Source organism: Bos indicus, chromosome 21 (assembly GCF_029378745.1).
Source record: "Bos indicus isolate NIAB-ARS_2022 breed Sahiwal x Tharparkar chromosome 21, NIAB-ARS_B.indTharparkar_mat_pri_1.0, whole genome shotgun sequence".
NCBI lineage: Eukaryota > Metazoa > Chordata > Mammalia > Artiodactyla > Bovidae > Bos > Bos indicus.
Window position 1 is genome coordinate 44,542,881 of NC_091780.1, and position 72,089 is coordinate 44,614,969.

The 72,089-nt window shown below is 42.3% G+C and overlaps 1 protein-coding gene across 1 annotated transcript; it reads right to left on the reverse strand.

Annotated features, from left to right (window-relative positions):
* Window positions 1-14,354: 14,354 nt before the first annotated feature.
* Window positions 14,355-43,395, reverse strand: EGLN3 (egl-9 family hypoxia inducible factor 3). The gene is made up of 5 exons (XM_019983746.2): window positions 42,723-43,395; window positions 20,593-20,712; window positions 18,586-18,722; window positions 16,368-16,441; window positions 14,355-15,430 (listed from the first exon to the last, which is right to left on the reverse strand). Exons 1-5 carry the CDS (start codon window positions 43,077-43,079, stop codon window positions 15,399-15,401), a joined length of 720 nt encoding a protein of 239 aa, XP_019839305.2. The 5' UTR covers window positions 43,080-43,395; the 3' UTR covers window positions 14,355-15,398.
* Between the last annotated feature and the right edge of the window lie 28,694 nt (window positions 43,396-72,089).

The window sequence follows — 72,089 nt, forward strand, 5'->3', positions numbered from 1 at the left end:
GGAGTGGAAGGGAAGTTTTCCATAGAGTAGGTGCCAACGAACAGGTGTAGGAAGAATGACAGAAATAGAAAAATCATTATTTTACATGAGTAGAATCACCAATGAATGATAAAATATGGGGTAAGAGATAGTTGGGGGGCAGAATGTGGAGAAATTGACAGACATCCACCTTAACCTACTTAGCATCAGTAATAATGGGACAAACTGCACTGTGCACCCCCTCCCACATCACACTTAGGGGAACACCGCAGGGAACACCTCTGACAAAAATGTTTACCTGGCCCTGATCATGAACATCGAGTCAGACAAACGCAAATATACAGAGGGATGTCCTGCAAAATAAGTGAGGTAGACCCTTTAAAAAGGAGAAAAGAGAGAGGAAAAGGGAAAAGGAAAAAAAGAGAGAGGGAAAAGAAAAAAGAAAAACAACAGCAGCAAAAGGCTGGGGAACTGCTCTACCTATAGAGGAAACTAAACGTGGTTCTTGATCCTTAATTCGGTCCTGGATGGGAGAAAAACTTCTGAAGACTTTATTGGGACAACTGGGCGTATCTGAATGCTGCTGCTGCTAAGTCGCTTCAGTCGTGTCCAACTCTGTGCAACCCATAGACGGTAGCCCACCAGGCTTCCCGTCCCTGGGATTCTCTCTCCAGGCAAGAACACTGGAGTGGGTTGCCATTTCCTTCTCCAGGGGATCTTCCCAAACCAGGACTGTATATTAAATGATAATATTGTATAAATGTTAAAGTTTTAGAGGATAATTATCTTATGGTAGGACAATGTCCATATTCTTAAGAGATAAAGGCTCAGTTCTCATCCACTTCAAAGAAGCACATATGTGTCTGTATAAGAATATGAACATTGTCCTACCATAAGATAATTATCCTCTAAAACTTTAACATTTATACTCTTGATGAAAGTGAAAGAGGAGAGTGAAAAAGTTGGCTTAAAGCTCAACATTCAGAAAACTAAGATCATGGCATCTGGTCCCATCACTTCATGGGAAATAGATGGGGAAACAGTGGAAACAGTGTCAGACTTTATTTTGGGGGGCTCCAAAATCACTGCAGATGGTGACTGCAGCCATGACTCCTTGGAAGGAAAGTTATGACCAACCTAGACAGGATATTAAAAAGCAGAGACATGACTTTGCCAACAAAGGTTCATCTAGTCAAGGCCATGGTTTTTCCAGTGGTCATGTATGGATGTGAGAGTTGGACCGTGAAGAAAGCTGAGCCCCGAAGAATTGGTGCTTTTGAACTGTGGTGTTGGAGAAGACTCTTGAGAGTTCCTTGGACTGCAAGGAGATCCAACCAGTCCATCCCAAAGGAGATCAGTCCTGGGTGTTCTTTGGAAAGACTGATGATAAAGCTGAAACTCCAATACTTTGGCCACCTCATACGAAGAGTTGACTCATTGGAAAAGACTCTGATGCTGGGAGGGATTGGGGGCAGGAGGAGAAGGGGACGACAGGATGAGATGGTTGGATGGTATTACCAACTTGACGGACTTGAGTTTGAGTGAACTTCAGGAGTTGGTGATGGACAGGGAGGCCTGGTGTGCTGCAGTTCATGGGGTCGCAAAGAGTCAGACACGACTGGGCGACGGAACTGAATATATATAAATAAATACACATAAAAATGATATACATATTCATTTGTATTACACATATTCACAGAGTGCAGCAAAGTGTTAATAACTGGTGAATCAAATTGATGTTTATTACTCTTGTGAATGTTCTGCTGACTTAAAGTTTTGAAAAATAAAAGATTGGGGAAATTTTAAGTAAGGTTTATTCATTGAAAAGACAAATATTGGTATACTAGGTAAAGGGAGAAAATCCAGATAGATATGCAGTGCATGAAAGCTACCTTTAAACCAAAGGATATTAAAAGATTGAAAATAAAGAAGATTAAAAAAAGAAAGCTCAGATGGCTCCATCAGACATGACCAATTTTAAACATGAAGCATTAGCAGAAAGAAGAGTTGTCTCAATAATTTTTCAAAAAGTTCAATTTACAAAGATGAGATTAAAAAATACTCAAAATGTTTATGTGAAATAAGAGGGCTTCAATATATAAACCAAAACTGATACAACTACAAGAAGATATAGAAAAATCTATATTCATAGTGAAAGATTTTAACCTATATCTCTGTTATTGATAGACCAAGCAGCCAAAATAACATTCAAATGAGAGGAGGAAGAAATTGAGATATTCAAGGACCCAAAGTTTAGCAGCCACAAACATCTCCTAAAATACTAAAGGATAACTCTTACTAAAGAAAAAAAAAAAGAATCCAAAAGAGAGACAGAGTACAAAAAAACAATGGCAATCAAGAAAGCAATTAAAAAACAAAAAAGAAAAAAATCTCTAAAAGGTCTTTATTACAGGGAAAAATAATAATCCTAGAAATAATACCTGAGATTAGGAAGGAGGGGGTGAAAGCAGGCAAACATTATTTTGTACAAGAGGAAGTGACAGATTCTGGCTAGAGCATAGAATATTTAGATACACATCAAAAATTTAAGGTTATCTAGTAGAAAAACAGTTTGTTTCTGAACCACTAGAGTAAAAAACAAGAACAAAAGCAAACACGCAGGAAATTGATCAAAAACAGGAAAGGAACAAACAAGAAAACAAGAAGCATGGTAAAACATAACATGTCAATCCAACACGTGACAGTAACAGATGGCTTGTGTGAGGGGAAGCAAAGCTACGAGCTATTTACAAGAGACACTCCCAGAACAACAGCAAAAAAAAAAATGGACATAAAAGGATGGAAAAAACATCAGAAAATGCTAACTAAAAGAAGATGGGTAGGATAATATTAATCTCTGACAAAATAGTGTACAATCACTAAGAGAAAACAATGAGGGATGTTCTTATTTTTTAAAAAATTACAATCCACAGAAATCCCAAGAGTCACAGTTGTCCATTATCCCCAGAATTTCAAAATACATAAAGCAAAAAATCCTTGTAAAATATTAGAGGAAAATCCATAACCACATTACGTTTAACACCCTTAAAATCCACTCCTAGATATTCTGCAGGTTTCTCCTGATAGATTAGCAAAGTCTTACAGTCTTTTTAGTGTGTAAGTTCGGTCTTCCCAGATGTTAGTATATCCTGTCCCTGGAACGAGCAGAGAATTGACCCTAGTTACAGGCTAATAGTGGGCTTCCCAGGAGGTGTTAGTGGTAAAGAATCCGCCTGCCAATACAGGAGATGCAGGTTCAATTGCTGGGTCGGGAAGATCTCCTGAAGGAGGGCATGGCAATCCTCTCCAATATTCTTGCCTGGAGAATCTCATGGACAGAGGAGCCTGGCAGGCCGCAGTCCATAGGTTCGCAAAAAGTCGGACCCGACTGAAGCAACTTGGCAGGCCCAGGCTAATAGTAACAAGGCCTGGTTGTGGCGGGTCTTGAAAAGGAGCATCCTCTTTCAAGACATCTGCCCCAGATGAGGTGAGCATGGAGTTTTCCAGCAAAAGAAAGCTCTTTTCTTCAGATACAGAGGGCAAGGTACTTCTACTGGCAAAGGAATTGGAGTGACTTGCAATTTCAAGAGTGTTAGTTTTACCAGAATATAACCAGCTGTTCCTATTCCAAGTTCCAGAATCCCACTCTTTCCCAGTCAATGCCCTAATCTGTAACATAAGATACTTGGCATCACTGTGAGTTTAGCAATCATAATTCAACCACCCACACAATTAAATTTTGTATAATCTTTCAGTGATATCAGCCCTCTGGCAACAAGAAATAATTCTTGTAAGGGCTTAATAGAAGCTCTTGACATTCTGTAGTCAGGCCATGACTTAAGAGTTGAAGGAGCTGAGCCTGTCATTTTCTCTCTGTAAACACTCTAGTACCCTCAGCGCAATCCACCCCAAGTCACAATCCTCATCGTGATCATGACTGCCATGAACAGTCCAGCAGTTGTTTGAGATTCCAAGGCATTTGCTTCCAATGACATTGCATCACAGTTAACCACCGATGAGAGCTTAATTAACTGCGATGCCACTAAATTACCAGCATCCCATTTCCCATGGGCAAGGAGCTGAGCACTGCACTCAAGCCCAGACAAATCCCCAAATACCATTTGTGTGTATGGCTGGAGAGGCGAGTGAAAGCGAGTGAAGTCGCTCAGTGGTGTCTGACTCTTTGTGACCCCATGGACGGTAGCCTACCAGGCTCTGCGATCCATGGGATTTTCCAGGCAAGAATACTGGAGTGGGCTGCCATTTCCTTCTCCAGGGGATCTTCCCAACCCAGGGATCGAACCCGTGTCTCCTGCATTGCAGACAGACGCTTTACCGTCTGAACTACTAGGGAAACCCCTAGTGAAGAGGGGATGGGGACATCTGTCTACTGGGACCGCTCCCGGTATCAATTCTATCATAGTCATACTCCAGGCAGAGACAGAAACTACATGGGAATTTGAACATTTGAAACCATATATAGATGCTTAACACGAAGAACTATTTACAGGGAGTACACACTAAAAAAGAAAGAATACCCTAGGGCTGAGGAAGAATAGCCAAGCATAGAACAAACTTTCCCAGGCTGAAATTCAGATCTCCTTCCAGAGGACAAGACTGCAGCCCACTGGGTGGCAGAGAAGCTCGAGATGACCGGGAGCAGACCTGGTCCACGGTGGGTGAGCTGAGGCTGGTGGTCAGGTATCGAAGGCAGAGCACATGGGCCAGGCGCTGGCAATGCCACTGGCTGAGTGTCTTCCACTTAACGCTGGCCACCATGGGGCACCCTGCAAACTGGCAGGCAACCCTTTCCTCCAGCACCTCTACTGACAAATTTAGCATTGTTCCAGACGGCAAGGAGTCTGGCTCCATCATCAAGGCAATGAAGGGCAGGATGGAACACAGCAGTTAGTAAGTCACTGTCTAACTTACTCGCTGTCCACCGCACCCCCTTTCCCTTCAGCCAGTGCCACAGCTGCAGGGGCCCTTTACCTGGCCCTGAACCCTCATTCTCAATGGGGCTGAGTCCCGGTCGTGCTGCCTGGGATCTGCTGCAGGAGTTGTCTGTCCATCTTCATTATGGGCACAGGAAACCAAGGACACAGCCCAGGGGAAGGCCCAGACATCCGCCATGCACCTGCCTCTGAAACCTCCTCCTGCGGCGTTGACCCTAACCCTCCCTTGAGAGTGTGTCAACCACTCGAGTCCACTCTGGGTTGTGCTGTGGTTCATTTTTGTGGCCCATTTCCCTGGTAGTTACTCCTGAAGGAGTGCCTCCTGGTGGCTCTCTCAACATCCAAATTCAACAGAAATTTCCCTGTGCCTCCTGAAGGAAGCATTTGTCCTCTGGGCACAGAAACCTCTCTGACAGGAAGAGCCCAGCTCCACAGGGACAGAAAGCACTGTGGAAGTAAGTTAGAAGGAGTGGAGGTGGGGGTACAGAGGAGGAAACTGAGGCACACGGAGAGTGGATAACTTACTGAGGTTGTACAGGTAGAAACAGCCGAGCTGGGACTCCACACCAGGCCTGACTCCCACGTCCATGCAGTTTTCACCACACCATATTGCCCCCGGCTGTCTGCCAGGCTACGGGGAAACACTGGGGATGAATACACGGGCAGACCCCAACCCACCGGTGCTCTCGGCTCCTGAGTCACCTTCAACTCACAGACACACAAGGCCCATGGTTAAGCTGGGGCACTTACAGTACTTGCTGCCCATTTGTGCTGTTTTATCACCCAAAAAGCAGACCCATTTCCCCAAGAATGTCAAAACCAAGAGGCTCACCTTAGGAGCTAGACTCTCCTCTGATCTCAGAGCAGTGTGTTTCCGAGAATGGAAACACTACAGCAAGGACCAGAAATGGGTCCTGACCTTGGGCAGTTAGACGACCACACTTCCTATCCTGTGGGTAGCAGACACTACTGAGTCTGACTCAGTTGTGGTGATGATGGTTTTGCAGGGGAGAAAAAGGCAGAACTGGTGACGAGTGGGGAGAAATCTGAGCTTCTCAGAGAGGATCCGCTGACCTTTCAGGACGCCTCCAAGCCCGAGTTCAGCTGTTTGTTCAGAAAAGGAGCAACAGCTGTGAAGGACTCAGGGCTTACAGGTGGTTAGGGGTTATTCATGCCACTCTTTCTAGAGATGGTGGGCGTGGCTAACACAGCCTCCGAAGACCTGTTGATGATGCCCTCCCGGCAGTGCAAGCTAATGGGAGCAGGAGAAACACATGGCTGGGACCCACGGTAAAGGCGAAGTGGTTTGTTTGTTTAAGAAGCAGGATCTAATAGGAAAAGAAATGATCGTGCTGTGGCTCTTCTCCTTGAGACTGAAATTTCATTATAATATGACTTTCCTTTGTCTAGGTCACCTCCAAGACCAGGCTCCTTTGTGAGTTTAGAGACATGATCTGATTGTCCAGCTCTATGTGCTAGGACAGGGTCAGCCCTTACTCATCCCTGCTTCCCTCTTACTGATGAGTCAAGTGAGCTGGGAACTTGGCTCACCTCTGGGAACGTGGTAAAATGAGAAGTACCTTCAGCTGCCCATGCTGCTTCTACACGCCTCCTCCAAGCTCCTGGAGCCTGGCCTCGCCTCTTTCTCCTGTGGTTTCCCCCAACTGATCTTAGTTCTTCCAGCCCCTGCTTTCAGAGCCCGATGAATCTGATTCACAAGTCGGGGCACATGGAAGAAGCCAGTCAACAGCCTACCACAATTGGTATATTTTTTAAAGAACAGAGCTTTCACCTTTTAGTGTCAATTGGAATTACTTCATTTGTCTTTCACAGAACCCAAAAGGGCCCATATGACTGCTATGTGATCTGGAGGGGCCTGCCCTGTCCACATGCCCTTCTGAGAAGAACAGCTGGAAGCAGCCTGTAGGAACCGAAGGATTCCACCCTGGCTCCCCCAACCATCAGCAATGCTAGTAAACGCCTGCCCCCAGAGCAATCAATCCAGATTGCTGGTCTGGCCCCTCAAGATGAGCTTTGCAAATCATATTCCCTCCTTGGGAACTGGAAAACTGAAAGCAGCTGGAAGGTTCCATAGGTGGGAAGTCATATAGCAGGAAAGCTGTATAGCTAGGGCATCAAGGAGCTCTTTAGCTGAGAGAAAGAGCAGGAGAGAGAGAGTTTCCTCACTCCTGGCTGCTCCCAAGGCTTCTATGCTAGTCCAGTGAGCCTGCACCATTCGTGGCCTGCTCTTGGACACCCATGACATCTCCTCTGGAACTCAGACCCCACCAGAGCGCTACCTGGAGGATGAGCATGTGGGCCCTCAATCAGCAGCAGACCTTGGAACAAAATCCCAGCCTCCAGACCAAAACTGACAGATCTATCCTCAAAAGCACGGGTGGTCCTGAAAATTCTTGACAGTTATGTGGCTGAGGCCCCACTCGTCAAAAGGGAGGTCTGCCCCATCAGACGCCAGCAGGCATGGGCTGGTTACCAGCTTAAGTCAGGGCAGTTGTGGCAGTTGGAGGAAGGCCATGGAGAATGGCTTCACGCCCTTCCCTAAGTGAAATGATGCCTTCAAAGCTCACTATAAATTATTAGGCTGGCATAGTTTTAAAATTGCTCCCATCCAGACTTGGCTCTGCAAGCCTCACTCCCTGCTTGATGGGGCCCGAGAAAAGTTGGGTGTGGCCCTTCAGAAAGACAAGGGAATCGCCCCTGGTCTGGCATGAAAACCAAGTCCGTAGGTGGAGCTAAAGTAGTCTCTTCAAATTTGGGTTGCTCTGCATCAACTTGAGTTAGCATGAGTCAGGATGTAGCCAGCAGAGAAGGAAGAAAATCTCTCTCTGAAGCTCTTGGGGGAGATTCTGTAGGTCCCTGTAAATAAAGAAATACGGTGCTGGTGGCTACCTCCTGACTTGGGCAATTCACGTTCTCTCCGTGGTGGTTCAGAAGGTAGAGTCTGATTGTAATGCAGGAGACTGGAATTCAAGCCCTAGGTCAGGAAGATTCCCCTGGAGAAGGGAATGGCAACCCACTCCAGTACTCTTGGCTGGAGAATTCCATGGACAGAAGAGCCTGGCAAGCTACAGTCCATGGGGTCTCAAAGAGTAGGATTCAACTTAGCAACTCACACATACAGTGTGGTAGCTGTGGTACTACAGCCTCCAGTAGAGGAAGAGAACCGCTCCCTCCTTCAGCATTCAGGCTCTCTCAGTGATATCCAAACATTTTCCCACACCTTCAGGCAACTTTTGTAAAAATAAGTACCCCCTACATATTTGAAAGTTGATATCTGGTTTTCATCTTAAGCTTAAATCATTGCAAAGAGTAAAACTTCCAGTAAATATTGACATTTTAAGTTAAAACTGTTCCATTACTCTCTTCAATGTAACAATAAAACTAGACTGTGAAATAGCATGACTGGAAGGTGAGGTGGGGGAACACTAGGAGTGGGGATCCTCTTTAGGGAGCCAGGATCTGAATGACCCATCATTATCCAGGCAGATCGGTAGGAGCAGACCACTCTAGGCAGAAGGAACAAGTGCAAAGGCCCTGCGGCAGAGGCAGACTTGACTTGTTTGACAAACAGAAAAGTCCTGGTGTCGTGAGAGATAGGCTACGAGGGGAGATGGGGCTGGACCGTGGAGAACTCTGGATGCTGTCGTGTTGATCTCTCTGTCTCACCCCTCCACACTCTCCAGGTTATGCCCCTCTTTTGAGCCACAGAAGCCTGACCAGACCTGTGGCCTTCTATCAGTGGGCAGTTGACTGGTGACTTATAGATGTGCGTAGCCCAGGGTGCATTTCAGCAACTCTGATGAGGGAAAAGCCAGAGGTGGGGTGTTAACTACCCTGCTCCCTTCTTGCAAGGCCCCATGGGCTGGCTGGGTTCCCTCAGCGAAGGTCCTAGCTCCTGTCAGGAAGCCCCTCTATTCCTCCCCTTTCCCGCCTACAAGTCTTGGAGTCTGGAGTGGTACCACCTGCTTTGGAAGGTTGGGTACTGGACTCTCTCTTATGGTTTCCTTACTTGCTCCCCACCTTGGTGAAAAGTCTTTTTATTTAACTCTCCTACAATTACCCTAATTTGTAAGTGTCATCCATTTCCTCCTGGGACCCTGGTTGGTACTCCATGATTAAGTGGTAGTATTTTATTCATTGTTTCTTAAATCCTCTGATAACAGTCTTCTACCCTGTGAAGCTACATCACAGACCTTTTTTTTTTTTTTTAAAGATTTGTTTCTAAGCGCCTATTACAGGGTTATAAGAAAGGCATAGGGACTGTATACGCAATGCACAGCAGAGCCAAGAGATGCTTGAGAGACAACCGGTCCATGGAGAACAAACTGCAGTTGGAGGCCATGAAGTTCAAGCCTGGGACAGCATTCCCATGCACAAACCTCTCTGGGGAACACAAACTCCATCGCCCTCCCCAGGTTCAAAACTTCCACTTCCCCCTAGTGTTAGTTGGAAAACTTTTAGCCATAACCATATTTAGTCATATCTGGGGAGGGGTCGGGTCAAAAGTCAAAAAGAAGAAAAAGAATGTATATATGCTTACGTAGCTAAGGTCACATTTACTGCTAACATACTTGTCTGGGAAAGCCTGGGCCAGAGGGCTCAGGACAGAAAAACAAACCAAGCCAAATAAAACCTTTCCCTTCGGTTGGGTGGATCCTGGCTGCTTTCATTCATCTCAATCCAAGAATCATCCTGTCAAGTCATGACTTTGTCACACTGTGGGAGCCTTAAGTGGCTGCAAGGTCACCGCTGATTGGCGACTCAGTCCATGTTAATCGCTGCAAGTCACAGCTGTCTAGTTTTCTAAAACGTGTTTCCTTCCTCAAGATCACATTAATTTACTGACAGAGGGAAATCTACAGACAGCCCAGAAGGAGGTAAGAGTGAGAACAGGACCTGGTGCAGAGGGAAGCCTCCCTGCTATTAGAAAATAAGCCAGGTGCCCAGCCCCAAGTGGCAGCTCCAGGATGGGATGGGAGAAACCCTGGTGCCTTACATGGTACCCCAATGTTCTGCTGTCCCCTTCTGAGAAAGCCAGAAAAGGCCGAGAAGTGCACGGGGCCCATGAAAATAATAGTAAGAAAGGATGTAGAAGTTGGTTAAAAATAAAACTTATCAGATGAGAATTAGGTCCTGAGAATGTTATCTCTTCCCCCAGGAGGATGGAGAAAAAAACTGCATGTTAAGGAGAACACAGGCCACAGGATGAATAAGCATAAAAATATGAGGAAATGAGCCAGCAAACGTGCCAGTCCTGCGGGAGGGCTTTCCAGGAGGTGCTGACCTTCCAGGAGAGGCAGTCACCCTCCAGGGATACAGAAGAAACTGGCCAAGGGGCTGATGCATTCGTTACCTTTTCAGAAAAATATCGGTGTTTGGAAAACACTCTAGGGCAATTTCTACTTCTCAGCATTTTTATGGCTGGTAACTCTGTCCTCAGTGAATTTTTCAAAATCTAGGTAGTAAATGCTTAAACTAGGTGAGGATGAAGGAAGCTGGCAGCAAGCAGCCAGGCTTTGGCTGCTAGGAACCCACCCCCCCATGCCGCCCCCAACCCTTCACCCCCCACCCCACCCCCCATCTTCAACAGCTTTTCTGAGATTTGCCACGAAATTGGGCTGCTCCACAGCTCTTTTCAAAACCGGCCTACCACACACCCACTGAAGTCCCATTACAAATAATACATGAAGTCCCGAATCTTCTACCTCTGCGTCCGCCAGGCATTCATCATAAGGGATGTATCGTTCTCGCTCAAGAAATAGGCACAAAACAAAGACTACCTGTGAAATTAATTTTTAATAACCTAGTGCAAATAATGAATTTCATTCCGCAGCTGCTCTTAAAATCTCCATGCAAAACTGTGACAATAAAGCACAACAGCCATTCCCTATCTGAGATGTTCCTCTAACTTTAAAAAAAAGAATCACAAAATGGTCTTTATAAAATTTCTGAAAAATCTCAGCACTCAGGAGCACAAGCAGCAACCTACTTCAAGGAAAGCTTTTCTAAGTACAATACTAAGTTTACCAAAGGTCAAACAAACAGGATTCAAACAGAAATCTGGTGCTTTTTTCAACACTCATAGTCTTTCAGGGTATTTAAATAGGCAAAAGAGCTGTGTTTTAAAGAAATGAAAATGACATCCTTCTACAAGCACCTCAAAAAGATTAGCTAAGAGACTATCCAAGAGCTTCGGAGAATTACAAATGTTTCTGAATTTCCACTCAGTGTCCCTTAGAGGGGATGTTGAGAATTGACTACAATGACAGAGCCTAGCCTAGCTTCCTCTCTAGATTTCTAGGTATCACATAGAGAACTGCCAGTAACAGAACCATGCTGACATCTCAGTCTTAAGCCTAAACTGGAAAGTTAGGCGTATTTAAAAAAAAGGTTTACTTTCCTCCCCTCAGAGGGCATCAACCTAGGGACATGAGGAGAGCAGCCTGGACATTGTCCAAATGCCCCCATGCCCTACATGCCCCCCATGCCCTGCTGGGAGGCTCCCAAATTGTACCCGGGAAGTATCAGTCTGTTTTCTCTTCCAGAGAGTCCACACTGCTTAACTCTGCTCTGTGGGGGATGGTATGCCCCACACAGCTCATACCCAGGGTTAGCCCGAGAGACCAATGTTGCCCATATTCCCAACTTCCTTCATGATCCTGGGAGGTGTGCAGTGAAGATCCCATTGCAAAGACAAGGGACAATTCATCTATGCCATTGATGTTTTCTGCTCATGTGGTTTCTTCTGAATAACTGACATTCGTTTAGGATGCTGGGCATGAGAACCTTGTTGATAACCTGAGCCTCATGTGAAGCTAGCAAGCAGCAAACATTTAAAGCTTCCTCTCTCCCGACTCCACTCATTCCTGCTCTTTTGTCTGGCATCTCCTCTGCAGGAAGGAGACACCAAAGACAGCAGATCCTGAGGAGCTGGAAGCTTTGGATGCAGTACTCCTTCACCCCATGTCACGTCATATCATGTGTTAGTTGCTCAGTCGTGTCCTACTCTTTGCAACCCTGGACTGCAGCCCCTGACAAACCACCCAACTGCTCTGAGACCGTTTCCTCATCTGAAAAGAGGAAGAGCTGACAGAGGCTGCAGAGAATAAACGTGAGAGAGCACGGAGCACAGGCCTGGAACAGAGTTACTGGCATATGTAGAGACATTTACCAGCTGCACTACATCGTGACTTGGACCTCTTTGACCCTGGCCTCGCAAATGTAAGAAAGATAAGCCATAGTAGGTCCAGGATCTCAAAGGACCTAACCTATCAACACAGAGATAGCAATATATTAAAAATCACTTTTGGACAGGAATAGACTGATCTGAAAGCAGATTGGGTCTTAAATATACACTAGCATATATCACTCAAGAGTTCAACTATAACCAGCTTCATCATGAAAAGAGCTATTTCCACTGTTTTGACAATAGTTTCCAACCACCTCACTGCTAATGCTGCTGCTGCTGCTAAGTCGCTTCAGTCATGTCTGGCTCTGTGTGACCCCATAGACGGCAGCCCACCAGGCTCCCCCGTCCCTGGGATTTTCCAGGCAAGAACACTGGAGTGGGTTGCCATTTCCTTTTCCACCTCACTAACCAGTACTCTTTTCATGCCTTTCAAAAGATTCAAGACTGAAGCTAAGTCAATTTTGTATTATTTTTATTTAAAATAACTTTACCAAGAGCATTCCTTGGACTTGTCCTCACAGTTGATCAAATATAAAAGTACCTGTTGTGTCCCAACCCCTATTTTATACAAACCGCTGGCTCAGCATGGCACTTCCCATCACTGCTTCCTAAATCACAGGAAATTTCAAGACCGAGGGACCAAAAGCAATTAGGATGACCCAGCCTCTAAAAATCCTGAGTTATGTAAAGAAGAAAAACAAAATCATATCTGAGTAGATAATTCCTGATTCAGACAGCCCAGCAGCTAATTGGTATTAACTACTCTACTGAAGATCTATTTAATGCACTTAGGTAAGACTTTTTATTTCCATGAAATTGGATCTTTGGTCCAAAATTTAATCTCCTGCCAAGGACTCTGTACTACGTAGGTGACGTAACATGTCATTGCCAGGAATATAAAGAAATTGATCCGATTATTTGCTAAATAATGTTTCTTCATCAGGGCTAAGTCCTCCTCTAAGTGGGCTGTCAAAGAGAGGAGCAAAAAGCAGTCAGTATTAGTTGGATCTTCCAGGACTCCAATTCAGCCATGAAAAAAATCAGTGCACTAAAAACTGATTTGGTATATAGATTATTAGGTTATAGGACCTTTGTCTGGAAGGAATAAGCAAGGCCTACGAGGTCTGATCGTTTTGCAAGTAAAAATATTAACTAAAATGAAAGCTATAAGACATAGTATTGGAATGATATGATATTCCTTCAGAATATCATCATTATCATTCTCATGACATTAATAATCATGAAAGAAAACTTACCTACCATTATAGGGAACATAAAATTCCTAATAAACAACTTTGTTTCTTTCTCTCTTGCTGAAGGTTTTCAAAACTGTTCTGAAGGAGGAATGTAGTCTGGCCTGTCTAAAGCTGTTCTTACATTACTCCCATGGTCCCTGGACACAGAAGGGCAGAATCCTCCTCAGTCTTCAGATTCACTTTCACAGATAAGAAAGGACACTATGACCAAAGCTTTCTATAACCTTTAGCCTAAATTTACACGTCAACAACAAGAGAAAGGTATGTGTGCACAAAAATGCTAGTGAGCCCTTCCTGCCCAAGATGGAGGAAATGAATCAAACCATTAAAACGCTAAGGCAGGAGAATGAGTTTATTCAACAAGTATTTACTGAGCCCTTACTATATGCCAAGCACTATTTTATGTGCTAGGAATACATTCCATTGATTAAAAAATACAAAATCCCTGTCTTCATTGTGCTTACACTCTGGAGGAAGGATACCAAACAATGAACATAATAAATAATTTACATAGTAAGTTAGAAGGTAATGAGTACTACAGGGGAAAAAAAAAAAAAAATAGAGCAAGTGTGAGAAGGAAGACAAGTCTTATTTGGAACATTTCCTAAACCGGACACACACAAAAATATGCTTCTTTCTTGGAAAGTCTACGTGCCTGTCAGTGAAAAAAGAAAATATTTCTGGCCCCTTAATGTTCATGGGATTTTCAAGCAAGAAATTACAGGGGTTTTAAAAATATGAAAGTGGAATTGAAAACTAAGCAGAGTAACTTTCATAAAAGAGGAGCTCCATACAGAATTTGTGAGGCATTGGAATCTGTGTTTACTGCTGGAGAAGTTCCCACAATTCTAGCAAATTCCATGATTCTGGTCTCTCACACTGCCAACCACAGTAGATCTGGAGACTCAAGTGTCGAAGAGGCTACCAGGGTCAGAAAATGTGGAAGAACTCAAGTAGCTTTCCAGGATTTTTTGTTTTATTTTCCATTACCTTTTTTAGAATACAGCCTAGTTTTTGTGATTTTCTTGTTTCGTTAGAGTGAGCTCACTAAAAAGGAAAAGTGAAAAACAGGAATGCCTACATTTCCAACTCCATTTCCAATCTCAAATTGTTTAAAATGCACACGTTTATTGTATATCAGCAGACCCAGGTTTTTTGACACTGTTATCAGAGGTTGTTGGCTCTGAACTACCAGGAAGATTTTTTTTCCCCTTTAAATTCAAATTTCATTTCAACAAAGCAACCACAATAATTAATGAATTAGGTTCTCTATGTAAGAAGTGAAAATAGAAAATAAATGGTGTCATCTTTGATCAGAAAGTTGTATTTCAGCAAGATGGGGCAGAGGCAGCAAGTCCAGGTTACAGGACCAGGAAAAGGGAGTGTCCACCACAGGATACTTAGAAATTGATTACTATAACAGCAGCCTGTTCTAGAGGTAATAATGTCATTGGGTTGTGATAATTCTCCAGAAACCCCAATAGCCCAGGATTAGGAACATCTAGGAATTGTTCAGATGACACACATTTGTTTCCTGTGTGAAGGCTTCAGTGATGCCTCTCCGTGGCACCTGTCACCATTTTCTTTCTTTGCAAACCTCCTCCTTTCAAATTAGAAAGTGTACATAAAGTGCAGGTAAGATTCAGTCCCTCGACCGTGCTTTCAGGTTCTTGCTTTGATAGCCAGGATTACCAAATCTAGCAATTAAACCGCTGGCCAACTAGGTTGTCTGCAGGTATTTCTGGAGTTAGCAAATGAGTTCATCTGGCAAAAAGAGTGTCTGAAGGTAGGTGCAGTCTTGGCAGGAAAACACAAAGTACCATACATGAGACAGGGATCTGAGTGATGCAGGGGGGGAGGGGGGGGGCGGGGGCAGGGGAGGGGGCGGTCCTTGTCACCGAGTCACTGAAGAAGAGGCCTTCTTTGGATCTCAACTCTTAAAGCAAATTCAGAAACTGTTACTAAAAGTGAATGAGGCCAGCGGATTTCAGAGCAGGGTCAGTCCTCAGTAAGGGCAGGTTCAGTCTTCCCTGGGTTGGGAACAGAAAAGAAAACAAAGATCTGGTTAAGGAGCCAGATCTGATGAACTTCATGTCACAAACATCACCCCTAAAACCTCCAGCAAATGCTTCCCATCTCATAGAACAAAGCTGAACAAAGCACCTCCTGATGGGGCTTAGAACAATGTATTTTCTTCGGTATTTGCTAGGGAGACTGTTCAAATAGGTCATGATGTTACATGATCTATTACATGATGTTACATGCAATAGGTCATGTAACATTACATGATACATACATGTTACACACATGTTTACTGTAGGATTTCTTAAGTTAATTTTTCTTGATTAATATGCCCGTAAACACAGTGACTCTTCAAGAAAGAGATACTGTATGTAACAATTCCCACATTTGGGGACCAGCAATTTACCTTCTCACAAACTATTCATAACATGTCTTTCAATATAATGTATTTTGGGAAAATATACCTTATAATGCTGGTTGGAGGGGACAGGAAAGACATTAAGTCATATTCAGTTTATATTACATGAGCCTGGTTTTTATACTGAGAGTCACATTCCCATACCAATATAATAATGAACCATGGTAGTTGGGTTCCATTGCATTTCCTTTGTAATGTGCCAAAACCATGGGCAAAATTTCATGTTATATTTGATGGGTGAATATTAATGATCAAAAGTTAACTATATCCCATCTATTACAAACTGTCCCACAGTCAATGGGCATTCACAAGGGACGTTCTTTGCATTTTTTTCTGTTTTTTTTCAGCAGAGCTAAGGCCAGCGTTTCAGAACTAAGTCAGTCATGATGTCAATATATGTGTGTGTGTGTGTACAGATAGACAGATAGCTGAGACTGAACAGAGTACATTAGCATATACATTAAAAACTTAAATAAAAATCATGGATTGACTTGAGCAAAAGTCACAGAAAATTATCAAACACATACTAGTTAAATTCCTGAATTTCTTTTTGGCTTCTGCCCTTTCTTCAGCATCAAAGTACCAAACAGTCATGGCATATCTGTGAAAGATAAGCAGATATTAGAAAAGAGGTTTAAAAATATGACCAAAAAATAAAAATACTATAAATTTCACATAACAGACATTTGTAAAGCCAACATTTAAAAATTTTCCTATTATCAAAAGTCCATCCCAATTTTAATTTAAAATAAACGTCTCTGGTTTCAAGTCTATTTAAATGTAATAAAACATGTAAGGAATTCCAAGTATGCACCACCCATTATCCTGGGCGGTGGGAATTCAAACTGTCCTGTGAATACAGCAGCCTCTTTCTCAAGGAGCTCAGGCTCTAGCAGGGAGGGGAAAGGCAATTGAACAAATAATATAACAGGTCCAGATGAACCACACAAGAAAGGGCTAGAAGCGAATCATTCAGCGAGTCATTCAGCTAAAGCCTGAGGGACCTAAGCTGGTGGGGAGAACACAGAGATGAGGAGTGAAGCTCTGAAGAATAATTTATCGAACAACAGGACGTTAAAATTCTTGACTTTTGTCTTTAGTTTTGGACACTGAGGCAAAGAAGCCATGGGATATTGGTACCATCAAGTTTTCGACTATGTCCCATTTATGGGCTAGACTATACAGGAATAATTTTATGCATGAGTTTCCAAAAAGTTTTGTTTCATTATTAGTAGTAGTTACTGGAATTTCTATAGGACTTGAATTTTTCCAAAGGCTTTCCGTCAACATGCGGTGTTAAGGAACTGGGGAAGAGCGAGGAAATTCTGCACAAATGACCAGGACCGATTGCTGTACCCCATTAATAAGCCACAAACAGGCTTTGGTGGGAGAAGTAGTTATCTGCTCACCTAGGGCACACCCAATTTGACATTTCATAGGCAACTCTGTGTGGGGCCCAGATCTGTCACTTCTGGAGGGGGCACATAAACCTTAAGCACTTAACACCTGTGATTTTAATTTAATTAGTCTTGTTAAGGTTTACTCATTATCTTTTCTACCCAACCTCTCTCCTCCCTGCCCCAACTGTTATTCCCAATTCAAGCTGCACCCCACAGCACTCCAATACCACATGGATTACAGCTTTGGCCATAAAACAGGTGCAAATGAGATAGAATCTGAAATTAAGATTATATCAAGAGTTTCTGGGCATCCCGGGTGGCATAGCAGTAAAGAATCCGCCTGCCAGTGCAGGAGATGTAAGAGATGCAGGTTCAATCCCTGGGTCGGGAGGATCTCCTGGAAGAGGAAATGGCAACCTACTCCAGTACTTTTGCCTGGAAAATTCCATGGACAGAGGATCCTGGAGGGCTACAGTCCATGAGGTGGCATAGTTGGACATAAATGAGTTGGACATAGTTGGACATAAATGACTAAGCACGCACACACAAGAATTTCTATATTAATAGTAAACAATACTAAATTGTTCCATTACTCTGAAAAATCTTCCCATGCATGATCTAAAGAAAGGAATCTGAAAAATCCAATTGTTGGGACATGTTGGGTACAGCAAACCCAATCCAATTTTAAGCTAAGAAAAGGGGGAAAAGGAAAAGAAGTCAGAACAAATTCCTCTTTCTTTTTTTAAAAATTAATTTATTTTTTAATTGAAGGATAACTGCTTTACAGAATTCTGTTGTTTTCTATCAAACCTCAACATGAATCAGCCATAGGGATAAATACATCCCTTCCCTTTTGAACCTCCTTTTAAATTTTATTAGAGTACAGCTGATTTACAATGTTGTGTTACAAATTCCTCTTTCGATTCTCAAGGTTTTTTCTCTGCTTGCAACTGGCAGCTTGTAAACTCATCCAGAGTTAACCAGATAGGATTTCTGACATGTGGCAGCCAACATTCTCTAGGCATAGTTCAACTTTAGGCTTTTTTTTAAAGGGAGGGTGGTGAGCAAGAAAGGAGAGAAGAGAAAAAAGTGCTCTGGGAAATTTGGAATCTGAGACTCTCACTTAATGGAAAATGACTTGTTAATAGTTGAAACCAACATTAGACTTTATACGTTAAAGAAGCCACAGTTTCTCCTTTAATTTTTATCAACTTCAAACAGGTTTGCTCTCTGCTTAGGGGGATGGTTGGTCCCTTGTCCGTAAACAACACACATTTGAGAATTCTCTAGGAAGTGGGGTTTGTCCAAGAAGCTTCTCAAGAGCAGTCGTGGCCCTGGCTGTTACCTGGTCGCATAGGAGGGCTGGACTTCATGTGGGTTCCTGCGGTCCGACCAGAAGAACAACAGTCTGTCAAAAATGGGCTCCACGTCCGCTATGAATGATTTCCCTTCTGGAAATATCCGCAGGACCCCACCATGTCGCTGAGGGCCACAAAGAAGGTAGATTACTTCCTAGCCTCACACACAGTTCATTAACAATGATACTTCAGTCTCATCTAGAAACAAGGCTATCTTCCAACTGCCACCGCAAGCATATATTATTCCCAAATTTTAACTCCAGTGCCATCCTTTGTATTAAATGTTATCTTAAACTTGACTAGACATACCGAAGTCATACTGAACGAAGTCTTCTCACCCCCACAATATCAAACCCCATGGATACAAAGTGGCATTCTACTAGGTCAGTTATACAGACTTGCCAATATCTGACTGTTTGACCCATAACCTCCTCCCCACCCCAGCCATTTCATGTAATTCAGTCTAATATTAACAGCTCCAGAGGGCCGTGACCACATATAACCTCCCCTTCAATTAGAATTTACAGTTTTCTTTTGAGTTCCCCTATCTCCTATCTGATTTCATCAGTTGGAAGTTACATGCTTTTTTTTTTTTTCTGAATGCTCAGACCACCTTATCTGTATCTCTCATGACATATATCACTCATTCTCCCCCTACATTTTTTTACATGTACATCCAATCTGTCCTACTAGAATGATCTTGTCAAGGTAGAATTCTGGACTTATATGTTGATGGTTCCCCACAGCATGATGCCTGGCACTAGCAGGCACTCAAAAATTTTTTGAATGATTTCAAACTTTGTGATTTATCATCACTGATCTGACAACTTGACTCTCTTGCCTGTAACATTACCTTTCAAGATTTTAAAGGATAACTAAGGAATATATTTCAGTCATGTTATCAAATAGGGAACTGACACAAACCTTGTCACTAATTCACTGGTTTCCCAGGTTTACTTTTTCTGACCCCAGATAAAATATCCTTGCTTTATGACAGCTAGCATCTGGCCTAATGAATAGGAAATGGAGATGCAGAAGGTTCAAAAGCCAGATAAGCTTGAAAAGTTCTCCAACTTCTCAGACTCCTAAATCATCCTTAACTTTTAAAAAACATCAAATTCCAGACAAATGTCTGTGAGCATGGCACCAGACTTCATATCTCTATCTATATATATGTTCAAAAATACGAAAATAAGCTACAAAACCTTTGGCATTCACAATCATAGTAAACCATGGCAAGAGGCCACCAAGGAGACATTTCACCCAGAGAGAAGACTGTGTGGGAAACGTCACTTGGGGATGTTTTAACATCCTACGGTTCTATTTTTGTGAAATTCTCTCAGTGTTGCTCCTGGCAGGGAAAAGTATATGTCTTATTCCACAATGAGAATCAAGAATCCTATCAGCTCTGGATTAGACTAAAAACACTGATCCCCATTTTTAAAATAATAAAGTACCTTCTCCTCATCAATCGTATAACCTAATAATGGCCCTACTCACCCACCTCCATCAAATTAACTTTGCATCTATTATTTTCATCTCATCAACTTTAGTACTAAAACCATAGCAGGAAAAAAGGATAATACGAAATAGAAAAGATTCATCAGTGGGAATTATGAACTCCAAACTCTCCTCTGCTGCTGCTGCTGCTGCTACTAAGTCGCTTCAGTTGTGTCCGACTCTGTGTGACCTCATAGACGGCAGCCCACCAGGCTCCCCTGTCCCTGGGATTCTCCAGGCAAGAACACTGGAGTGGGTTGCCATTTCCTTCTCCAATGCATGAAAGTAAAAAGTGAAAGTGAAGTCGCTCAGTCATGTCCAACTCTTAGCGACCCCATGGACTGCAGCCCACCAGGCTCCTCTGTCCATGGGAGTTTCCAGGCAAGAGTACTGGAGTGGGTTGCCATTGCCTTCTCTGAAACTCTCCTCTAAGTCATCTGAATTCTTTTCCTATGGTTTCTAACCCCTCCCTCTACTCGCATTTTTCCAAGTACCTTGGCATCCCAGTTCTTGTTCAGATAGTAGATGCAGGTGATGCAGCGGCCGTCACCGTTGGGGTTGTCCACATGTCGAACATAACCTGTTCCATTTCCTGGGTAGCAAGCCACCATCGCCTATAGAGAAAGCCAAAGGAAGCTGGTTAACAAAGCTGAGCCAAGCATCTCCCGCCAGTGAACAGCTGAATAACATAGTCTCCTCAGCCGCTATGGGACACAGGTATCTGCTGGCCTCTTCGGTTTATGTACAGTGCATAAATTTGGACTCTTCAGCATATAACATTAACAACCAAGTTATATCTTACGGCTCAGCCCAGTGGAAAGCAGTTCAACAATAATCGCACAATTCTAGAACATTTTAGATAGCATCTATGTTGTCATTAGAATGTCCCACCCCTCTTAAATCTTTCTTTTTGAAAAGGCAGGCTCTGGGTTCCACCCTAGACACACAAGATCAGAATCACTAGGTTTAGAGATTATGCCTTACTAGCCAATGCCCCAGAATCACCGAATCAACCACTATCTTAGACCAATGGCTAAGATACTTGCATTTACAAAGACACGGGAACTAATCACGAAGGAGTTAAAGGTTAGGCTTGCTCAATAAAATGCTTAGGACAAGAAAAAAGAGGGACGGGTCAGTGGAAACTGTGGCCCAACTTGCCAGCATGTGAAGTGAAGTGAAGTTGCTCAGTCGTGTCCGACTCTGTGACCACATGGACTGTAGCCTACCAGGCTCCTCAGTCCACGAAATTTTTCAGCCAAGAGTACTGGAGTGGGTTGCCATTTCCTTCTCCAGGGGATCTTCCCGAAGCAGGGATCAAACCCGGGTCTCTCACATTGCAGGCAGACGCTTTACCATCTGAGCCATCAGAGAAGCATAAATGACAGTCAAATCCAGTTCAGAGAAAAAAACCCACAGACATCTTAATGCATTTTTCAAAGCTTGTCTTTTTCCTATTGACAATTATCAAATTAAATGATTCTCTTCCTTTTGTCAAAACACTACCTGTATCATTCAAGTGGAGAAATAGAGAAAGAAGCCAAACTAAAAATCCTACTAAAAATTAGTATTAGGGAATTACTACAAAGAAAGTAACAAACCATTAAATGTTCCCTGGAAAATTTATAGGAAGGGATAGGAAAAAATAGACGAAGTGTAAAAAGCCAGTTATTTTCACAGGACATTGCCTTGTTTTTAAAATATCTTTATAGGGATGAGATACTTGCAGGGAAGATATTGGTAACACAAGATGAGAAAAGGGATATTTTTCCTTTTTGTTTGCTGATGTATTCTTAAGTACCTAGAACAGTTCCTAAAACATGGAACATATCTGTTTAAATTTTACTTTGGAGGGCAGGACGCACACCACAGTGCTTATAGGGTCTTAGTTCCCTGACCAGGGGTTAAACCTGTACCCTCGGCAGTGACAGCTCAGAATCCTAACCACTGGACCATCAGAGAATTCCCTTTTTCTGTTTTGCTTTTGTTTTAAAATTTGATAAGTAAATGAATGATTAGCAGGCAGGTCTTTGCGCTAAAGAGTAAGTTTATTTTCTACCTAGATCAGTAGGGGTTTTGTCATTTTAAAAGCACATCTTCAAACATACATGTAGCAATTCGGTTCACAATTTCCTTCACAAATGGAAAGACTGTTTCTTTGGTGAAATAACCAGTCAAGTAGAGCCCACACTAATGCACTAGTGGCTCAAGAATTAGCTTCAGTGCCGTGAGTGCCAAGTCACTCCCAGTGGTGACAGGAAGATGTGAACTAGGCATGTACCTGAAAGGCCTCATACATACTGCATACTAGAACAAGAGTAAGGCTGAAGAGTAGCTCAGTTTTACAATGATCTGAAGGCTTAAATTACCATATCTCTCAAACTCTATATCCCCATGCAGCTAGCAATCCCCATATCCTGTCTTTGAATGTCAATGCAGTGCCATCTTAAAGCTAAAGTTAAGCTGTTAGCTTGAACATCTTTCAGAGATGGAATTCTGAGGTTACCGCAATTGAGATTTAACAAATGATACCACCAAGCAAAGGATGGCTTGGGGAAAGGTGATTGGTAGCAGATAGAAATGATGGGCCTAGCTAGGGAAGAAGAGATGAATGAAGTTGACTATAATGACTAGGGAATTACCCATCCCTGGAAGCAGCTATTAGGATTATAAGAGCCACCACTGAGCCAATAATGAACGTCACTTAAGCCACAAATAATTAGAGGCTGGATTCCTTACCAACTCAGCCTCTCCCCACTGTGAAGCTCTGAAAAGAAGAAAAAGTACTCCATCAATGCTACATAATCTTATGTTCTTAAACAGCTCCACTCTAAGGAAAATGTCAGTGGTCTGGATGCCTGCCATCTAATTCACCCTGCAACTAATTATGTGATTCCAGGCTTGGTGTCTTTCCTTTAAAGGGCTTAGGTTACCTGGCCTCTATGGTCCAAGAAGGTCTAGCACTCTATCTAGGCATCACCCCTATAAGCAGCAACAGAGTTTTTTGGGACGTTAGGAAGTGCTTATCTGCCTCAGGACTCAGCTTAAAAACTGAAAAAAAAAAAAAGATACAAACCCACAAAAGTACCTCCTTTATGAATTGCTGCATCTATAAAACACACCCAGAGTGAAGGAGCTGGCACATTTCTGGGGCTTTATTTTTCGAACAAAACTCCTAATGTCAGCAAAGTATCTGATTGATTAAGGGAGAGAAACAGAATTTTTCTGGCCAGAGTGAATGTTCACCTTCTCTTTTGGTTCCTGAAACCATAGCATCAACTTCAAAACAATAGAAGGAAATCATTGTGAGCCTCAGTGGCCCTGTTGAAACTACACAAGCCAGTTTTATCAGTGTTTTCTGGACAAGAGCCACACGAGATGGGTCTTGGCTTGGGCACATTCCCAATATTTGTTGGGTTTTGACACAGTCCAAAACCACGGAGGCTAAGGATGCATTGAGAAGCAAGGCTCACTTCAATTAACAAGTCACACGTTTCTGTGCCAAATCGTGCACGGGGCAGAAACAAACCCCGGAAACTGATCAGGTCAACGGAGTTGCTATCCAAACCTCATCAAGCAGGGAAGGGCTTTAGACTGTACAGAGGAGAATGCTCCAGAACAATAAGAACATCACCAGAGTATTTCAGGATCAAGTAACAATGTGCTGTGCAGTTAACACTGAAACCCATCAGCAGGAAGTCTCACTTACCGCTGACTTTTTACTCATCGAAACTTCCGGACTAGATTAATACTTGAAATTTATAAAAGTTTAATAAGGTGTTAGTGTGACCACTACACATACAATGTAGTCCTATAGTTCTAGCCTTGGATGTGCCAATAAATCCACATGTCTCCTTATGCATTCACCATCCCTTCCTCTGGCCCCATTGTGGACTCCTCCACCTGCTCCCTATCCCCATTCCATCCCCAGAAGCCTCTCTATAACTTTAAACAGAAGAAAATGAGTGGAGAGGGGTGAACCCCTCCCAGGCTTCCAGACTGGCTCCAGACCAGAGATAGGTGCTCTGGATACCTAGGCGGCCACATTCTGGCAGGAAATGTGTAAGGATGCTTTGAAAATGTACACAGACATAGAACTTTAACAGCCAAACCCAAGTAACAAAATATGCTCCCCAAATGCTGCAGATGGAAAAGAAAACAGGGTTTCTGTTAAGAGTTCTTACTAAGTCGGCTTTGTGAAAAGCCATCTCATCCATCCCAAAAGTAAAGTTGAAAAAGGAAAGCTCAGGATTTCCATCCCAGCGCCTAAACAGAATGCTCTTAATTGAAACCAACCACAGCTCAATCACATGTATACACCACTTCAAAAAACTGGTGTTGGCAACCTCCACTGTCCATCCAGCAATGAGGATCATTTTAGATCCACAGGTGGGAAAAGGATACATCTGTCCCATCCCCCCCTCCACTGAGACTCACCACTTGGTTAAAAACAGTCAGCAACATAGAATTTCTACAGAAATGTACTGTTCATCATGACTTCAGCATCAGTCACTAGTATGACTTGATCTTAAGGTAGAGAGTGGTGTTTCATAGAAATTTTAACTTAGCACATTAAAACAATAATCATCTCATTTTATTTTCCAAATTTATAATAAATATAAATTTGCTAAAAAGAGCATAACTTTGAAGCTGCTAGTTTGAGTAACTTTAAACTGGTATTTTGGTCCACTGCCCAATACTAAGCCCCTCCAACTGTGAAACAGAAATACCAGCCAATCTTGGTAAAGATTTGTTTTGAATTACGGAAGGTCCCTAAGCAGAACATACCTTTAATAAAATGCAACCTAAATACAGAATAACCTGTATTTAACCTGTTCACATCTCAGTTTTCTCACCTATAAAATGGGCTTATGAGGATTGAAGGTGATAGTCCAGGTAAAGCACTCAGTGTGAGGCCTGGCACATACCAAACACTGCTTTGTTGCTGTCGTGTCCAGCTCTTTGTGACCCCATGGACTGCAGCATGCCAGGCTTCCCTGTCCTTCACCATCTCCCGGAGTTCGCTCATACTCATGTCCATTGAGTCGGTGATACCATCCAACCATCTCATCCCCTGTCATCGCCTTATCCTTCTGCCTTCAGTCTTTTCCAACATCAGGGTCTTTTCCAATGAGTCGTATCAGGTGGCCAAAGTAATGGAGCTTCAGCTTCAGCATCAGTCCTTCCAATGAATATTCAGGGTTGATTTTCTTTAGGATTGACTGGCTTGATCTCCTTATTGTCCAAGGGACTCTCAAGAGTCTTCTTCAGCACCACAGTTTAAAAGCATCGATTCTTTGGCACTCAGCCTTTTTTTTTTTTTTTTACTGTCCAGCTCTCACATCCATGTGTGACTACTGGAAAAACCATAGCTTTGACTATACGGACCTTTGTAGGCAAAGAAATGTCTCTGTTTTTTTTAATACTCTGTCTAGGTTTGTCATTGCTTTTCTTCCAAGGAGCAAGCATCTTTTAATTTCATGGCTGCAGTCACCATCCACGTAATTTTGAAGACCAAGAAAATAAAGTCCGTCACTGCTTAATGTCAGCTATTTTTAAAATATGCACTGACGATGTGCATGTTTGTGTTCCCCTCAACTAGGGCTTCAGAATGTCTCCGCTTAGGGGATCTGATCCTACCTAAGTGTTTTGCAGCTTCAAAAGCAGGGCTGAGAAACTCACATAGCCTGTGGCATTTGTGAGTAACAAAATATTGAGGGGTTCCCTGGTAGCTCAGCTGGTAAAGAGTTTGACTGCAATGCAGGAGACCCCAGTTCGACTCCTGAGTCAGGAAGATACCCTGGAGAAGGGATAGGCTACCCACTCCAGTATTCTTGGGCTTTCCTGGTAGCTTAGATGGTAAAGAATCTGCCTGCAATGTGACAGACCTGGGTTTGATCCCTGGGATGGGAAGATCCTCTGGAGGAGGGCATGGCGACCCACTCTAGTCTTCTTGCCTGGAGAATCCTATGGACAGAGGAGCCTGGCAGGCTATATTCATGGGGTCACAAAGAGTCAAGACACGACTGAGCGACTTTCACTTAGTTAAGATATTGAAGCCGATCAGGTATATATGTGTCAGAACTCTGGAATGTGAGCTATGCTACCTACAACTAGGAAATTTTCTATCCTTGGCAATGAGGGGCAGACATTAAAAATCTTCAGGTTTTAGGACAGTAGCAGGTAACTGAACCAGATTTGTATATAAACTCTCCTGAATATTTTTAACCCTAATTGTTAAATCAGAGCCACAAAAAATGAAACAAAACAAAACATCAGGCTGGATTTTGAGATCACTGTCTATAGCCCAGGAACTGTCTGTGACACTTCCTGAGCTACACAGGGGTCCTTTCCCTGTCTCTCTTTACCAGGCTCAGCTATATCCTTCACTGCCATCCACACTGCACAGGCCTTCACCAAACCTCTCTCCCCTCAAGTTCTTCCCCCACATCTGCTCCGGACACAGCAAAGGGGGCCCAGGATCCTTCCTCACTATACCATAAGACACCAACCACACAGGATGTTAGAAGAGTAAAGACTTGAGAAAAAATACACAAGACCATGAGCCTTGTTCAGCTTGGAAAAACAGCCAAGCAATCAGAGTGGAGAATGTAATAGATGAAGTTTACTGGCCAGAAATGGGTCCATTGTATATTACCTAAATCAGAAAAATATCGTATCACTTATACATGGAATCTTAAAAATAAATGATACAAATGAATTTATTTACTAGACAGAACTCACAGACCCAGAAAACAAACTTATCATTACCAAAAGGGAAGGGAGGGGGATAAATTAGCAGTTTGGGATTAAAATATACACAGTACTACATATAAAATAGATAACCAACAAGGACCTACTTCATAGCACAGGAAACTCTACTCGATATCTTGTAAGAAACTCTAATGGAAAAGAATCTTAAAAAGAATATATGTGTGTGTGTAGACATGCATATATAACTGAATCACGCTGCTGCACACCCAAAATTCACACGATATTGTAAATTAACTATATTTAAAGAACATTAAAACACATATATTACCTAAATCACTTAAAATTTATACAATATTCAAAAGGCATGTTTACAAAATAATTGCAACTACACAAAGTCTTCTGCAAGAGTTTCAAGAAAATGTCACTAAACAGTTCACATTGCTGCCAGTTTTAGAAAAAAGTCAGCTCTCAATGTGTTGCTGAACAGCTCAGAAGCAGAAAAAGTGCTTTAGAGTCTTTATATTCATTCTAACTTCAGAAAAAAGTATACAAACCGTCACTAGTTATCTTGGCATCTTGCTCTTTACCTATCTGGTTAGTTAAGAGCAAGTCTAGCTATTTCCTTCCTCCTACTGCTCACGTTAAAGACTGATGTAAGGGAATGAAGAAGAAATGGGGAATATGCTCTTGGTGGGCAACAACAAGAGCTGGATCCAGCTACCCGTTCCCCTTCCCAGAGTTTCAGCATCTGACCATACGGTTCAGAAGATTCAGAACATCAGGCAGTCAATATCCAAGAGGCAAGTAATCCTTCTAACAAGCCCCAAGTTATTCACGCAAATACCTTCTACTAATTCTATTTCTACGCTGAGAACTTCTGCCTTCCTCACATGCCCTAAATCTGCACTAAAAAATGTTCTCCCTGAACCCACATACGCAGAATTCTGCTACATATAACGTTACCTCCAATTTAGAACAATAATTGCTATGCCCCATACCTAAATTTTGTTGAAATGCAGGAGCTTCAGTAATTCTGAAAATGAAAAATCAGAAGTTATAAGCCACTCTCAGTGGCTCTGGTGAAGAGGGCCTGCTGGTTCCTTCCTATCAGGCAAGAGCAGTCTGCCTAGAAAGGCAGGGAATTTACCATATTCACTTGAAAACCTGTTCTCAGGTAGACCTTTTTCATCAGCATCCCTCTTTATTACGAACTTGGTCCTAACTTTGGGATGATTCAACAAATCATCAGCAACTATCAAGACTCTGAAACCTTCTACTCAGTTGTCTTAGCTCAGTGATAATAGCTCCTTCAGATTCTTACATTCAAGAGCTGGCTCCCACCCCACCCTCAGAAATATGCATATATATACACACACACAGAAGCATGCCTAAGATTACAGAGGAGTCACAGGCCTGTAAGGTCTGACTGAACTAGATCAAAATTCTCTTGAGGGGATCCTGCACTTCGTGCATGAACCTGAGTGAATCACCCTGAACTTGAGGTAATCACCCTTCCCCCAGAAGCCACTGAAACTCTCAGAGGCCAGGAATTTAAGAGACTATTGTCACTCCATTTTGAATTGTGCTTAATTCCTCTCCTTGGAGGGGATTCAAGCAGAGTCCTGCAATTAAGCACAGTAAACAGGCCCGGGAACATCGGCACAGCAATACAGGCTGTTTGGGTTTGGGAAGGCAGCCCTTCCCGCGGAGCCTGGCTCCGGGCCAGCAGGGTGACGGCTGAGTGACAGGGCTACGTGCGCTGCGTGAGGGTGGCAGCCAGCCCACACCCGAGCACATAACCGGCACGGGAGCGCCCTCCCCCATCCCCACCCGAGTCACCAGAGAAATGTTCTCAGTAAGGGCTTCCTTGCAATTATGAAATCCCCGAAAGTCAGCCAGGCCCTGGGTTAAGGCCATTTAACCCTCTCCATTCTGAGACCTTTCCCCAAAATCCTAACAACTGTTATTTCCTGAAGACCCATGTAGCCAAGGAGCACTTGAGCGTGGCAATTTACATACATTCTCTCATTTAATCTCCAGGTTAAGGGGAAGGTGAACTAGTGGCCATCTGTCCTGAGTCACCCTGCCCACAAGTTTTCAGTAGAAGTTGTTAACCCTGGAAGCTATCATAGCGATCTAGAAGTTATCCCAGTCCTACAGAAAAACAAATTCATGAGTAATCCTTAAGGCAGTATGGGTGTAGGAACTCCCCCATTTAACTTCCTTTGATGTGAGAAACAGACTTATCAGTAAATAAAACTTTACATGTGGCTTTCTAAAGACTTTGAGCTGAAGAGGAAAAAAAAAAAAGAATGTTTATGACCACAGGATTGTCAGAGAATTAAGTATGGTTGGCTTTAACTTTTCATCTGGAATGAATCCTAAAACACTTGAGGGAATCCATGATAACTTAAATACAGTTGGTAAAACAAGATTTTATTGAGTAATATACAAAAATATATAGTTACCAATCAAAACATGTCAAGAAAAATGCCTTGAAGCAATGTTCTTAAGAAAAACAGGAAACACTTTATTTGCAATTCCCAGTGAATTTGAAGAGACTTGGGACAGTGTAACTATGTTGGAAAAAGTAAAGTTAAAGAACTTTCTAGGAAACCAGATCTTATATTCACATTTGAATTTCAGCACTTGGAAATAGATCTGCTGAATGAAAGGAATGGCACTCAGCAAGTCAGAACCAGAATTCATGTAACTCAGGAGGCACATTTATTTACTGAGCAAACATTTGTACGTGCCTGACACTGTTCTATGTGCTTCACAAATACTACCTCATTCGCTATTCATAATAACTCCATAAGGTGGGGACCATTATCACCTCCGTTTTACAGATCAGGAACTGAGGCACAAGGAGTTTAAGTAACCGGCTTTTCAGAACCCAGTTAGAGAATGACGTCATGCTTTACCAGCGCAGCTTATCTAATGTCTGATATTAACCAATTCACCTCCTTTTTGAGAGAACTAAGATCTTCAGTTCTTCTTGAGGTGTCTACTTACTCTCACCCTTGCCTGTCACCCTTTGCCTAATGATAGAAAATCATAAAATGCGAAAAAAAGAAAAAGGAGTGTGCTCAGTGTTGAGTCTGTGAACTAAAAGCTCCAGGGCAGAGGTGAGAAAGCCGGGGCTGGGGATTTTGGGGTGGGGGGGGCTGTATTTCAACAAAAGCAAAGAGCAAAGGAAACACTCAATCCTGAAGCAAAACAGTAGTGGTCTTTGATGGGTTATTCACACTGCAGAGCTCAATCCCGCTCTAAACTGTGGCCCCATATCTGCTTGGGATGCAGGTGGTCAATCATCAGTCTCATCCCCAGGTCCCACCCCAAGGTCTGCGGGAGGAAGTCAGCCTCTCCAGGATCTTGTTTTTTTTTTTAGCTCAGGTCAACACCAGCTAAGGTCTTCAGACTATTTCAAAGTCAGAAGGTAAATGACCAATCAAGAAAAAACTTTAAAGGAAATACAAAGGGCAACACTTAGTCAACTCCCAGGAATCCAAGGGATGAGACAAAATTTCCTTCCTGGGGTGTAAAGCTTATTCAGGAGAGGCTTGACTACCACTACACAATTAATTAGAATTCACCAAGTACAGAACTTTTTAATATCATATTAATTAGAACACACTGGATATAGACCCACTGTGGCTTTCAACAGGGGTGAGATCCAGAGGACCACTCAGATGGGTGGAAAATAAAAGGCTCTTCTGAGAGAAATGTATAAAGTACCCTGGTGAGCAGCAAGGGGACTAGAAATAAAGGAATGCCTGACTCTGAGTCTAGGGGGCAGTGATGGTTAATTTAATTGTCCCCAAGTCCATTCACATGCTGTAGTCTATGGGGTCGCCAAGAGTCAGACACGACTTAGCAGCTGAACAGCAGCAGCAATGTCCCTTCAAGATGGGGCTTCAAAAAAAAGCTCCATTTCACAAATGTGGAAACTGAGAGAGGCAAAAAGCAACTTGCGGGACATTATAGAACCAAACATGGTCTTTCCACCACTAAACCGTGCTTCAGAAATATCAGGAAAAGGCTGATCACTGAAAACATGTGCAATTATTTCCAGAGTGACCATGAGTGAAATTGTCTTCCTTCAATTCCAAGATAACACAACAAAGGATTCTCAGAGGATACTCGTGACTTACCAAATATGGGCTCACACTGCATTACTGAGAACTCAAAGTCCTGCATGCAAAAAAGGCAAGTGCCAGCTACTCTCAGATTTCTAATGAGTCAGACCTTTGATTCTGATCAAGTTGGATCCCTTTTCAGGTTTCCCCTCCCTTAGAATCCCACACCTCAGCCATCTTACCCCAGAGGGTCAGACGGTCAGACCTTAGGCTTCTGTGTGGTGTTCAGTTTGCGCATAATAGACGCTCCATACAGAGAGAATCATCTGCTCTTCTCCAGTTTGTTCCCAAATTATTACGGTTCTTTCTTGTTCTCCTTCATGCCTTCAGCTCACACTTCTTGCTGGGCTGCAGAATACAGATAGGGGAGCAGTACTGTGCACATACTGATATTAACGAAGACTGCTCCCCTTCATTCAACATAACAGGAGAGACTTGGCTCCAAATTCCACTCCAATCCTGGTTTTGAAAACTTAACTTTATTGGAACAAATAACAGATAAATCATGGAGGTGTGTGTGTGTGTGTGTGTGTGTGTGTGTACTTAACATGTTAAAGTGCTCTTCTCAAAAATTTCCCAAATGAACCAAAAACACTTGTACTTTTTAGTTTTCACTGTGAATAAGTTCAGATTGAATCAACTGATGGAACTGATTTTTTCACCGATGGAGAAACTACAGAAAAATAGAATAACATCCCCATTTAGCCTCCTCATATTTTTTCACTCAGTGGTTCTCCAGCTTCAGCCTGTAAGAGAAATGCCTGGAGGATTGTGAGTTTCTGGTTCACTAGGTTTGGGGAGAAGCTCAAGACTATGCATTTCCAATAGGTTTCTGGGAAACTGCTGCTGCTGCTGCTGCTCCTGCTCCAACCACCACACTTTGAGAAATCATGGCTATTTTGTGACAAACCAAAAGTTTCTGTGCAATGCCTCAGCCTAAATGATAAAAAGTCAAGGGGAATTAGAATTAGTCATCTGCACTAGTTAACTCACAAGCTGGAATCAAGATTGTTGGGAGAAATATGAACAACCTCAGATATGCTGATGATACCACTCTAAGGGCAGAAAGTGAAGAGGAACTAAAGAGGCTCTTGATGAAGGTAAAAGAGGAGAGTGGAAAAGCTGGCTTAAAACTTAACATTCAAAAAACTAAGATTATGGTATCCAGTCCCATCACTTCACGGCAAATAGATGGGGGAAAAGTAGAAATAGTGTCAGATTTCATTTTCTTGGGCTCCAAAATCACCGTGGACAGTGATTAAAAGACGCTTGCTCCTTGGAAGAAAAGCTATGCCAAATCTAGACACTGTATTTAAAAAGCAGAGACATCACTTTACCAAGAAAGGTCTATATAGTCAAAGCTATGGTTTTTCCAGTAGTCATGTATGGATGTGAGAGTTGGACCATAAAGAAGACTGAGCACCAAAGAATTGATGCTTTCGAACTGTGGTGTTGGAGAAGACTCTTGAGAGTCCCTTGGACTGAAAGGAGATCAAACTAGTCAATCCTAAAGGACATCAGCCCTGAATATTCATTGGAAGGACTGATGCTGAAGCTGAAGCTCCATTACTTTGGCCACCTGATGTGAAGAGCTGACTCATTGGAAAAGACCCTGATGCTGGGAGAGGAGAAGGGAGTGACAGAGAATGAGATGGTCGGATGGCTTCATTGACTCAGTGGACATGAGTGTGAGCAAACTCAGGGAGATAGTAAAGGACAGGGAAGCCAGGCGTGCTGCAGTTCATGGGGTTGCAAAGAGTGGGACACAACTTAGCTGAACAATAAACAACAATTAGTTAACTCAGAGAACAGGAGGTGATGGGTAGAGCAGGAAGTCAGAGGAATTTCTACAGGGCAGCTTCTGGCACAGGCTTTGCAGCATGATTCTTGAAATTAGCAGGAAACATTCCAACTGCAACTCTGTAGCATTGCTGAGGATTACTGTCACGTCAGCATTGAGGTATGACTGCTGATAGAGTCAGATCTCTTTTCCAGAAATGTAATCAGAGGCACTGAAAATACTTATCTGCTCTCTCAAATGAAATCTTAGTCTCAGTTTTCATTTAATTCCTTATCATCTGGATGTAGATATTTATTATTGTACCCGTGTTATAGATGAGGAAAGTGAGGCTCAGAGAACTGAACACAGTGAGACAAAATAAAATATAAAATGTCCATCCCAGTGCTTAGTAAGGTGCTGACTAAAGTTCAAATATAAAAATAAAAATTGACTTCCTTCCTAGAGAAGTGGAAATTGAGGTCCTGAGATGCTACTTGTAAGGGACCGAGTGAGGACCAGAAACTGGAATCCTCGTCTCGTAGTCCCAGGCTTCTCTGAGTCTGACCACTAAGTACAAGCTGCCAGAATCTGAGGGCAACTTGGTACTTTCTAGGGCAAAGCATAGACTTTCAAAACTGAGAAAAAAAACTTACAAAGCCAAAGTCTCTCCTATCAGCTGGTCCCTCACAGCCTGTTAATGTAATAAAATAGTTAAACCCTTTAGTATCAAATTAGGGGCCAAGTTGAAAATCTTTCTTTTTGGCCTAACAAAATATTTATAACTTTTCTTTTTGATACTCTGACATCCTTAAAATCAAAATTCCTTTTAAAGATGAAATTAAGTCAACAGTAGAGGACTGTGGGGAGGCACTAAAAGCATATATCAAGCTTAAAAGTCTCTGCCGTCAAAGAATTTATAAGTAAATGAGGGGCAGGGTAAGCAGCCAAAGAAATAAGCCTACTGGGGCGGCCCAGGTTGAGCCACCCACAGAGTTCTAGGGAGCAGGAGGGAACTTCATGGAAAGGCACTAAGATGGATTTTGAGGACAAGACAATGGGGACGCCTGGTTTGCCTGGCAAATCAGATTCTAGCACTTCAGGGATCCGGAGGGAAGGAAGGCTGTCAGTGGGAGATTAAATGTAGAAAGGTCAGATGGGGTCAGAAGTGGAGAAACTTAAATAGCACACTAAGTTCACAGCATAAAGGGTAGACAATGGGGAGAAAGCACTCGGGTTTTTTGATTTTTTTTTGTTGAGCATGGAGACTGCATGATTAGCGTTCAGTTGTACATTACTTAACACTCTAGCAAAACACTTTAAAATGGATCACAAGGAGGACAAGAACCAAAGGCAGGTGATTTCGTATCTTTAAAAGACTTCCCTCCTCAAGGATTTCTACAATACTACACAAGACAAAATTTAGTTTTTTGTTTTTTTTTTTTTTAAAGACAAAACTTAAGTATCCACCGTGAGCCTTCAAAAGCTAAAACAGCACAAAATAGCCAGATTTTAACCAAGACTACTACATGTTCCTTACTGAACCTTCAATGTTTAAAACAGTTTTATCTACTCCAAAACAATCAAATTAACCAGCAAAACAATATCAATAGGAAAGTCATCCAAAAAAAAAAAAAAGACTGCCAACTTTGTGTTGGGTATTGAGATTTCTGAGTAATAGTCCCTCAGGTTTGACTAGACAGATGAGTAGAACTGGGAGGGGACATGGAGGGAACGTGGAGGGAGGGGCAAGGTAAGAATGTTCTCTGTGTCTTGAGAACACAAGCAAGCTCCCCGAAAATGTCCAGACTGTTTCAAACAGTACAGTGTATCTTTACTATTTCCAAGCAATGCTCAAAAAGAAGAGTATTATCTTGAATACTTCAAAACAATTTCAATTTGCCCTAAAAAAACTAAAAATAAATGTCACTGACACCTGGAATCAAATTTTTCAATTTGTCTTCTTCCCACTGGCAAATAATCAAGACTGCTCTCATATCCCTTGAATCTTTGTATCTGGGGATTATTCCTATATGGTAATAGCATTTGAGTTTCATTTTGGAAACAAAAATAAGAGTTGAAATGAGATAGGTACATTTACTCCAGAATTTGAGAAACTGTGATCATTGCATCCTCTAAAGAATGAAAAATTGATTTGACGAAAAATAAAACTACCGTATGAGTCCCTTGGACTGCAAGGAGATCCAACCAGTCCATTCTAAAGGAGATCAGTCCCTGGGTGTTCTTTGGAAGGAATGATGCTAAAGCTGAAACTCCAGTACTTTGGCCACCTCATGCGAAGAGTTGACTCATTGGAAAAGACTCTGATGCTGGGAGGGATTGGGGGCAGGAGGAGAAGGGGACGACAGAGGATGAGATGGCTGGATGGCATCACCGACTCGATGGACGTGAGTTTGGGTGAACTCCGGGAGCTGGTGATGGACAGGGAGGCCTGGTGTGCTGCAGTTCATGGGGTCGCAAAGAGTCGGACACGACTGAGCGACTGAACTGAACTGAACTGATGACCCAGCAATTCCCATCCTGGGTATATGTCCAAAGAAAATGAAAACGCTAATTTAAAAAGATACATTAACCTCAATGTGTATAGCAGCATTATTTACAACAGCCAAAATATGGAAGCAACCCAAGTGTCTATGGACAAATGGATAAAGAAGATGCGGTACGTATATACAACGGAATACCACTCAGCAATAAAACAGAATGAAATTCTACCACTTGCAGCAACATGGACGGACTTGGAGGGCATTGTGCTAAGTGAGATAAATCAGATGGAAAAAGACAAACACTGTATGATATCGCTTGTATGTGGGATCTGAAAAGTACAACAAATGAAGAAATATAACAAAAAAGAAGTAGATTTACGAGCCCAAACTGCTCGTGAGACCAAAACTCACTAGTGGTCACTAGTGAGGAGGAGGGGGAGACAACATCCAGGTGAGAGAGTGGGAGCTACAAGCTACTGGTTGTAAGACAGGCTCAAGGATGTATTGTACAACAAAGGGAATGTAGCCAATATTTTGTAGTAACTGTAAATGGAAAGTAACCTTTAAAAATCTTATAAAGATAAAAAGTTAAAATTAAATTGGTTTGACTTAAGGAGGTATTAACATTGTTCTGAACCTGGAGGACACTCAGTAAGTAGGAACAAAATGAATCCAGAACAAGATCTGAAAGCTTGCAATCAACAACTGCAAACTCATGTATCTGTAAGGCTGGGGTTGGGTGGGGCAGGGGGTAAAAAATATGACACTCCATCACTACCAGTTCACCAAAAACAAGAATAGGAACTTGCTCACAAATCAATATCAAAAGATGATACAAATTGAGCTAAGAGCCACATTGGTTTAAGATCAAAATAATCAAGGGAAAGAAGGTACAAATTCTATGTATAATGAACCAAGCTAACTAATCTTGCTTGGCAAACAGACACATAGCTCTGAATCTGAGCCAAAATAACGGCTCCTGGCAATCTACCAAAGTTGAATTCGTTAGTCTGGCATCATAAAATGATTTGTCTGTCGAATTTACAATTCTAGTGTCTCTGGATTCAGCTACCCACTGGGCACCCCCGGCAGTTGTCCAGCAGAATACATCTGAACTATCATTACTGTCAGAACATGCACATTTGACAAACACTAGAGAAAAATGACATTCGTTTCTTAGAGCAATATTAGTTAACAGCCACAAAGTACAATGGCACCCCACTCCAGTACTCCTGCCTGGAAAATCTCATGGATGGAGGAGCCTGGAAGGCTGCAGTCCATGGGGTCGTGAAGAGTCGGACATGACTGAGTGACTTCACTTTCACTTTTCATTTTCATGCATTGGAGAAGGAAATGACAACCCACTCCAGTGTTCTTGCCTGGAGAATCCCAGGGACGGGGGAGCCTGGTGGGCTGCCGTCTATGGGGTTGCACAGAGTCGGACACGACTGAAGCGACTTAGCAGCAGCAGCACAACGTACTGCTATAAAGGAATTATCAAGTCTAGACCTATAATTAATGAAGAATTAATAACCTTCTGTGTTGTGCTAACCTGCAAGCTGCTCCTTGGTGTTCAATAGACACAGGTCAAACTGTCATTTAATTTATTGGAGGCCACAAAGGTGAGTCAAAAGCAGAGGTCTTGCCAAACTGAGCAAACATGGGCCACAGGTGAGGTGTTCTCTGACCTTTAACCTCCAATGCCAGGATGCTGGGGTGCTTGGAGATGCTTCTCCAATGTGCTCTGCTCCTTATGGGTTAAACTCCATCCCCAGTTTTAAGCTCATCAGAGAAGTCTCCCAGACATGGAGCATTTTCAGGATAGAGTTGTAATAATATGCATCTGAATAATATCTGAAATTCTTCTAGCCAGAGTCTAGAATCAGGAAGGAAGTTAAGTCACTCAGTCGTGTCCGACTCTTTGTGACCCCATGGACTGTAGTCTGTCAGCTTCCTCTGTCCATGGGATTTTGCAGGCAAGAATCCTGGAGTGGGTTGCCATTTCCTTCACCAGGGGATGTTCCTGACCTAAGGATTGAACCTGGGTCTCCCGCACTGCAGGCAGATTCTTTACCGTCTGAGCTACCAGGGAAGCCCAGAATCAGGAAAGAATTTACAAATTTTGCTTGAGCTGAGTAAGGTCAGAAAGGGAAATAGTTCATGACATCCAAAAGTTGAATGCACAGACAGGCTACGTAATTCCCACCTAACTGTTATTCGCTCAGTCATGTCCAACTCTTTGCAACCCCATGGACTGTAGTCCACCAGGCTCCTCTGTGCATGAAATTTCCCAGGCAAGAATACTGGAGTGGATTGCCATTTCCTCCTCCAGGGGATCTTCCCAGATCAGGAATAAAACCCGTATCTTCTGCATTGGCAGGTCGGTTCTTTACCACTGAGCCAGCTGGGCTCCTTCTGATACCTCCCTAGGTGCAAAAAACTTTATCATTAAAATCCTAATAGTTTTAGTCACTTCACGTTTAGTAAATAGAGAAACTGGAGAAAGGTCAAAGAAGAGAAACTAAAATGACCCATCAGTGTAAAAGTGGCCTGTTAAACCAGAAAAAGAGACAGCAAAGTTGGTAACAACTATTTTATGCCACTCCACTTTCAGCTTACTTCTTTAGGTGCTTTTATCATCCCTTTCCATCTCCTTTCTCCCATCCACATACAGATGGACTGCAGTGTAAGATATTTAATGATTTGTGAATGAATAAATTAAATTGATACCTCCTGATTTCCCGCTTCACTGCAAGCAGACAAGGCTGCAGTGGCCAGTGGCCCAAAATTGAACAATAGAAATGATAAAGGAAACATACACACACACCTTTTCTGTGTTCCTAAGTGTCATTCAATGAAATACACAAAGAACTCTATGAAAACTCACCCTGTGGAGAAACTTGCTTCACTAAGGTTGTATTCTGTAAATTATTTTCTTCCTCCAAGAGCTAAGTGACTTTCAAATAGAAAACCTTTTATAAGAATCCTCACATCCTTATAGAAAGATGTTCCCATGCTTTAAAATTTACTGCCTCCTTCCCCTGAAATACCTCATTGACAGATAAATTTTTAAGATTTTAGTTGCAGAGACACCAAGTATGATGTCTAGGCCCCAAACCCTGTACTCTAAGAACTGCACCTCTTACAGGCCCTGGTAACCTGTATTTGTTATGTATGATTCCACATGACCCCTCAACCATCCCCACCCAAGGCTGATGGATCCTCTGAGCCACAGTGAGCCCATAATACTTTCTCTCAGGAAATGAAAAAGGGTTCCTAGAATGTTAGTCAGGTCTCTGTTGAAATCAAACTGAGGCTGAAATGAGCATTCTAAGGCAGCCATCTTGAGCCAACTGCATAGGAAATCAGAGATGGCAAGAAATAGCGTGCAAGCAAAGAAGCAAATAGGAAGGCCATAGAGTGCCAGAAACAAGAACTAATACACCTGCTTTCCGGTACATTAAGGACTTTCTGGTTCACAGTTCATGGCTCCAGGCTTCTGTGAACCCCAACCGCATTTCCTGCACTTGGGTCCTGAGAGAGATTCTATTCTTTGAAATTCATTATCCCAGGTTTGCTTAAGGCAGTTTGCAACCACGATGAGCTCCATCAAGTCATGAATATTCCTGACATCACAGAAGGAAGAGCCAAAACTGTCACTGCTCTAGCAGTGAAGGAACAAACCCACCATTTGTGATATATTTTTTGTTATCCACAACTTATGGTTGTTTCATCATTTCTCTGTACAGTTTCCAGGGGAGGACTGACCTGTTGATTCACAATACAAATCCCATAACCCCATCATCCAGAGCTACTCCAGTTGGGGACCCTAACAACCAACTTTGTTAATAAATGCGTTTCCTGCAAATAACAGTAGGAAAACATTAGCACAGCATTCCATTCTCTTCTTCAAATGTACTTAACAGACCCACTTCAATATTTGGGGTTTGTTTTTTTTTTAAACTGGAGAATTGATCAAGTGTAAGCCAGAGGGTCCTACAACTCAAAAGTACAAGTGAGTGTAAGCTCTTTGTCTCCCTACCCCAGCAAAATTCCCCATGCTGAGGGAATGAAAGGAGGGAATGTAGACTCTTAGGAGCCTAAGAGTCAAAAGCAAACTCTAGGCTCAAACAGAACCGGGTCAGAATCCCAAATCTCCTCTTTTAACATTTATGAAGGCTCAGAATTCTGATAAGAATTTTATGTTCATTATCTTATTTCATGCTTCTTCACCAATCCCCCCACCCCTCAAACTGTAAGGTAGTATCTTTCACTTTGCACTTGGTGAAAACTGAAACTTACCTACGGCTACAAGGTTAGTCAAGGTTAAGTCCAAATCCCTAACCCCTGTGACCAACTGCATTCACTGCTGACTTCATCACCTTGGGCAGATGATTTAATCACTCAGTTTGCCAAAGATTATGGTTCTGAAGACTAAGTCAGACAGATAGTGTCTGAAGAGTGCTTAGCACAGTGCCAGATGGAACCAACTGCTCATTAAAAGGTAGCTATTATTATTAGAGTTATTAACTAGTGAGTCTACAGTGAGATACTTCAAACAGAAGGACTCTGGGTTCTATAAACTACAGGTCCTCTGGAAGACAGCCACTTCCAACATCTAGGCAGCTAAAGCAAGAGAAGCAAAGTAGAACCAATATTTATCTTGGATATGCTCAAAATTACCCAAAAGGGAGTAACAGATAAGAAATCTTTTCATAGCCTGAGAGCAATGATAGTACTTGAAGTTAGGGGGCACCATACTGCTGTGTATCATGGAATCGTCCTCCCTGGAGAGTCTTCAGCACCCCTGGATTTTTTTCTAACAAAGCGGAGGTAGATAAATTTTGATCAGTAACAACTTTTGTCGCAGGGAGGGGAAGGAACCCTTTAATATTTCTTTCCATACGCTTCTACAATTTCAATTTTAGGACTAGTATATATTCCTATTCTATTCCCAATGCCTCTAGTAATTCTTTCATCGAGATAAAAAGCATTATTACACTGTTCAATGACCTTTAAAAGTTCAGGGGGAAAAGTGCTTAATCAGGATTGATTAAGCCTAACACAAATAAATTCCAAGTACCTAAAAAACAACTGGTCTAAAATACATAAATGTATCTGTTGGCAATTGTTGAAAATGGATGATGGGAGCTCATTACACTAGCCTCTCTACACACATATGTTTGAAAATTTCTGTAAAAAAAGTTACAAATAAATGTTTAAAATAAATGTACAAATTCTTCCTTTAAAAAACTTAGTTTTTACTGAAAACCTGCTTTGAGGATGGAGCAGAAACTGGGTCGGTATCACTCCCTGGGAAGCAGTAGAGTAAGGCATTCAGTTGAGGGAAGAGAAGTAAATAAGGTTAAATTAAGGTAGAACTATTATAAATCATGTAAAAATGAAATGTGTTTCTATAATGCTTCAATAATGAACTTCAAGTAAGAGACTGAGGGGCCACAAGACATTACTAAGGAGACTTTTTTATACAAACCAACCAAACTTTTTTTTTTTTTTTAGTATAATAATGGTTTGCTCAAGCTTGGTCTACATTTGGTTCTAGCTGGCCAGGGAATATCCCAGTTTACAGGTGATTATCTAAAGAGCAGAAATAAAGAGCTTTGTGCCAAACAGCTAAAGGAAAGCTGAAAATCAAAGTATGGATAGAGGTCTCTTCATTGGCCAAAAGATGAATTTTCTCTTTACAATTCAGTCACCTTCTGAAAGGGTTAACTGAAGTTTTGTTATACCCAGATGATAATCCATAATTGAAGAATCATATGTAGAGATCTTTTTTTTTTTCCCCTTTACTCAGAGGTACACAATGCTTTTCATTCAATTTGTGGAGTTAAATTCTAGCTTAAAACCCTACAACTGTCTGTTAAGTCAAATCTACAATAAAAATAAAAACAAAAACAAAAAAATTAACTTTTAAATATGTTAGTGGCCTCTTTCTATCAATTAATTCTGATCTCTTGCTGAGCAAATTCCATTTCTATAATGCTGGGAGTGAATTTCATAACAACATTTGAAAGAAACTTTGAAAAACTGAAGAGAAGCCATCTGCTGTTTCAGGTTGAAGCCACAAGCACCTCTACAGCCCTGAGGCTAGCCAGACCCCTCCCCCATCCGAAAGGCCCAGTCATTCACAAAACAAGTGCAGAAACAAAACTAATCAAGACAAACGGTTCTCTAGCCCAGCACCAAAATGATGGGACAGGAGTAAAGAGACACTTTACCATAAATATTCTACAGAGACCAGCTAACTGAGCTTTCCCTCAATCAAATGTTAGGAAGCAGCATTTCCTTCTAAGATTTACTTTATTTGCATTCTATTAAAAACAGTGTTTTCAGATAGTCTAACCATGTCCTCCTGGCTGGAAAGGTAACTGCAATCTCTCCCCTGTTGTACTTGATCAATCCAACCCCTTCCTTTCTATGCACTTCCAGTCTCCACCATTTGTCCTTTATAAAAATTGTTCCTTTCAGCTTATGGGACAAATGAGACAACAATGGTGTGTTTTATTAATATCGCAGGAGCAATCTTAAATTGAAGAATACTACACGCAGTGTCACAGAGTGGTACATAGGTGAATGCTCACCTTCCTTCTCACACTAGTATTTTTGCCTCACTGTGTTAAAGTAAAACTTCTCTACAGCTGTAAGTGCCCCTTGACGGGGTCTACAATAAAAGGAGTATAAATCACTCAGAACTACTCTGGAAAACTGGCTGGATTATCATTTGTAGGGAACACTTGAGTAGCTGGACTATCCCAGCATAATGTACATGCACCGACATTATGGTACTCCACGTTCCCATAGTTCTGCCAATCTACCTGTAAACGTTTCCAAGAAAAATTACCACCTAAGGAGTGACTGCTGGGATGTGAACAAAACATGGTTTCTTTCCAGAGGTACTTGACCACCCTCTCCTGATCACTCAACTGGTTGTTCTGAGTGGATTTCCCCAGTAATTGACAGGAAAGGTAAGTGGTGGCTGGGGCTCAAAACCAGGAGAGAATTTTCACATCAACTGGATGATCAAACAATGTCCTGGATGCAACAAGCCAAGGGCAGCACTCAAAAGTGAGGATGAGCCTTACTCTTTTACAGATCAAATTCTCCTCACATCTGCCAGACTCCACAAACCAAATGCCACACTGTGAAATCACACTGTCTCTAGAATTCTCTAAAAGCGCTTCTGTTGTAATCCCCTCTGAACACAATGAAGGTCTGAAGGGCACTATTAAATAAGTGACTTGAAAGCAGACATTTAAGATCATGAGTTCCAGTGTGTCTCAAATCATACATAACGTTTCTAATAACCTATGGAAACGTGAGGGGCGGAGGTAGGGGGCAGGCGGACTTCTTGCTTCTTGTTTAAAAACTAAAGTTCGATTGCAGCCCTGCCAAGGCGACACACAACGGACTCCGAACGTCCCCCGTCTCCGCGGGCTGCAACAGCGGCTGGGCGCCCGCGCGCGTCCTACCTTGGACCTTTCCTTGACGTAGTATTTGCCCAGCCGGCTCCCGCAGTACAAGACCAGACTATCGATGAGGGACAGGAGGTAATTGATGGCCTCACAGCCTTCCTCGTTGCCCCCGATCCACGTGATCTGATCACCCCGCAGGTGCCGCTTGGAGACGCCGGCGCGGGGCCCGGCCAGCTGGCCGTCCCGCAGGGCCCCGTTGCAGTGCAGCTGCTTCACGCGCTCCAGGACGCAGTCGCCCACCACCTCGCCCAGGAAGTTATCCAGGTAGCAGAAGCCGACCTCGTGCAGACAGGGCACGATGTACTCCAGGGCGATTTTCTCTAGATCCAGCCTCATGATATGTCCTAGGGGCATCCCGCCCGCAAAGCCGAGCTTGGGGACCCCCAGCGTGCAGAGAGCGACCTGCGTGTGCGCTCAGCCGAGACGCGGGGAGCGTGGCCCGGAGTTCAGCTACCTGCGGCGGCCACGGTCCCCAAGCCACCGCGGCACCAGGGAGAGGGGAAAGTTGCCCGCAACTCTGGGGAGAAGGGATCCCGTTTAGAGACCAGCGGAAGTTGTGTGGAGCTCCGCGACTCAGCGCCAGACTGGCCCAGTGAAGAGTCGGAGGGCCCCTTTTGGAAATGTGGAGCCACCACTGGTGCGGCGGCGGCGGCCCCAGGCGGGGAGAAGCTGAGGTCCAGCCCCTGAGCCGGCCGACTCCACGCGTCACGGGCCCCGCCCAGGCTCCGCCCCGGGACCGCCCCCGGGACAGCCCTTCTCCCCAGTCCCTCTCCCGGCCGGGTTTACCCCTCGCTCTAGGAGCCGGGCGAGCCCAGCGCCAGCCTCGCTTGTTTGTGACCAGGAGGGGAGCTGGAGAACAGACGGCATTTTTAGAATGCTATCGATTTGCCCAGTTTTGCATAAAGTCCCATAACAAACCTGAAAACCTGGATCCCAACTCTGAAAATGTAAATGGGATTAACAGCAGTTTGCTGCCACATTCTAGACCGGTCACTTCCTAGACTTTTGAATAAAATAATAAACCCAGAAACAAATATTTTAGCAATGATCTTGTTCTAGCTTTTCTTGGTACTTTATTCTCCTTTCCTCAGCTGTTTGACCCAGGCCGGGAGGTTCAAGACTTTAAGAGACTGGGAGGAATCCAATTTTAATTAAAATTAACAAGCATCTCCCAGACTGCTACTATGTTCAAGGCCCAGGCGCTCAATGAAAGGAGGGTGTGAACAATGAAGAAATACTGGATCATATTTTATACCGAAAATAATGTATTTTGCTTTGCTGAATGTTTTGATCAATGTATCTTTCAAGCTTCTTACTAAAATATGATGTTTTGGAAGTCTGCCTTCAGAATTCACCACATGCTCATTCATGTAACAGCCAACATAGGTATGTCCTTTAAGACTTTTTAGTTATCCAAAGGTAAGCTGATTACTTCGGAGAAGTCAATCACACCCCACTCCAGTACTCTTGCCTGGAAAATCCCATGGACAGAGGAACCTGGTAGGCTGCAGTCCATGAGGTCGCTAAGAGTCAGACACAACTGAGAGACTTCACTTTCACTTTTCACTTTCATGCATTGGAGAAGGAAATGGCAACCCACTCCAGTGTTCTTGCCTGGAGAATCCCAGGGATGGGGGAGCCTGGTAGGAGGCCGTCTATGGGGCCGCACAGAGTCGGACATGACTGAAGCGACTTAGCAGCAGCAGCAAGCTAATTACTTAATAGAAAATTCTCTTTCCTACTGAACATCAGAGAACAGACTCAAGATAAGATTCATAAATTGCATGCAAAGCCATTTCTATATTTTAAATTTTACATCAGTTTGCACTTGGGTTCTTCATTTAAATTGAACAAAAGAATGTACAGTTCTCACATTAAGTTGCAAGTTACAATAAATTTGTTGTTGTTTAGTCACTAAGTCACATCCGACTCTGCAACCCCGTGGACTGTAGCCCACCAGGCTCTTCTGTCCATGGGATTTCCCAGGCAAGAACACTGGAGTGGATTGCCATTTCTTTCTCCAGGGCATCTTCCCAATCTAGGAATTGAGCACCACCCCACCCTCCCTTACCACTGAGCCACCAGGGAAGTCCTACAATACCTGTAAAACCTGTACGTTCTTCTCTCTCTCTCTCTTTTTTCTTTCCACAAACGTTAACTGCATTTTTATCTTTTATTCAGTTTATTTAAACTGAAAAAGAAAAAAACAGTTCACTCATAAAAATAAAGTACAATTAACATTTGTGAAAAGAAAAAACGTATACAGGTTTTACAGGTATTGTTTATTTTGTATACAATCTCATATAGATTTTACACTTTTATTCTCTTGCCCACAGCCCTCTCTTTTCTTCATCTGAGAGGAGAAATGGAGCGAAGTCTGGGCCAGGAATAAAGAGCAGAATAGGAAAGGGATGCTGCTGCTACTGATGGAAAGCAACAGACAGAAATACATGGTCAAGTAAGAACTGAAGAATGTTCAAGAGGAGCGGTCAGTGAGAACCCCAGTGAAACTCCTACTTATACAGGGAGGAGGATCTCTGCCAGGGCAGCACTAAGTTGGCACTGTTGGTATGATCTTCCAGCAGGAGGTGCACCAACTAAGGTAATGGCTTGATTGGCCAGCCTCAAGGAGCAGTTCCTGGATGACGAGCCCGTCCTGAATCATGAGCCCATCATTCTTGGACCTCCAGCACCTAGCACATAGTAGGGGCCTAACAATTAGGTATTGGGAAACTGGTGTCTCACCCTGAGCCATGGCAACCTCCACGTGGGGTTTGGGCAAGTCTGGGCTGGTTGGAAACTGGCCCTATTTGCATGAAGAACAGAGATGCCTCCCCAGAGAGAAATCACTAGGAGAGTATCAGGCAGAGCAGCCTGGCCCAGAGCAAAACCCCAGGGGCCCAGTGAAGGGCGGTTAGGCATTCTGCAGGATACCTGTCTCCTGGCTTCACCTCTCTATCCAGCCATGGAGGACGTTCAGTTCTGGGAGCAGGAGACCTAAAGAGAAACCTGGGGCTACTCATTTGCAGCAGTGACTAACATGAAGATGCAATACCAAAAGAGAGGAAGGCCCTTTCCTCCAGTGTGCTTAAACCCTGCCTAACCAGGATACCTGGGGCCCTCCAGTGAGCTCCTTCAGGGGCATTATGGATAACAAGTGATCAAGAGTGGTCTGAGGCTGTCCGAACATGGGCCCTGGTAAGCAGTGGCTGGAAGTTTTTTGCAGCTTTGGGGATTGTTGTAGCCTCAGAAGTAGGTATATCTGAATTTGAAGAATGGGGGTGGGGGGGGAGGGGAGGGGAATGACAGATCTGGTAGCTGGCTGAAAATTTGCTACCTGAAATTTCTTTGAAGATATACCTGACACTTACAGGAATAATTATGGAATTTACAGAGGACCAGAAATCAGCAGTAGAAGGTAGAGGACATGGTGGTCAGTGAAATACAGAAAAATACATCCGTACCTCCCAGAATCAACTTGTTGACCCGGGGCTTTAAATCCTGGCACTGGTTAAGTTCAGCTCACTATTCAAACCAAATTCAAAGTTAGAATAAATTTGTAACTAGTCCAGCTGTAACCAAAACAGCCCATGAGCAAGTTCTAGTGACTAAAATCTTTAAGTTGTTCTAGATCACTTTGGTTGCAAACCATAGGCAGTTTAGAAAGGTACTCAATCCCTTGCCCCCATTCCTACTTGGCAAGGGCACCTATCAATCAATCAAAGGCCTCCTAATCAACTTGGGGCTGCCGGCACTGCATTTGGCAGAGGAGCCTGAGATACTGTGACTGACAAAAAGCAAGTGTGTGATTACAACGAGGGGTGCAGACAGACTGGAGCCATGCGTGAGCTCAGAGGAGTCTGAACATCAGAGTGGCAAACACCAAGATAATGGCTAAAGTGCATTCGTTTTACTTATTCGCCCATTAATCTGTGTCATTATCATCATAAATATTAAAATACTTTTCCTATTAATAACTAAAACAAATTAATTTCCCTGTAATTTAATTTCAACAACGTGGTCTTCCAGTATATATTTGCAGTAAAGAGGCAGGTATTTTTCAAGCATGTAGATGAGAGAGGGTAAAAGAAGGAAGTTGAATTTCTTGGCTTTGGAATTTGAACTTCCGAGTGGTCCAACTTCATTTTCCAATCAAAGTAGAAACCAGGGTCCAGAGTGCCTGGACATTAAGGGACTCTCCTAAGGAAGGAATCTCTGGTCAGTGGAAGAGGAAGCCTCGACTGTTTCTGTGTTCTCAACTACAAGAGAGCACTCTCTCTTATTCTATTTATGTATGTATGTGGGATTAGTTTTTTTGCAGAGGAGAGGGGATTAGGTAAAATTCACCAAAAATAGTGTACAATTCATTGGCATTTAGTATATTCACAATATTATGCAATCACCACCTCTCTAATTCCAAAACTTTCAGCACTGCAAAAGAAAACCTTGTATCCATTAAGCAATTACTCCCTGATTCCCTAGTGCCTGACAACCACCAATCTGCTTTTAGAATTTCTATAAATTCACCTTTTCTGGCTATTCCCTACAAGTGGAATCACAAGATATGTGGCCTTGTATGTCTGGCTGCTTTCACTTAATATGTTTTCCAAATCCGTCTATGTTGTACCATGGATCATTCCATTGTATGATATATAATAGTTATCTATCATAAACTGATGGGCATTGGGGTTGTTTTCACCTTTTGGTTATTGTGAGCAATGCTGTTATAAACATGTGTGTGTAAGTATCTGAGTACTTGCTTTCAATTTTTGGGGGCATACACCTAGGAGTGGAATTGCTGGGTCATACGGGGCTTTCCTGGACAGGAAAGAATCTGCCTGCAATGCAGAAGACCTGGGTTCTATCCCTGAGTCGGGAAGATTTCCTGGAGAAGGGAATGGTTACCCATTCTAGTATTCTTGCCAGGAGAATCCCATGGACAGAGGAGTCTGGCGGGCTACAGTTCAAGGGGTGGCAAAGAATTGGATATGACTGAGCGACTAACACTTTTTTTCCCCCAATTTCATGATAATTCTACATTTAACTGTTTTGTGGAACTGCCATACTGTTTTTCACAGCAGCTGTGCCATTTTACATTTCTGCTGATAATTTGGGAGGGTTCCATCACATCCTTTTTTATTTCTGATGAAAACCATCTACATTTCTTTCACTCCTTCGATGTCTTCCTGTGCCAGAGTTTCCCTCCCTCCAAGATGATATCTGAATATTCCTTTCCACGTTTTGCCATGCCATATCATCAAGAGGTTTATCTTGATTAAACTGAATGGATTTAATGTGGTCAAGGATGATTTTATTTATTGATTTATCAAACAAACACTTTTTTAACACCATACTCCAGGCACTGTACTAAAAGTGTTACAAATATTATTTCTATCAATTCTTCTAACACTGCCAAGGAATTATTATTTTTGCCACTGTGAAGATGACAAAAATGAGGCATAGAGAGGCTAAGGAGCTTGTCCAAGACCACACAATGAGATATATAATAATGCCAGACAAAACCTAAGTGATTCCAAGTGTGATAAGATCAGGGGTGGGGTGGGGGGTGGTTATTTTGAGCCACTCGCTTGACATAGCAATGCTTTTGTCCTTTGTTATTCAGTTGCTAGGTCATGTCCAACTCTTTCATGACCCCTTGGACTGTAGCATGCCAGGCTCTTCTATAAGTACTTTTTTGTTGTAAGTCTTAATTATAGCATTTTCACCTGCAATGACAAATTTAACTCTTGGTTTCCTTACGGATACTTGGTGTAGAGGAAGATAAGCAAAAATCTTACCATGAATTATTTAGCCGACTACAATTGAGAGGAATCTTCCAAGCTACAAATTAGGATTTGCTCCTTGCATGAGTGCTAAGTCACTTTAGTCATGTCCAACTCTGTGCAACCCTATGGACTGTAGCCTGCCAGGCTCCTCTGTCCATGGGATTCTCCAGATAAGAATGATGGAGTCGGTTGCCTTGCCCTCCTCCAGGGGATCTTCCCGACCCAGGGATCGAACCTATGTCTCTTACATCTAACCTGCGTTGGCAGGTGGGTTCTTTCCAACTAGCACCACTTGGGAAGCCCTTGTTCCATTCCAATTATAGCCCAGTGTTTCCAAGAATCCCATACAAATTCAGTGATGTACAGTCTGCTGAGAGTAGTCGTGGGAAATGAGCCACACCTCAGTCCACTGGGTTGTGTGACTCGACCCTCAGGACACAGGATGTACATTTCATTTAAATGGAGCTGGTGAAATAAGAAGAGAGCGCCTGAAGAGAACATGTGCTTGAACTCACTGCTATGAACTGGGTTGAGAAAGAGGTGCATCTGATTATGTCCCATTCCCTGTGGAGTCCAGCCATCCTACTCCTTTCCAGGTCTAAGGGGATGGCAAAGAAAGCAACTTTCTATATTGCTTCTTAATAATTTTTAAGCATATGGACAAGTTTAAGCCTCTCTCATTTGCTCTTTGATAATTCTGCTGTGTGCAGATTCTGGGAAGTACAATGTATTTGGAATATTCATTAGTATTTTCCAATTCAACTTTTGTTTAAGTTAAAAATGTCTAAAAAGCATTTGCTCTGGTTAAAAACATGGCATCAATACAGCAGTGTGAAATTTATATTAGCATGGAATATTTTAAAGAATTTAACTTTACTTAGTTTTATAAAGCTTTTCCAAAGGTTCTTCCATTCATTAGAATTTCACATCTTAATATGTTGTATTTAAAATAAACTTATTTTAGAATGGGCTTCCCTGGTGGCTCAGAGGTAAAGATCTGCCTACCAATGCAAGAGACATGTGTTCGATTCCTCTGTCAGGAAGATCCTTGGAGAAGGGAAGGGCAACCCACTCCAGTATTCTTGCCTGAAGGATTTCATGGACAGAAGAGCCTGGCGGGCTACAGTCCATGGGGCCACATAGAGAATAGTTTTAGATTCACAGGCAAGTTGTGAAGATTTACACAGTTCCCATAGGCTCACACCCAGTTTCCCCACTGACATCAGATAGTAATATGGTACATTTGTCACAATTTATGAATCTATATTGAGACATTGTTATTAACCAAAATACTTATCATGTTCAGATTTCTTCTGTTTTTACCACATGGCCTTTTTCTTTTCCAGGATGCTGCTGAAATTATACAGTAGTTGAAACTAGTTCAGAGTGATTTCAGGAAAGTATATATGCCAGATTTGTCTTCTCAGTTCTTTAGCACCTGCAGAAACTTCCAGTTTCCCCAGGGTAGGAAGGAATGGGCACCTACAGAAGATGCATTCCTCCCATCTTGGGTTGGCCCACTGTCAAGCCCGTTGCAGTGGCTGAGGTTTGGTGGCACAATCGGGAGACCTCCCTGTACAGAGGGAGTTCAGGGGGCTAATCCCTGAACTGGGGGTTCAGGAGGCTAATCCCCTGCCCTGTTCTGACCTGGCAGTGGGAGGAGGGAGCATTAAAAGGCTCAGTGTCCTGGGGTTCACTGGTAAAACATATTTACCCTCCCCAGCTTCAGAGGCAAGCCTGATTGATCTAAGGCAGGTCTCAGACATAAGTAATCCACCAGAACCAGCAACAAACTTGTTAAAACACAAACTTTTGGCCCTCTAGAGTTTCAAATTCAGTAGGCATGAGTGAGGCCCAAGAATCTGTGTCTCTGACAGGTCCCAGGAGCTGTTTCTGCCAGTTGGTCGGGGTGAGAGTGTATGCGTCACACTTTGAGGCCCTTTCCTAAGCCATGGCATTCCTAAGTTCTTGGCATTACCCTGGTGACTGCTAGTCTAGGGCTGGGCAGGTGACCTAACCCAGTGGTTCTCTGCTCTGGCTGTCCATTAGAATCAGCTGGGAGCTTCCAAAAATGACCTCCAGCTGGGCCCCACCCCCGACTAATAAACATTTCTAGTGAAAAGGCCTAGGTATTGCAGTTTCAACAATAAAATAGCAAATAAATAATATATCATCATCAATTAATAAATAAGTGACACAGCACTCTTGGTGATTTTAACTTGCAGCAGTACTGAGAACCACTGATCTGCTTGAAAGCAATTCATATTCCTTTCAGAGAATATGAAGGGAGGGATCTCATTTTCTTGCTGAACATGGGAAAGGAAACAGGCAGCTCTGTGGCCTCTGACAGCCGTCTCGTCACCATGAAGGGAGCCAGGCTCAGGAGGAAGCCAACACAGGGGAAGGCAGAATACAGTGTGGAAAGAACCTGGGACCTTGGTGACATCCCAGAGCAGTTTATCTTACTATTCTGGGAGTCTGTCCTACCTCTGGACTTCCAGTTATTTGAGATAATGCATTTCCTCATTTCTAAAGCCAACTTAATGTCATGGTTTTCAGCTACTCGCTGTCAAAAAGATACCACCAGAGAAATGGTCACCAGTAGCCATAATAAATAGTGCACACTTTTTTTTTTTTTTTTACTTAATTTAGGTGCTAGGTCTTCATTGTTGGATGGGCTTTTGTCTAGTGGCGCTGAGCAGAGGCTACTCTCTAGCTGCAGTGTGTGGGCTTCTCATTGCAGAGCATGGGCTCTATGGCACTCCAGCTTCAGCAGTTGCAGCTCCTGGGGTATAGAGCACAGACTCAGCCGTTGCGGCACACAGGCTTAGTTGTTCTGTGGCATGTAGGATCTTCCCAGAGCTGGGATCGAATGTACTAGTTCCCTGACCAGGGATTGAACCTGGGCCCCCTGTGTTAGGAGTGTTGAGAGCGCTAAGTCTTAGCCACTGGACCACCAGGGAAGTCCTAAAATATATATATATTTTTTAAAAATATATTGTTTTTCCTACTTAAATCTTTAGTTCTTCCATGTGCTGGTCATTGTCTTGTTGGTGTTAAGTACAGTCCCTGCCATCCTGTGTGCTGGTCAGTTGGAGGTGGCTGGGATCCTGTGAATTGCATCTCCCACACTCCCTTGCCAGCTGGCCCAGTTAAATGCTGCCAGTGGGAAACACTGGTGGGAAAACAGATGAAATGAGGGAAGGAGAGACCCTCCATTTTTAAAAACGCTTCTGACAGTGGCTGGCAGTGGCCTTCAGTAGTTCCAGCAATAGCATCCCTGGCTGGGACAGTGGCCAGTGCCAACAGCATCAGCAGCTTTCTGCAGTGTTAGATGCCAGATACTCCTGGGCTCTGAAAACATTGCCATCTCTCTGCTTCATCTTCAGCCTTTGGAGTGGTCCAAGACTTCTCTCAGATGCTTATCTCTAGGTTATCACATCTTCCCCTTTTGGTTGCTCCAACCTTTCCACACTTTTGTAACTCATTCCTTAGGTTAAATTCCCTCCACATGAAATACCTAGAATGGTTTCTGTTTTCCCAGCTGGACATTGACCGATACGTGTAATCTCAGTTCCCACACTGGATTCACAACCACGCCTCTTAATTTGACTGCCAAGTTGTAACTCCAAAAAAAAAAAAACCCGCCACAACTGCTCCAGACTGCCATCATTTCCCAACTGGATTACTGCAACAGCCTTCTCTTGGGGCTTCCACTTGCCCCACATCAATCCATCCTCTCCACAGAAGCTGGAGCAATTTTCCTTCCTAAATAAGGTGGCATCACTCTGCTTTGTAAAATCTCTGCACTTAAAATCCAAACTCATTAACGTGGCCCAGGAACCAGTTCATTGTTCCTCATCTTCACCCACCGTGATCCAGTCACACAACTTTTTTTGCTGTTCTTGAAACAAGCCAAGCTCTCTTTTCTACCTTAGTAATGCTGCATATGCAGTATCTTCACCTTGGAATACACTTTTCCCTACCCTCCAGAAAGGAAGCTTCTCATCACTTCCTCCATGTTATTTCTTCCAAAAGGCCTTCTTTATCACCCAAACAAGAGGAGGTATCGCCCATCGCAGCTTCCTGTTTATTTCCTTTTTGGTGCCTATCAAAACTAGACTTTTTTTGGTTTGAATCTGTTTTACTCTATTCCTCCCAGGAGTCTGAGGGCAGGAATGGATTCACCACAGCAACTCTAAGTGCCAAAAACAATGCCTGACACAAGTCAGATGTTCACCATACCCTGAATGAATGCACTGCATACTTAACTGTTTCTATATTCCTGCACAGAACTCAAGGAAATCTGATTTTCTCAATATATGTATATACATATATAGCCACATATATTTAAACCTAACTTCATTGCTTGATTTATGTGATTGGAATCTTTCCTGTCAGGCTGGTTTACTCCCCACCTTCCTTAAACTTTCTCCAAACTCCCCCAGCAGCAGCAGGTGTTTGACATCTGGCAAAAAGGAGACAAACTGAAAGTGCATACGCAGGCAATTTATAGAGGATAAGAACTGTTCAGAGGCTTCTTGCCTCTAGAACACTGATAGGCTTCGAGAATGATCCGGGAATTCCTGGTGGCATATTGCCATCTTCCCACTAAACATGAGGTGAATAGTAGCTGTGTGGCATGTCACATCAGAGGCCAGAAGAGCCAGGGAGAGGAAACAACTCTGGAGTTAGGATGGCTGGTCCCAGCATCCGAGGGGTGCCTCAAGGGCCGAGGTAACTAGACTGACGAGGACAGGGAAATGGACGAGATGGATGGAGGCACCTGGACATTAGCTGCAGGGATCAGCCTTCAACTGATGGTGTGAGTGGTTCTGAAGTCATAAGGAGTTCGGGCATATGTGGGAAGGGTTGTATAGCACTGGGGACTTGCAGGCGAACCCAGAGTAGTAGTGAATCTCAAAGGAGTGAGCGTATCAGAATTCGCTGGGGAACTTCTGTTCATTGAAATATACTTGATTTACAATGCTGCTTTAGTTGTTGGTGTACAGCAAAGTGACTCAGACATATATCTATTCTTTTTCAGATTCTTTGCATTATACATTATTACAAAATATTGAATATATTTCCCCTGTGCTATACAGTAGATCCTTGTTATTTATTTTTTATATAGTAGACACCTGTGGAACTTTTCCACACTCTCAACCTTGATCCATGCCCATATTATTGAAACATATTAATGTTGGTTGCTCAGTCATGTCTGACTCTGTGCAACCCCTGTGGACTGTACCCCGTCAGGCTCCTCTGAGCCTGGAATTCTCTAGGCAAGAATACTGGAGTGGGTAGCCATTCCCTTCTCCAGGCAATCTTCCCGACCCAGGAATCAAACCTGGGTCTCCTGCAATGCAGACAGATTCCCCACCGAACCCTAAATCCCTCCATATCCCTCTCCCAGTCGCATCACCATGGAGCAAACCTCTGTCACTGCAGGAGTGTGTCTTGTCTCCTCAGTGAGTTTTGGGGGGAATACCCTGGTTTTGTTAGGCCTGAAGCTGATACAATTTTAGGGGTCCTCTTTAAGAACAAATAAATTAAAAGTCACCCCAGTGCCACAGACCTGCCTCTTTCTTGTTAATAACCACGTATTATTTCACTGTATGAATGCACTGTAATTGATTTATCCGTTTCCCAACTGATTGAGCCACAGGTATGTCCAGCCTCTTGCTATTACATGCAGCACTGTCATGAGTACCTTTGTACCCAAATCTATTCCCACACTCGGGAGCATATCTGTGGAGCAAATTACTAGGAGTAAAAATCACTGGGTGAAAGGTTTGCACACGTGTAATTTTTATAAATACTATCAAGTTACCCTCTATAAAAATTGTTCCAGTTTACACTCTTACCAGCAGGATATGAGGGTTACTGTTTACATAATTGCAAATATTATTTTTGTTTAATCTGATAGATACAAAAGTATCTCTTTCACTCTTCTTTTTTTTTTTTTAACCAAAGGGGAGTTTGAGTACTTTTTTACATGTTTGAGCAACACATGTGGGTGGCTTGCTTGGTGAACTGTTCCTATCTTTTGCCCATTTTTTTTTTTTTTTTTTTTCACATTAGACCGATAGTCCCGTTGATTTTTTTAGGAAAAGCCTGTATATTTTCAGGAAATCAGTCATGTCATAGCTAATATGCAAATACTTTCCCAGGTTTTCTTCTACTTTTGACTTGGCTTATGGGTGCTTTGTCATCAGAGGTGTTTTTTCTTTTTTTTCAGTGTCATCAAATTTAACCTCCCAAGAGGGAGCTATTTTAGCTATTCTGGTAGGGAAGGCTACTCTAGCAAGGTGGCACTTGAGCTGAAACCTAAATTTCATGCAGAGAGCAGGAGACAGAGCCCTGGTCAGAAGGCTCTCAGGCAGGAACGTGCTTGGTGTATTAGCAATGAAAGGAGTCCCAGCAAACTGAACTGAAGGAGGAAAGAGCACACAGTGAAGTTCAAGAACAAGACAGGCCCAGACAGTGATGGCTGTGAAGGCCAGGGAAGGAAGTGTGGCTCAGCTTTAGGGCCCAGAAGGGAAAACCAATAGAAAAAATGATAGGAAGGCAATTTTAAATTCTACATTATTAGATGAACATTCTAATAATTATCACTGTCCACTGTGGAATCGGTTCCAGGAATATTTATGGGTGAGTTTCCTGTCCCCGGAATTTTTCAGACATAAGTGTAACACACCTAGATGCAAACACTATAGAGCAAATTTAAGTATTAGATGGGAGTTTGACTAGGTGACATTCATTGTATAGACCCTTGCTTTGTTTTTTTTAATTATTTATTTTAATTGGAGGCTAATCTCTTTACAATATTGTAGTGGCTTTTGTCATACATTGACATGAATCAGCCCCGGGTATATGTGGTCCCCCATCCCAAACCCCCCTCCCACCTCCCTCCCCATCCCATCCCTCTGGGTTGTCCCAGTGCACGGGCTTTGAGTGCCCTGTTTTACACATTGAACCTGGACTGGTGATCTGTTTCACATATGGTAATATACATGTTTCAGTGCTATTCTCTCAAATCATCCCACCCTCGCCTTCTCCCATGGAGTCCAAAAGTCTGTTCTTTATGTCTGTGTCTCTTTTGCTGTCTCGCATATAGGGTCATCATTACCATCTTTCCAAACTCCATATATATGCGTTAATATACTGTATTGGTGTTTTTCTTTCTGACTTCTTTTGACTTTTCTCATGACTTCTCTCTCTTCCTGTTTTCTTAAATCCTCCTTCCTTCCTTCTTTCCTCCCTTTTTCTTTCTTCCTTCCTTTCTCTTTCTCCTTTTCTTCTTTCCTTCCTTTCTCTTCTACTTCCTTTCCTTCCTCCCTTCTTTCTTTCCATTATCTTCTCCCAGGTGACAGTACTGCCAATGGTTTATTCTTGGCTCCACTGGTAGCATTAAAGGCCACACTGACAAATCACTTTCTATTTCCAGTGACACCTGTTTACAGTTATGCCTCATATGCACCTACTGGAACTCTCTTTGACCCAGGAGCCCCTGAGGACAAGAAACACATCTTTTCCCTCCTGTGCAGAGACATGGACCTGCTCAGTGCTCAGTAAACGGGATATTACTAGGCCTTCATAGGCTATGTCTGCAAAATGACTAAGTGCAGATTGTATACTTTCCTCCTGATGGTTGAGATCTGCGAACAAGGAGGACAAAGATAGGCTTGAGAAGTCAAGGCATGAAACAGATTTGAGAGCCTTCCCTATAAACGAGGTAAAGCCACAATTATGGATGGGATCGCTAAGTCAGAATGCCAGAAGGTATGGAAGGGTAAGAAAAGAGAGAAGACACCCCTGAGATTTCTAGCCTAGGAACACCTTCAAAGTTTTAGGCAGACGATGTCACATAACACCAGATTTGGAGAGAGGCCAGGATAGGAGGTAACACTGGGATGAGAAGGAATAAAGGTAAAAGAGGGTGGAGAAGGCTGCTCTCAGAACCTGGCACCAGAACTGAGGCACCCCCGTGGCGGCCATAGAGGAAGAGGGCTCAGAGGCGTTTACACTAGGCCAGTGCCTCCGCTCAGAAGACCAGAAACCACTAAGGCCTTTACATATTTCGCTTAGTTTAATTTCACAGCAGCTCTGCAAATTAAAAATTATTATTCCTGTTTTATAGTTGGGGAAACTGAGGTTCAGAAAAGTGACTTCCCCAAAGTCACACAGTTGGTGAGTGATGGAGCTGGGATTTATGCCCAGTTTGATTACCAGACCTCACTCCTTCCAAACCATCCAAATAGAAGTGAGTTTCCTCTACTACTGCAAGCCATTGTCTAGACAGCCCAAGAAGAGTCCAGGAGGTCTCCAAGTGAGGGTAGGAGGTGCCCTCCACCAGGGGAAGCTGGGCTGGCAGATGTGCTCTGCTCTCGGCAAAAAGAAAAGAAGAATGCAGTTTCCACCATGTTCTCAGCTTCTCTCTACAACCAGGTCAACAATATGTTCATTCTAGAGCTGTGTTTAATCCAAATAAAGCTTAGTGTTTCCTCAAAGGAAGACAGAAACATGCTTCGTTTAGAGTCACTGCTTTCTTTCCAATTTCTTATTCCCCTGGCGTCACATTTTCGCGAAACATCTCTCATCCATACACAGCAACCAATGCAAATTTGGAATTGGGATCCTACACAGAGGGAGAACACCCACTAGGAAAATAACCCCCCAAATCCTTTTTTATTACATGGATTTAGTTGGAGATGGGAGTGGTCCTGCTTCCAAGACCCTGCAGTACAATTAGGCACACTGGCATAAAGCATCCTAAATTATATGATTTACTAGTAACTTACTTTATAAAATCTAGTTTAGCCTGGTCATAAGACAATTGCCTCATGTATAAAATTACCTAGAATCTAGTACATTTTTTGAGTTGCTCCAATTTTTTTAGCTCACAATTATTATTATCTGTCCTTTGACACTGATTTTAATAATAGACAGTTCACTGAACCCAGGGATTTGGAACTTTGGTGGCACAGGTCCTTTCAATGAGCCTTGATACTTGGTTAAGGAATGTGTGATATCTCATGCAAGCAGGTTTCCTTAAGACAAACCACTGTTGAAAACAAGTTAGAAGTTTTTGTCTTTAATTTCTGTTTTAGACATGTTATAAACATGCAAATTTATTTCCCAGTTGATTCAATCTGCCATCTCTAAATCTTTAGGGAGAATTACAGAAATGGAGATAAAGTCTTGGTAATTTATTCAATTTTATCACTTCTACTGATCCCATAAAAAGACTCCATCTGTCAAATTATACTTTAAAAAAACACACACACACAAAAATCCTTTTATAATTTTCTTTATATGGGTATGTTGAAAACGAGTAGTTTAAGTATCTGTGTCATGAAAACTATTGACGTTCCAATAAAATCTGTTCTTTCTAAATTATCTGTTCTTTAGCCTGTTTTGAGAGGAAACTTCAGCTTCTATCATTTGTTTATAATTTGCTTGTGCAGCTTTGGATTTATTGCTTCGGGTGAATATATTATGGCATGTTTGGGAAGCATAGAATAAAATATTCTTATGTTAACACATTCTGTGATTTGGATGCCAATCTATAATCAGTACATCTTTCTTTTTAAAATTTCTGCTGCCTTGGTTTTATTGAAAGCACAAATAGTGAGCATTAAAAAAGAGAGAGAGAAACCTAGCTGAATCCCATCTTTTACCATATATTTTAAACCTTGTTTCTGTAATCACAGGCTGTGTGCATACCAATGTACCTGAACATCTGAGCCCCATTAGAAACACCCCAACACCACTGGCAGGAATTTTCTGATTTCTAATCTCAATTGGACCTTCCTTGTATTAATCTTTGGTCAGCTTTCTCATCTTCTCAATGACTGTTTCAGAACTTCACTTTTCTCTTAAGGCCCCACCTAGGACTGTAAGACAAAATACAGAATACCCAATTAAAATGGAATTCCAAATTCTCTTCCTCCTCCTCGTAGCCAACTCTGTCTCATGGTAAATCTGAAGTCATTAGCAGGAACTCCCTCAACTTCCTGTCACCTCCTCTTTGGACTTACCTACTTTAAGACACACCTTCACCTCTCTCTCTCCCACCCCAGTGAATTGCTAGTCAAGATCACCCTCCTGGGAATTCCCTGGTGGTCCAGTGGTTTAGGACTCAGTGCGTCTATTTCTGGGGGTCCAGGTTCGATCCCTGGTTGTGGAACTAAGACCCTGCAAGCTGCACAACACAAACAACAACAACAAAAATGACCACTCTCCTTCCCCAACCATCTCCCATGTCCCCATCTCCAATGTGAGGGGTCCTGACCCTAAAGAGCTGAGCCAGCAGCTGTCCTACAGGACGAAGGCATCTTACAGAGCCCAGCACCGGATGCCTGTGTTTAATGGAGAAGCAGGTTAGAAACTCTGAGGGCCAGGAGCTAGTCTGGCTGAACTGTATTTACAGCTCATATAGAAAAGAAATCTGATGGTTTCTCTAGGTTCAACATCAACCTTAAACACTTACATGGCATTATCAGTAATGTTTGTGATGCTGGAAAAAAACTTTCTGAACTATCAATTTTTGAAAGTTTAAACTATACTAGTAGAGAAGGCAATGGCACCCCACTCCAGTACTCTTGCCTGGAAAATCCCATGAGTGGAGGAGTCTGGTGGGCTGCAGTCCATGGGGTCACGAAGAGTCGGACACGACTGAGCGACTTGACTTTCACTTTTCACTTTCAAGCATTGGAGAAGGAAATGGCAACCCACTCCAGTGTTCTTGTCTGGAGAATCTTAGGGATGGGGGAGCCTGGTTGGCTGCCGTCTATGGGGTCGCACAAAGTCAGACATGACTGAAGCGACTTAGCAGCAGCAGCAGAGGAAAGAGTGAATTACCTTTCTATTTATTCTATGGAAAATGATTATTACAAAAACATTGTCACATTCAGTTCAGTCACTCAGTCGTGTCTGACTCTTTGTGATCCCACAGACTGCAGCACGCCAGGCCTCCCTGTCCATCACCAACTCCCAGAGTGTACTCAAAGTCATGTCCATTGAGTCAGTGATGCCATCCAACCTTCTCATCCTCTGTCGTCCCCTTTTCCTCCTGCCTTCAATCTTTCCCAGCATCAGGATCTTTTCCAGTGAGTTAGTTCTTTGCATCAGGTGGCCAAAGTACTGGAGTTTCAACTTCAACATCAATCCTTCCAATGAATATTCAGTAGTGATCAAAACCTATCATATCAAAAATTTAGAGGAAACGTACTCTAGAGGCATTTAAAAGAATTTTTTAAATTATATGACCTTCTAGATTTTGTGATATCTGTGGTAGTTAACCTAAAAATATTGTAATTGTCCATTCTTTTCTCATTCTAAATAAATATTTGTTCTTGTAACTTATTTTGTATTTATAACTTCATACTTCCAACGAAATTTATGATTTTGTAAAGATGGTCCCCACTATTCTGTGGACCTCAAGGTTCCATCTATACCTAGATCCATCCCTGTGTGGAGGAGCCCCAGACGAGGAAGTGTAACTGAGTCATCATCAATCAAGGTGAAAAATTCACAGAGCCCACAGATGGGAAGGGGAACAGACAAAAGATCTAGAAAATCCCTTGAGAGAAACAAGCAGCAAATCTGATAAATTCCAAAAAGGAAAGGCAGCCAGAAACTGCCTTTGCCAGTTCTTGACACATTCCTGGAGTTCTCCCTGACACGTCAGGGTCAGTTTGAGAGAAACGGCTCCTCTTCCTTGACTCAGGCTTCAAGTCACATTCTTCAGAATTCCTTCCCTCCTTGCCTGGTCTCATCTATTCCCACGTGTCTAATCAGCATCTAGAATCTCATGGCTGTCAGCTTTCTGTCTCTCAGTCTCGCCTCTCTCAAGCTTCACTCTCACAAGGAACTCTTCTGAGCATGTTCCCAGCTCACAGAGGCCCCTTGAGCTCCCATTTTGAGAGTGTGTTCCTGATTTCTGGCCATAGTCAGTTGGGTCATGACAGTCATCTGACCCATGCTGGGCCAGTCAGAATCTCCTTTTCTAACAATTGGGAGAAAGACAGCAAAAGAGTCATTGACTTTCCTTCTCCAGAGAGCTGGTGAAAAGGGTAGGGGCAAGCCTCTCCCACAGCAGAGGACCAAGAGACCAGCACGCAGGGAAAGAAAGAGCTGATGCTCAAGAAGAAGCAGGGAGCATCCCTAGTGAGAGCGGTTGCCCAGCTTTCTAGGTCTTTGTGTCAAGAACCCCAGGACACCATTGACAAGACACCTCCGTATTCCCATAACACATTTCCCATTTTAGCTTCAGAGTGTGAACTGATTTCTGATACTTTAACAAGAAAGCTATTTATAACTAGCTGTTACGTTAGAGCTGTTACAGCCTCTAGGTCATTCCACGAACTCAGATTAATCAACTCAAATGCATTAACAAAGAGAATTCTCCTTTCCAAACAGAGGAAATCTTGTAGGACTCATTTCAGGACACTTGCAAATTTGTTTTCTAGGTAGAATTTTTGAAGATAATATGATTTGAGAAAACTTTATTGTTAAATATCATATCAGCTTTACTACAGTCATTTGGATCACAGGCCAGCTGTTTCCTTGTAGACATATGCTGCTGCTGCTGCTAAGTCACTTCAGTCGTGTCCGACTCTGTGCGACCCCATAGACAGCAGCCCACCAGGCTCTGCCATCCCTGGGATTCTCCAGGCAAGAACACTGGAGTGGGTTGCCATTTCCTTCTCCAATGCATGAAAGTGGAAAGTGAAAGTGAAGTTGCTCAGTCGCGACCCCATGGACTGCAGCCCACCAGGCTCCTCCATCCATGGGATTTTCCAGGCAAGAGTACTGGAGTGGGGTGCCATTGCCTTCTTCCAAAACACAGTACATCTTAAAAAACTTAAGAATGTGCAGGAAAACAGACTTCCATAAGTGTAAAATGTGTAGTAAAATTGTTACTCTCAAAAATTTTCAGGGATGAGAAACATTTAAAATATTTGTTACAAGATGTCTATGCTAGAATAGTTAATTGCAGCATTGTCTACAAACTGGAAACAATCTCAATGTCCAAAAACAGGATGTTGGTTAAGTTATAGGATTCTATGTAGCTATTAAAAATGATGATGCAGGTTTATAATTGTAACAGAAGGGACAAGTGCCAGTTAGATGGAACCACATCTCTGGTGTAAATGTGTCAGCCAGGAGGTACCACTGCACCAAGTTCATAAATTGGCTGAAGAGTCTTTCAGATGTTCCTGACTTTCCAAGCCCTTTGGTTCTCAGGCATCTGCCCCAATTATTGTTTGAGTCAGTTTTCTGTTTATGTAGGCACGTTCTGAAGTTTAAATGCATTTTTTTTTACTCTTGGCCAAAAATTTAGAAGATGCCATGAACTCATTTTAAACTTGTATAAATACATGAAAGAGAAAAAAAAGGAAGATTTTTTTCTAATCTCACTTTTTAAAAAATTGAAGTATAGTTGATTTACAATATTGTGTTAGTTTCTGGCACAAAGTGTCAATCCCATGTTTGTAACATAAGTATGAAAATAAATAAATTCTGTGTGAATCTGAAAATTCAAATGATGATTGTCAAAATATAAATGGCAATGCTTTTCTTTGGGTGATGGGTGAATTATTTGAATTTCTATACTTTTGTATTATCTCACTTCGTCTTGTTTTTCACAATGCATACATGTTATCTTCATATTTAGAACCAATAGTAGTAGTGTTCATTTTGAAAAATCTCTTTACATCTGAATGGTAGAATCAAAGAAGTTTGACGTGGAAGGGACAGTAGAGGCTTCCCTAGTCTAACTCTCACTGGTACCCACTCCTACCACCAGTGCTGGGATCTTTTCTGGAGGTTTCTAACAGCCAATGATCCATTTCCTCTGTTTAGAAAGGGAATAGAATTTAGAGAAAGATGGACCCCTTTGGGCACTAGGGTACGGTGAGATTCGAAGAACATGGCTGTATCCTCATGCTAAAGTGCTCTATGTGAGGCAGGGAGAGTACCACGAGTTCTCCCTAAAAGGAGTAGGGAGAAGTTCACAGAGAAAGGTGAGGAGAGAGGGCACGTGCAAGATGGAGAGAGGTGGGGCCACCACCCCCACCTTGAGGGGCTGACTGGAGGTCCTTGCACCTAGTACACCACGGGACCCTTTATTGGGTCATTCTCCTGTGATGTCAACAGCTCCTTCCTTGTCTCTTGTGTTTTGCCTTCTCTCACTCTAATTTGTTTTGAAAATCAAAGAGTGAGTTATGCATCTGAATTCACATGCTGCAAAACAGACAGCAGAACTTTCAGTTCTGCTGACTCAGCAGGCACAGAGAGTCAGCAATAACCATGAGAAAGGAACTCAGTGAACTCTTGGGCACACCTTGGGACATGAACCTGGTGGGAATGGAGAGATGAGGACAAGTCAACCTCACTCCACAGGCAGAGCCTCTGAGACATCTGGGTCACATGAGGCATGATTTTTCAGCTCTCTTTTTGCCTCCTAGGAACTCAAAATCTGCTCCTGTATGTCACATTCCTTTGATCCTACTCTGTACCAAGGCAGAGTCAGTTTGATCTGTGTTCCAAATGAAAAATAAAGGAAAGATAATACCCTTGAAATATCAAACCAAAGTAATTTTCATTTCTCATAAGTGATGTTGTCCTACAACCCCTCACTCATTGAAATCAATGGGTTTGAGTACTTCTGGGAAAGGCTGAATATTCAACTAGAACAAAGTCCTTACTCAGCTTAGACTGTCAAACCAAACTTCTTAAGTGCACAGCAAGATAATTCCAGGTTTTATTAAGAGGAAAAATGATCTTACCTAAATTCTAAAACTTTCCTTTTTCAACACCCATGTAAGAGCAAAGCTGGGGGTCTGAGCACAGAGCTTTACTGGTAAGCTGTGGTCTTTACATTGGCCTGGGTGCACCCCTGGAGTGGGGAGTCATGGAGACTAAGGGAAGAATTTTAAGGGAACAGTTTTGGGAACTGTCAACTTCCAAGTGACTTCTTTCCTAAAATGAACCTGCCTTTAGAATTGGCAGATTAACCTGCCTTTTCAAATTGTTCTCCTCCTTTACAAAAGAAAATCATACCTTTCACCATCTAGAATCCTAAAATAGTTTATTGCCTCAGGATGCAAAACTGTCTAGGTCACCAAATGACTGGACAGTTGGAGAATGCATGCCCCAAAGGAGAGTTCTTTGAGAGTAGCGTCAGGTGAATTCACAGTAAAATCCTGAGGGTCACTGAGTCTTATTTCATCCAGACTGTAGAGTTACAGACAGCTCACTGCCTCATCTATTTGCATCTATGTATTAGAATTCAGAAGTGATATGGTTGCCATGAGGATGTATACTGAAACACTGACTTAAATTGAGAAATAAAATCAAGACTTGTTCTGACAGAAAGTATGGATGATCTGGCTTATTGGCTAGACAACAAAAACTGATTTTGCCAGTTAGGTTCTCCATGAATGTCTTCCAGATAGTAAATGAGCAAAATCTAATGTTCTAAGGTTTTGACATAAAAGTACATTTTAGAGTATGTAAGTAAAATACACCAGAGATTACATCTTTTGCTATTATCAAACTTACAATAAAAGAAATTTAGATATCAAGCTAAAAATGTTCAAGTTTCTCAGAACTCTTTTGAAAGTATTAGAGGGAAAAGTTTGCTAAAAGCCAGTGTAGAGAGGCAGGATAGGATGGACAGGCACTTTGGGTTAGACAAAAAGGTAAAGGAAGGAAAGAAGTGGTGAAGTCAGGAGGTCAGATGTTAAAGTGATGTAAAGGGTAAGGGTCAGCTGTGAATGTGGGAGGTCCCCTCCAACCCTACCCAGGGGCAGACATACAGATCCAAGAGCCAATGGGTATAGAAAGAACTAGGAGTTAAGCAGATAAATTTGGGAGAATCCAGTGTTCTCCAGAAAATAGTAGGTCAGGAAGTTATCAAGCATCTTAGCCCCACAATAACATGAAATAACCACAGGGTTGTGAAAATGGTGGCAAAATACTGTTAGGTTGAGATCTTTCTGAAAGACCACCAAACTGGACTCACTGCAGTGGCTGTGTGGTGTGGAAGAAACTCCCACAGTTCCACACAACCCATGACGGATGTACAAGGACTGTGTGTGCTTAGTCACTCTGTCGTGTCCGACTCTTTTCAACTCCATGAACTGTATGTAGCCTGTCAGGCTCCTCTGTCCATGGGGCTTCTCCAAGCAAGAACTATTGGAGTGGGTTGCCATGCCCTTACCAGGGTATCTTCCCAACCCGGGGATCCAACTCAGGTCTCCTGCATTGTAGGCAGATTCTTTATCCACTGAGCTACCAGGGAACTGGGGGTCAGGAATGGCCTGGTCTTCAGGGGAAGATGGCAGAAGTCCCCAGGTACAGTCCTCCTCTCTTCCTCTAGCCCCTTACTGATGTCATCTAGGGAGAAGGAAGGAGACCCATACTGAAGGAAACCCTGCGGGGGGTGGTTTTAAACCAGTCATGGGACATGTATCCTGCATTTATGAGTCAATGATTCAGACAAGCAATAGTTTTTTCATCAGAGTAATACACAGAGTCATCGAGTCTAGAGCCTGATGGAGCTTAAAAAGACTGCTTGGCCCTCTGCTCTCATTTGATAATAGGGAAGCTGCAGCCCAGGGTGATGAAGGGAGCTATGTCTGGGAGTCCACATCAGAAGTGGTGGTTCTCATGGTTCACCTTAAGACAGGGTCTTTGTAGTTGATTTTTTGGTACTAGCCTTCTAACACTTTTGGAACATGGATTCTCCCCATTGGGTTTTGGTTCTTTGCAATGTGTCCAGAAGACCTTTAGGTTGACCCCTTGGGGATATCCAGGAACACTTGACATTTTATACTAGTTAACCACACATGAAGAGAACAACAGTGAAACAAACTTCAGAAGGATTGGTGTCAGGACTTAAGAAAACACTTTACAACAGCCCAGTGGAAGCTTTGGCAACATTGGAAATGTTCTTACCAGCACCACCCAGTACTATGGCCACTGGCTCTGAGGCTACTGAGCGCCAGAAATGTGGCTAGTGAGAGTGGGGAACTATATTTTAAATTGTATTTAATCTTAATTACTCTTAATTTATATTTAAGTAATCACAAGTGGCTAGTGGATACAGGACTAGACAGCACGGCTCTCTAACACTCATAAAAATAAGGTACCTTTTCTTTGTCATCACAATTATCAGGAAATTGGTTGAAACTAGTCATTTTTGGTCTATATAACAATGTTTTCTTCAGATCTATTATCCCCAATTCATGAAAAGATAGTCCTATACATTGTGCCAAAACAGTAGTCATTCTCTGGAAGACCAAGCACAGTCCTCTGAATCGTTAAGGGTAAGAATTCATCTTAGTCTCTGGACCAACACTTACTGGTATTTTTATTTCTTTAGTTTTTCTTTACTTGGTGCATCTGTGAGTAAATGAATAACTTCAAACTTTCAAAGTTACAGTTTCATAGTCACATTGTCAACTTTACTAGCTTTAACTTCTCAGTAATTGGCCCCTAATTTTCCTTCCTTTTCAAATGACACCAGGTCTTTGAAAGTGTTAGTCACTCAGTCATGTCCGATCCTTTGTGACCCCATGGACTCTAGCCTGCCTCTGTCCATGGGATTCTCCAGGCAAGAATATTGGAATGGGTTGCCATCCCCTTCTCCAGACGATCTTCCCGACCCAGGGATCAAACCTGGGTCTCCTGCATTGCAGGCAGATTCTTTTACCTTTTGAGCCACCAGCTCTATTATCTATCTCTGTGTAACAAATTATTCTAGCACTTAGCAGCTTTAAATATCAACATTTTCATTACTACACAGTTTCTAGAGGTTGAGAACCAGGACACAGCTTAGTGGTGTCCCCTGGCTCAGAGTGTCTCATGAAGATGCAATCGAGGTGTGAACTGGGACTCTAGACACCTCAAGGCTCAAATGGGAGAGGATCTGCTTCCAGGCTCTCTCCTATGGAGCCCGACAGGCCTCAGATCCCACTGATGGTTGACTAGACGTATCAGTTCTTTGTCATGTAGGCCTTTTTATGGAGCTACTCAGAAGCTGGCATCTGCCTGGTGGCTGCCCTTGGTTCCTTACCACATGGGGCTGCTTCACAGAGCCTCTCCCAACATGACACCTTGCTTCATCAGAGAGAAAGCAAGGAAAGCCAGAGCAAGCAATCAGTCTTTAGTAATCTAATCTAAGAAATGACATCCCTTCACTGCTGCTGTATTTTTTTTTTTTTTTCTTTTTTGTTAGAAGCAAGTCCTTAGGTGCAGGGGAGGGGATTAGACAAGGGGTATATACCAGAAGGTAGAAATTATTGAGAATCATTTGAGAAGCTGCTCTCCACAACTGCTTTAAAGAGAGCTCTTTTCCTAGCTAGTCTAATCTATCTTGTATCTTAGCTTCAAAGTCAGCTCTACCCAGGGTAAGAATGTAGGTGAGTCCAGTGTCACCCAACTAGAAAGTAGAAGAACTAGAATCCATGTCTCCTAAGTTTCTGATTCATCTTCTGTTTTCCTTTGTAGATAATACTTAGTTAGGACTCCAGCAAACACACATAGATGCCAAGCAAAATCATTTTGACTTTAAAAAACAGGTAATAGCAAGAGAGTGCTATGACAGAGGTGATTTTAAAGAAAGATTAGTGAGAAGAGCCAAAAGAATCTTGAAAAGGAAGAATAAAGCTGGAGGGCTCACGTTGCCTGATTTCAAGTTATATTTTTAATACAAAGTTGTAGTAAGCAAAACACAACAGACACAAAGATACTAGGTACTAGCACAATAGGTACTAGCCTAATAACAGACACGTAGATCAGTGGAGGTGGCTCAGACAGTAAAGAATCTGCCTGCAAAGCAGGAGAACCAGGTCAATGGAACAAATTTGGGAGCCCAGATATTAACCCCCCCCCACATATGGACAATTAATCTATGACAAAGGAGTAAAGGATATACAGTGGAGAAAGGACAATTTCTTCAATAAACGGTGTTGGGAAAACTGGACAGCTACATGTAAAAGAACAAACATTTAACTCGTAATGGATTAAAGATTTGAATGTAGGACCTGAAGACATAAAATTCCTAGAAGAAAACATGGGCAATAAGAAAATGTCAGCCTTAGTGATGTTTCTGTGGATCTGATTCCCAAGGCAAGGGAAACAAAAGCAAAAATAAACAGATTAAATTACATCAAACTAAAAAGTCTCTCTACACAGTGAAAACAATCACCAAAAGGAAAAGATAACCTACTGAATGGAAGAAGATATTTACAAATCATGTATTCATTGAGGGGTTAATATCCAATATATATAAAGAGCTCATACAACTCAATAACAAAAACCAAACAACTCAATTAAAAAACAGGCAGAGACTCTGAATAGACATTTTTCCAAAAAAGACATACAGATGCCCAACAGACACATGGAAAGAGCCTCAACATCATTGGTCAACAGGAAAATGATCATTTCCGTTGGTTATTTGCATCAAACCACAATGAGATACCACTTCACACCTGTCAGAATGGCTATTATAAAAAGGACAGCAAATAACAAGTATTGGCATGGATGTGCACTGTTGGTGGGAAGGTGAATTGGTATAGCCACCATGGAGAACTGTATGGATGTTCCTCAAAAAATTAAAAATAGAACTACCATATGATCCAGCAGCTTTCCTCCTGTGTATTTATCTGAAGAAAAGCAAAACACTAATTTGAAAAGACATGCACACCCTGATGTTCACGGCCACATTATTTACAATAGCCAAGATATTAAAACAACCTAAATACCCACTGATAGATGAATGGATAAAGAAGATAAATAGAAAAGAAAAGAATATTACTCAGTCATAAAAAAAGGGACATCTTGCCATTTGTGACAATATAGATGGATTTTGATGGTATTATGGTAAGTGAAATAAGTCAAACAGAGAAAGACAAATACTGTATGAGTTCACTTATATGGGAATGTAAAAAAATAAAGTAAATGAACAAACATAACTAAACAGATACAGAGTCATAGATATAGAGAACAAACAGGTGGTTGCCCTAGGGTGGGAAGAGGAGAAAAACAGGTGGAGAGATTAAGAGACAAATTTTCAGTTATAAGTCACAGGAATATATTATATAGCTTAAGGGATATGGCCATTAATGCCATAATAATTTTTTATGAGGACAGATGGTTACCAGACAATGTGGTGATCATTTCACAGTGTATTTAAATGTGGAATCACTATGTTGTACACCTGAAACTAATAATGTACATAAGGTATTTTTCAATAAAAAAGGAAAGATTAGCATGATGAGTGTAAAATAGATTGCAGAAAGAAAGACTGCAAATTACAATAAATTACTATTTATTTACAATTAGTGATGTTAATGGTTTTATACTTTGTTATTGTGAAAACACTTCATGTGTTTTCATAAGTCCTAATAAGATTGTCTTTGAAGGAATTATTTAGGCTAAAAATATATCAAGTAAAATACTACATTAGAAGGTCTATCACCAAATTTTATAACAAATGTTTTCACATGTGTACATTGTTATTTCCAGTGAATTTTCTGAGATAATATTTTCTAAGAGAGGAAACTCCTGGGAAAGTCAGGACTTGAAAACTGAGAAGAAATTGTAGTCAATAAAAAGCACTGCTCTGTTAAGCCTCCACCTCCAGCCATGACAACATACATTTGCATTTAAATGAGTAGTATGGGGTGGCAAAGTCCATCAATATCCATCAATATTCCCTCTTGCCGCCTTCTTTCAGTAGTCAATTTTGTGCTGGGCACACAGCCTAGTGAAGACTAATTTCAGCCTCTGGAACAGTCAGATGCACCATTAAGACTAAGTTCGGCCCAATGGGATATGAGTGGTAATGACGTAAGTCATTCCTAGTTGTGTCCTTAAAGGGAAAGGTATGTGCTCCCCTCCCTCCACTGTATTCCTCCCCTTCCGAGTATTTGGTATGCAGATGTGATGACAGGAGCTGGGAGTAGTCAGAGATGAACACTCCCATAACAGCCTTGGATCATCTACCTTCGGAAATTTCCATGATCAAGTTCTTTCTTGCGTAAGCCACTAAGCTTTGAAGTCCCTGTATTAGAACAGTTTATACTATAACTTAGCCACTGCAAGAACATTCTCATCTTTCCTTTAACTTGGTTCTCTACCCAAAGAAATAACAGACAGGTGCCTAGGCAATAGTGATAAGGAAAAGGGATGTTATCAGTCCATATTAAATTCTTTTCATCATCTCCTATTACCTGTGAAGCTGCCAGAATCCAAATGACAGCAAACCCCAAATTTTTATGTACCTTAACTCGCCCTCCTTATTTGCCAGGAGTTAGACAAACAATAGTATATAAGCTCAGCTTTGCTAATGAACCAAGGGCGATTTTAAGTTTCCCTCTTTCAAGTTTGACCAGGTTCAGGGACTAAAGACCCATTCAGCTTTGTGCTGATAAATTTAACCACAAACTCTATAGGGGATAACAAGCCATGATTAATAAGGTTTAGCGATTTCCATGGTATAAATACTCCCACCATGGCTGACTTCAAGCTAGCAATATGACGTCACTAAATGTAAAGTCCAGAGGAAAAGTTGACACATTGCACAGTTGAACCTTGCAAGCTAATACTAGCCAGTTTCAGAACTTTGGGATCTATCCATCTATGACCCCAGCCTGAGACTGCTTCTGATTTCCTTTCCTGGTTACACTCTGAAGAAGGATGCTACATTTACAGTGATGTGCAGCGGAAACAGTAAAAACAGTGTCGGGGTGGCTCTGAGGATCTCTGAACTGCAGTTGGGGCTTCTCCTTCATCGGATCTATGATGCTCCTGCAGTAACACTTCATCCTTTTGGTTCAAGGCAGTGGTTGGCAAACATGAGTTCACACTGGAAACCCGGGGGAGTTCTAGAAACTAGCAATGCCTGGCTTCCAGCCTCAGAGATTCTGATTCAACTGATCTGGATTGGGAACATTAAAAGCAGATGATTTTAACCAGCGACCAAAGTTGAGAACCACTGGTTTAAAGTAACTGACCTCTTATGTACGTGACAAAGGGTTAGTAATATTTTTACTTTTCACATAAAGAGGAAAAGTCAACTTACATGACTCACAAAAAGGGAAGAAGTCAAAGGTGAGGCCAGGGCCATGTCCTTAGTGAAGGAAAGGCTGAGAAGAGGTCTGTGTTCTGCCTCCTAGTAGGTCCTGGAAAGAACCTTAAATACTACTTTTCTGAACCCTTAAAAAAAACACTAGTGAGCCTTCCTTTTTAGTTAGGAATTTAAGTAAGCACAGGAAATGCTGAAATCCTAGGAAATTGTCATAAATCATTTAATCAACTCTTCTGTGTTTTGAATCTATACAAACTGGTATTAGTTGTGAAATCTCATTCAATTTCTTTCCATCTGTTTTAGATTTGCATTTATTCTTAGAAGCATATGAGACATTTATTCAAAAATCAGCAATTAGGTCATGTATGTTTTGACCATTAACATCTGAAGTTGTGATTAGAGTTTTACAGATTGATAAAATAGCTAGTTTAGTAGTGAGTCATTTTCACACAGTACTATTTTAGTTAATAATCCATTTAAGTCTGTATATAAACACATAGATGATACAACTGAGACAATGAAGATGTGCTGAGTCCAGCATGTCACTGGAGGGGCAGCACGAGATGGAGAATGACAGAGGAAGGAAGCTTGAGCGCTAAGCTTGATGTGGCTCAAGCCTGATGCAATTTCCTAATCCATCAACATGAAGACAGGGTGAATTTAGCTCTTCACCTTTAATATTTTGATAAGGCATCCTGAGACTGAAACCATCAATGGTGTCAGTGAACCAAATAGGTTTGAAGAACAAGAGGGTTTTTTCCCCCCAAGTTTCACAGACATTGACAAACTCTGAGAATGAAATGTATATTTCTGGATTCTTTTTTTTTTCTGAGTTTATTTTCCTTTTAAATCATATGTTGCAAATATATTTTATCTCGAGATCCAGTCCTACTTGACCAATAGTGGCCACCCTAAGCACCAAGATGAGGTTTCTGAAGCCACGTCCAAGGCTGGTGGAGTTAAGAGTGCCATGACTGATAAGTGGTGATTGCCTTGGGTCTGAAGAGGGTGAAACGGCAATAGCTGTGCCCATGTCCCATCCCTGTTCCTGGTCTTTTCATTAACACCAGTGTGTCCTTCATCTCCCATTAGGTACTTTTGAAGTGAAATGAATGCTGGGATTCTATATTTCCCCACTTTTCACCAAGAAAATTTAGTTCATTGTTAAAGTGGCAATATTACCAAAATATTTAGCTTTTGAGTCTTTGATAAGCAGCTTCAATTTTAGTTATATCTTTTTTTTTTAATTGAACTGCAGTTGATTTACAATGTCTCAGGTATATGCAAAGTGATTCACCATTACAGATATATATTCTTTTCAGATTCTTTTCCATTATAGGTTATTACGAGATATTCAATACAGTTGCCTGCGCTATACAGTAGGTCCTTGGTGTTTACCTATTTTACATATAATAGTGTATATCTGTTAATTCCAAATCTTTATAATGACCTAACAATCATCAGTTGACT

Coding starts and splice junctions, on each gene's coding strand:
- EGLN3 (XM_019983746.2), bottom strand. CDS start 43,079: ATGCCCCTAGGACATATCATGAGGCTGGATCTAGAGAAAATCGCCCTG. Junction 20,713..42,722: donor ACGTCAAGGAAAGGTCCAAG/GTAGGACGCGCG, acceptor CTTTCTCTATAG/GCGATGGTGGCTTGCTACCC. Junction 18,723..20,592: donor ACAAGAACTGGGATGCCAAG/GTACTTGGAAAA, acceptor TGTGGCCCTCAG/CGACATGGTGGGGTCCTGCG.